Below are 72,089 nucleotides of genomic sequence, written 5' to 3'. Positions count from 1 at the left end.
CTAATTTTTCATATCATACTATACTATGACTCATTTTTACTAATTTTTCATATCATACTATACTATGACTGAATTTTGCTCATTTTTCATATCATACTATACTATGACTCATTTTTACTAATTTTTCATATCATACTATACTATGACTGAATTTTGCTCAAATTCTACATCATACTATACTATGACTCATTTTAACAAATTTTTTATATCATACTATACTATGACTCATTTTTACTAATTTTTCATATCATACTATACCACGACTGAATTTTGCTCAAATTTTACATCATACTATACTGAATTTTTAATCATTTTACACATCATACTATACTATGGCAAGTTTTTGCTCAGATTTTAGATCATACTATATTATCACTGAATTTTTACTAATTTTTCCCATCATACTATACTATGACTCATTTTTACTAATTTTTCATATCATACTATACTATGACTGAATTTTGCTCAAATTTTACATCATACTATACTATGACTCATTTTTACTCATTTTTCATATTATACTATACTATGACTCATTTTAACTACTTTTTCATATCATACTATACAATGACTCATTTTTACTAATTTTTCATATCATACTATACCACGACTGAATTTTTGCTCAAATTTTGCATCATACTATACTATGACTGAATTTTTAATCATTTTACACATCATACTATACTATGGCAAGTTTTTGCTCAAATTTTACATCATACTATATTATCACTGAATTTTTACTAATTTTTCCCATCATACTATACTATGATTCATTTTTACTCATTTTTCATATCATACTATACTATGACTGAATTTTGCTCAAATTCTACATCATACTATACTATGACTCATTTTAACTAATTTTTTATATCATACTATACTATGACTCATTTTTACTAATTCTTCATATACTATACTATCACTGAATTTTGCTCAAATTTTACATCATACTATACTATGACTCATTTTAACTAATTTTTTATATCATACTATACTATGACTCATTTTTACCAATTTTTCATATCATACCATACTATGACTGCATTTTGCTCAAATTTTACATCATACTATACTATGACTCATTTTAACTAATTTTTCATATCATACTATACTATGACTCATTTTAACTAATTTTTTATATCATACTATACTATGACTCATTTTAACTAATTTTTCATATCATACTATACTATGACTCATTTTTACTAATTTTTCATATCATACTATACCACGACTGAATTTTTGCTCAAATTTTGCATCATGCTATACTATGACTGAATTTTTAATCATTTTACACATCATACTATACTATGGCAAGTTTTTGCTCAAATTTTACATCATACTATATTATCACTGAATTTTTACTGATTTTTCCCATCATACTATACTATGACTCATTTTTACTAATTTTTCATATCATACTATACTATGACTCATTTTTACTAATTTTTCATATCATACTATACTATGACTGAATTTTGCTCATTTTTCATATCATACTATACTATGACTCATTTTTACTAATTTTTCATATCATACTATACTATGACTGAATTTTGCTCAAATTCTACATCATACTATACTATGACTCATTTTAACAAATTTTTTATATCATACTATACTATGACTCATTTTTACTAATTTTTCATATCATACTATACCACGACTGAATTTTGCTCAAATTTTACATCATACTATACTGAATTTTTAATCATTTTACACATCATACTATACTATGGCAAGTTTTTGCTCAGATTTTAGATCATACTATATTATCACTGAATTTTTACTAATTTTTCCCATCATACTATACTATGACTCATTTTTACTAATTTTTCATATCATACTATACTATGACTGAATTTTGCTCAAATTTTACATCATACTATACTATGACTCATTTTTACTCATTTTTCATATTATACTATACTATGACTCATTTTAACTACTTTTTCATATCATACTATACAATGACTCATTTTTACTAATTTTTCATATCATACTATACCACGACTGAATTTTTGCTCAAATTTTGCATCATGCTATACTATGACTGAATTTTTAATCATTTTACACATCATACTATACTATGGCAAGTTTTTGCTCAAATTTTACATCATACTATATTATCACTGAATTTTTACTAATTTTTCCCATCATACTATACTATGATTCATTTTTACTCATTTTTCATATCATACTATACTATGACTGAATTTTGCTCAAATTCTACATCATACTATACTATGACTCATTTTAACTAATTTTTTATATCATACTATACTATGACTCATTTTTACTAATTCTTCATATACTATACTATCACTGAATTTTGCTCAAATTTTACATCATACTATACTATGACTCATTTTAACTAATTTTTTATATCATACTATACTATGACTCATTTTTACCAATTTTTCATATCATACCATACTATGACTGCATTTTGCTCAAATTTTACATCATACTATACTATGACTCATTTTAACTAATTTTTCATATCATACTATACTATGACTCATTTTAACTAATTTTTTATATCATACTATACTATGACTCATTTTAACTAATTTTTCATATCATACTATACTATGACTCATTTTTACTAATTTTTCATATCATACTATACCACGACTGAATTTTTGCTCAAATTTTGCATCATACTATACTATGACTGAATTTTTAATCATTTTACACATCATACTATACTATGGCAAGTTTTTTGCTCAAATTTTACATCATACTATATTATCACTGAATTTCTACTAATTTTTCCCATCATACTATACTATGACTCATTTTTACTCATTTTTCATATCATACTATACTATGACTCATTTTTACTAATTTTTCATGTCATACTATACTATGACTCATTTTTACTAATTTTTCATATCATACTATACCATGACTGAATTTTGCTCAAATTTTACATCATACTATACTATGACTCATTTTAACTAATTTTTCATATCATACTATACCACGACTGAATTTTTGCTCAAATTTTGCATCATGCTATACTATGACTGAATTTTTAATCATTTTACACATCATACTATACTATGGCAAGTTTTTGCTCAAATTTTACATCATACTATATTATCACTGAATTTTTACTGATTTTTCCCATCATACTATACTATGACTCATTTTTACTAATTTTTCATATCATACTATACTATGACTCATTTTTACTAATTTTTCATATCATACTATACTATGACTGAATTTTGCTCATTTTTCATATCATACTATACTATGACTCATTTTTACTAATTTTTCATATCATACTATACTATGACTGAATTTTGCTCAAATTCTACATCATACTATACTATGACTCATTTTTACTCATTTTTCATATTATACTATACTATGACTCATTTTAACTACTTTTTCATATCATACTATACAATGACTCATTTTTACTAATTTTTCATATCATACTATACCACGACTGAATTTTTGCTCAAATTTTGCATCATACTATACTATGACTGAATTTTTAATCATTTTACACATCATACTATACTATGGCAAGTTTTTGCTCAAATTTTACATCATACTATATTATCACAGAATTTTTACTAATTTTTCCCATCATACTATACTATGATTCATTTTTACTCATTTTTCATATCATACTATACTATGACTGAATTTTGCTCAAATTCTACATCATACTATACTATGACTCATTTTAACTAATTTTTTATATCATACTATACTATGACTCATTTTTACTAATTCTTCATATACTATACTATCACTGAATTTTGCTCAAATTTTACATCATACTATACTATGACTCATTTTAACTAATTTTTTATATCATACTATACTATGACTCATTTTTACCAATATTTCATATCATACCATACTATGACTGCATTTTGCTCAAATTTTACATCATACTATACTATGACTCATTTTTACTCATTTTTCATATTATACTATACTATGACTCATTTTAACTACTTTTTCATATCATACTATACAATGACTCATTTTTACTAATTTTTCATATCATACTATACCACGACTGAATTTTTGCTCAAATTTTGCATCATACTATACTATGACTGAATTTTTAATCATTTTACACATCATACTATACTATGGCAAGTTTTTGCTCAAATTTTACATCATACTATATTATCACTGAATTTTTACTAATTTTTCCCATCATACTATACTATGATTCATTTTTACTCATTTTTCATATCATACTATACTATGACTGAATTTTGCTCAAATTCTACATCATACTATACTATGACTCATTTTAACTAATTTTTTATATCATACTATACTATGACTCATTTTTACTAATTCTTCATATACTATACTATCACTGAATTTTGCTCAAATTTTACATCATACTATACTATGACTCATTTTAACTAATTTTTTATATCATACTATACTATGACTCATTTTTACCAATTTTTCATATCATACTATACTATGACTGAATTTTCCTCAAATTTTACATCATACTATACTATGACTCATTTTTACTAATTTTTCATATCATACTATACTATGACTCATTTTTAATCATTTTTCACATCATACTATACTATGACTCATTTTTACTCATTTTTCATATCATACTATATTATCACTGAATTTTTACTAATTTTTCCCATCATACTATACTATGACTCATTTTTACTCATTTTTCATAGCATACTATACTATGACTCATTATTACTAATTTTTCATATTATACTATACTGTGACTCATTTTAACTAATTTTTCCCATCATACTATACTATGACTCATTTTTAATAATTTTACACATCATACTATACTATGACTCATTTTTACTCATTTTTCACATCATACTATACTATGACTCATTTTTACTCATTTTTCATAGCATACTATACTATGACTGAATTTTGGTCAAATTTTACATCATACTATACTATGACTCATTTTTGCTCAGATTTTGCATCATACTATACTATGACTCATTTTTACTCATTTTTCACATCATAGTATACTATGACTCATTTTTACTCATTTTTCACATCATACTATACTATGACTCATTTTTACTCATTTTTCATAGCATACTATACTATGACTGAATTTTGGTCAAATTTTACATCATACTGTACTATGACTCATTTTTACTCATATTTCATATCATACTATACTATGACTCATTTTAACTAATTTTTTATATCATACTATACTATGACTCATTTTTACCAATTTTTCATATCATACTATACTATGACTGATTTTTGCTCAGATTTTGCATCATACTATACTATGACTCATTTTTACTCATTTTTCACATCATACTATACTATGACTCATTTTTACTCATTTTTCACATCATACTATACTATGACTCATTTTTACTCATTTTTCATATCATACCATATTATCACTGAATTTTTACTAATTTTTCCCATCATACTATACTATGACTCATTTTTACTCATTTTTCATATCATACTATACTATGACTAATTTTTACTCGTTTTTCATAGCATACTATACTATGACTCATTATTACTAATTTTTCATATTATACTATACTATGACTGAATTTTGCTCATTTTTCATATCATACTATACTATGACTCATTTTTACTAATTTTTCATATCATACTATACTATGACTCATTTTTACTAATTTTTCATATCATACTATACTATGACTGAATTTTGCTCAAATTCTACATCATACTATACTATGACTCATTTTAACTAATTTTTTATATCATACTATACTATGACTCATTTTTACCAATTTTTCATATCATACTATACTATGACTCATTTTAACTCATTTTTCACATCATACTATACTATGACTAATTTTTACTCATTTTTCACATCATACTATACTATGACTCATTTTTACTCATTTTTCATATCATACTATACTATGACTAATTTTTACTCGTTTTTCATAGCATACTATACTATGACTCATTATTACTAATTTGTCATATTATACTATACTATGACTGAATTTTGCTCATTTTTCATATCATACTATACTATGACTCATTTTTACTAATTTTTCATATCATACTATACTATGACTCATTTTTACTAATTTTTCATATCATACTATACTATGACTCATTTTAACTAATTTTTCATATCATACTATACTATGACTCATTTTTACTAATTTTTCATATCATACTATACCACGACTGAATTTTGCTCAATTTTAACATCATACTATACTGAATTTTTAATCACTTTACACATCATACTATACTATGGCAAGTTTTTGCTCAGATTTTAGATCATACTATATTATCACTGAATTTTTACTAATTTTTCCCATCATACTATACTATGATTCATTTTTACTAATTTTTCATATCATACTATACTATGACTCATTTTTACTAATTTTTCATATCATACTATACTATCTCTGAATTTTGATCAAATTTTACATCATACTATACTATGACTCATTTTTACTTATTTTTCATATTATACTATACTATGACTCATTTTAACTACTTTTTCATATCATACTATACTATGACTGAATTTTGCTCAAATTTTACATCATACTATACTATGACTCATTTTTACTCATTTTTCATATCATACTATACTATCTCTGAATTTTGATCAAATTTTACATCATACTATACTATGACTCATTTTAACTACTTTTTCATATCATACTATACAATGACTCATTTTTACTAATTTTTCATATACTATACCACGACTGAATTTTTGCTCAAATTTTGCATCATACTATACTATGACTGAATTTTTAATCATTTTACACATCATACTATACTATGATTCATTTTTACTCATTTTTCATATCATACTATACTATGACTGAATTTTGCTCAAATTCTACATCATACTATACTATGACTCATTTTAACTAATTTTTTATATCATACTATACTATGACTCATTTTTACTAATTCTTCATATACTATACTATCACTGAATTTTGCTCAAATTTTACATCATACTATACTATGACTCATTTTTACTAATTTTTCATATCATACTATACTATGACTCATTTTAACTAATTTTTCATATCATACTATACTATGACTCATTTTTACTAATTTTTCATATCATACTATACTATGACTCATTTTTACCAATTTTTCATATCATACTATACTATCACTGAATTTTGCTCAAATTTTACATCATACTATACTATGACTCATTTTAACTAATTTTTTATATCATACTATACTATGACTCATTTTTACCAATTTTTCATATCATACTATACTATCACTGAATTTTGCTCAAATTTTACATCATACTATACTATGACTCATTTTAAGTAATTTTTTACATCATACTATACTATGACTCATTTTTACCAATTTTTCATATCATACTATACCACGACTGAATTTTTGCTCAGATTTTGCATCATACTATACTATGGCAAATGTTTGCTCAAATTTTACATCATACTATATTATCACTGAATTTTTACTAATTTTTCCCATCATACTATACTATGACTCATTTTTACTCATTTTTCACATCATACTATACTATGACTCATTTTTACTCATTTTTCATATCATACTATATTATCACTGAATTTTTACTAATTTTTCCCATCATACTATACTATGACTCATTTTTACTCATTTTTCATAGCATACTATACTATGACTCATTATTACTAATTTTTCATATTATACTATACTATGACTCATTTTTACTCATTTTTCACATCATACTATACTATGACTCATTTTTACTCATTTTTCATAGCATACTATACTATGACTGAATTTTGGTCAAATTTTACATCATACTATACTATGACTCATTTTTACTCATATTTCATATCATACTATACTATGACTCATTTTAACTAATTTTTTTATATCATACTATACTATGACTCATTTTTACCAATTTTTCATATCATACTATACTATGACTCATTTTAACTAATTTTTTTATATCATACTATACTATGACTCATTTTTACCAATTTTTCACATCATACTATACTATGACTGATTTTTGCTCAGATTTTGCATCATACTATACTATGACTCATTTTTACTCATTTTTCACATCATACTATACTATGACTCATTTTTACTCATTTTTCACATCATCACATCAAAATTATATTTTCTAATATTCTTAGTGTATACACGGTTCAATAAATAATTCTTTATTTGAGATTTGTTTTTTAGGAAAATGCAAAGGCATCATGCCTGGTCTCCTTGGATACTTTGAAGTTGGTTCAGATATTCTAAACAATGTTTATAATATTTCTTAAAAAAAATTTAAAAAGACAGTGCATGCACAATGAGCAGATTAGACTCGGGTTAAACAAAGCAAATACAAAATAGAAAGACACTACAATTTAGATATGAACAGGTGCTAAAATGGAGGTTACCCCTAACCTCAGACATAGCCATTAAAAAAAAAAATCAATGCTTTAATCTAAAAATAACAAAAACCAAGGCTGCTACCCACAGCAAGGCAGGAGGCCACACAGAAGAATAGGAAATTTTTTCTAAATTTAAACAAAAAGCACAAAACTAAGAAACCAAACAAAAAAAAAATTGTTTTTTTGCAGAAAATAAAACAATTTTCTGACGGATCTCCAGCAGCAGATCTTATTTAAATGTTCATGGATAATTTTTTGTTTTTGTTATTAAACATTAATATTCTCAAGTGATTTATTATTTTGTTTCCTTTTTTTTTTTACTTTGTAATTATTTTGTAATAAAACTTGAGTGATTTAAACAATTAAAAAAAAAAACTAATTAATTAATCGGTCCCAAAGTTAAAGTTCATCTCACACCCCCCCTTAGTCCATCCACCCCGAATGGGGATCAATCAGGCTCACCAACAAGGCGAGTATCCGGAGCTTGATTCACGTCTTGGGTAAATGAAAGTCCAATCAAAGAAGGAGCAGAGTCCTTTGTAGGATTCTCCTACCGGCTGGGTAGGAGAAGTAAACAGTCCTTAATCACCAACAGGTGAATTCCTTCCTTGGCTCTAGGCCTGGTCTCATAGCTCACCATCCATCTGGCCTGAACAACAAAACAGGACCACTTCCTCAATATAATTATATTTTCTAATATTCTTAGTGTATACACGGTTCAATAAATAATTCTATCATATTCAATCAATTGCAATAAATCTAAAATTCTATATAAATTACATTCATGAAACATTCAATAAATATACGCCATATTATCAATTAACATGAAATATAAAATACTAATACAAACCAGTGCTCAATAAATACTTCAATTACCCGTTTTGGTTATCAAAAGCAATGTTCAATCAGTTTTTAGTGGCTACACAATAGCAGTGATTACAAGCCAACGCTAAGTCATTCATAACAACACTCACCAGTTCCGCAGTTTTGTGTCATACTACCGGATCTTTTCCATCTCCCTTTCCGGCTCACAATAATGGGCTCCTACAGTTCAGTACATTAAGTGAGCATCGTACATATTTACAGACATTAAATGATACTACGCTTTAACTGACCTGCCAGCTCTGCTCCTTCCGACGCGATCTAACCTTCATGCCTTTCGCTCCAGCTAATATACCGAGCCAATAAACTGCGACGGTACACGTGACCCCAATACTTAGCCACGATTGGCTAAATAATCTCGCGAGAACCACTCCTAAGGTTATTAAAACATCGCGAGATTAAGGCTAAAAGGCAAAAGTAGAAAATCAGAGGACATGAAGGTTTAAAATGACACTTAGGTTACACTATACTATGACTCATTTTTACTCATTTTTCATATCATACCATATTATCACTGAATTTTTACTAATTTTTCCCATCACACTATACTATGACTCATTTTTACTCATTTTTCATATCATACTATACTATGACTAATTTTTACTCGTTTTTCATAGCATACTATACTATGACTCATTATTACTAATTTTTCATATCATACTATACTATGCCTCATTTTTACTAATTTTTCATATCATACTATACTATGACTGAATTTTGCTCAAATTTTGCATCATACTATACTATGACTGAATTTTTAATAATTTTACATCATACTATACTATGACTCATTTTTACTCATTTTTCATAGCATACTATACTATGACTCATTTTAACTAATTTTTTATATCATACTATACTATGACTCATTTTTACCAATTTTTCATATCATACTATACTATGACTGATTTTTGCTCAGATTTTGCATCATACTATACTATGACTCATTTTTACTCATTTTTCACATCATACTATACTATGACTCATTTTTACTCATTTTTCACATCATCACATCAAAATTATATTTTCTAATATTCTTAGTGTATACACGGTTCAATAAATAATTCTTTATTTGAGATTTGTTTTTTAGGAAAATGCAAAGGCATCATGCCTGGTCTCCTTGGATACTTTGAAGTTGGTTCAGATATTCTAAACAATGTTTATAATATTTCTTAAAAAAAATTTAAAAAGACAGTGCATGCACAATGAGCAGATTAGACTCGGGTTAAACAAAGCAAATACAAAATAGAAAGACACTACAATTTAGATATGAACAGGTGCTAAAATGGAGGTTACCCCTAACCTCAGACATAGCCATTAAAAAAAAAAATCAATGCTTTAATCTAAAAATAACAAAAACCAAGGCTGCTACCCACAGCAAGGCAGGAGGCCACACAGAAGAATAGGAAATTTTTTCTAAATTTAAACAAAAAGCACAAAACTAAGAAACCAAACAAAAAAAAATTGTTTTTTTGCAGAAAATAAAACAATTTTCTGACGGATCTCCAGCAGCAGATCTTATTTAAATGTTCATGGATAATTTTTTGTTTTTGTTATTAAACATTAATATTCTCAAGTGATTTATTATTTTGTTTCCTTTTTTTTTTACTTTGTAATTATTTTGTAATAAAACTTGAGTGATTTAAACAATTAAAAAAAAAAACTAATTAATTAATCGGTCCCAAAGTTAAAGTTCATCTCACACCCCCCCTTAGTCCATCCACCCCGAATGGGGATCAATCAGGCTCACCAACAAGGCGAGTATCCGGAGCTTGATTCACGTCTTGGGTAAATGAAAGTCCAATCAAAGAAGGAGCAGAGTCCTTTGTAGGATTCTCCTACCGGCTGGGTAGGAGAAGTAAACAGTCCTTAATCACCAACAGGTGAATTCCTTCCTTGGCTCTAGGCCTGGTCTCATAGCTCACCATCCATCTGGCCTGAACAACAAAACAGGACCACTTCCTCAATATAATTATATTTTCTAATATTCTTAGTGTATACACGGTTCAATAAATAATTCTATCATATTCAATCAATTGCAATAAATCTAAAATTCAATATAAATTACATTCATGAAACATTCAATAAATATACGCCATATTATCAATTAACATGAAATATAAAATACTAATACAAACCAGTGCTCAATAAATACTTCAATTACCCGTTTTGGTTATCAAAAGCAATGTTCAATCAGTTTTTAGTGGCTACACAATAGCAATGATTACAAGCCAACGCTAAGTCATTCATAACAACACTCACCAGTTCCGCAGTTTTGTGTCATACTACCGGATCTTTTCCATCTCCCTTTCCGGCTCACAATAATGGGCTCCTACAGTTCAGTACATTAAGTGAGCATCGTACATATTTACAGACATTAAATGATACTACGCTTTAACTGACCTGCCAGCTCTGCTCCTTCCGACGCGATCTAACCTTCATGCCTTTCGCTCCAGCTAATATACCGAGCCAATAAACTGCGACGGTACACGTGACCCCAATACTTAGCCACGATTGGCTAAATAATCTCGCGAGAATCACTCCTAAGGTTATTAAAACATCGCGAGATTAAGGCTAAAAGGCAAAAGTAGAAAATCAGAGGACATGAAGGTTTAAAATGACACTTAGGTTACACTATACTATGACTCATTTTTACTCATTTTTCATATCATACCATATTATCACTGAATTTTTACTAATTTTTCCCATCACACTATACTATGCCTCATTTTTACTAATTTTTCATATCATACTATACTATGACTGAATTTTGCTCAAATTTTGCATGATACTATACTATGACTGAATTTTTAATAATTTTACATCATACTATACTATGACTCATTTTTACTCATTTTTCATAGCATACTATACTATGACTCATTTTAACTAATTTTTTATATCATACTATACTATGCCTCATTTTTACTAATTTTTCATATCATACTATACTATGACTGAATTTTGCTCAAATTTTGCATCATACTATACTATGACTGAATTTTTAATAATTTTACATCATACTATACTATGACTCATTTTTACTCATTTTTCATAGCATACTATACTATGCCTCATTTTTACTCATTTTTCATATCATACTATACTATGACTGAATTTTGCTCAAATTTTGCATCATACTATACTATGACTGAATTTTTAATAATTTTACATCATACTATACTATGACTCATTTTAACTAATTTTTTATATCATACTATACTATGACTGATTTTTGCTCAGATTTTGCATCATACTATACTATGACTCATTTTTACTCATTTTTCACATCATACTATACTATGACTCATTTTTACTCATTTTTCACATCATCACATCAAAATTATATTTTCTAATATTCTTAGTGTATACACGGTTCAATAAATAATTCTTTATTTGAGATTTGTTTTTTAGGAAAATGCAAAGGCATCATGCCTGGTCTCGTTGGATACTTTGAAGTTGGTTCAGATATTCTAAACAATGTTTATAATATTTCTTAAAAAAAATTTAAAAAGACAGTGCATGCACAATGAGCAGATTAGACTCGGGTTAAACAAAGCAAATACAAAATAGAAAGACACTACAATTTAGATATGAACAGGTGCTAAAATGGAGGTTACCCCTAACCTCAGACATAGCCATTAAAAAAAAAAATCAATGCTTTAATCTAAAAATAACAAAAACCAAGGCTGCTACCCACAGCAAGGCAGGAGGCCACACAGAAGAATAGGAAATTTTTTCTAAATTTAAACAAAAAGCACAAAACTAAGAAACCAAACAAAAAAAAAATTGTTTTTTTGCAGAAAATAAAACAATTTTCTGACGGATCTCCAGCAGCAGATCTTATTTAAATGTTCATGGATAATTTTTTGTTTTTGTTATTAAACATTAATATTCTCAAGTGATTTATTATTTTGTTTCCTTTTTTTTTTTACTTTGTAATTATTTTGTAATAAAACTTGAGTGATTTAAACAATTAAAAAAAAAAACTAATTAATTAATCGGTCCCAAAGTTAAAGTTCATCTCACACCCCCCCTTAGTCCATCCACCCCGAATGGGGATCAATCAGGCTCACCAACAAGGCGAGTATCCGGAGCTTGATTCACGTCTTGGGTAAATGAAAGTCCAATCAAAGAAGGAGCAGAGTCCTTTGTAGGATTCTCCTACCGGCTGGGTAGGAGAAGTAAACAGTCCTTAATCACCAACAGGTGAATTCCTTCCTTGGCTCTAGGCCTGGTCTCATAGCTCACCATCCATCTGGCCTGAACAACAAAACAGGACCACTTCCTCAATATAATTATATTTTCTAATATTCTTAGTGTATACACGGTTCAATAAATAATTCTATCATATTCAATCAATTGCAATAAATCTAAAATTCAATATAAATTACATTCATGAAACATTCAATAAATATACGCCATATTATCAATTAACATGAAATATAAAATACTAATACAAACCAGTGCTCAATAAATACTTCAATTACCCGTTTTGGTTATCAAAAGCAATGTTCAATCAGTTTTTAGTGGCTACACAATAGCAGTGATTACAAGCCAACGCTAAGTCATTCATAACAACACTCACCAGTTCCGCAGTTTTGTGTCATACTACCGGATCTTTTCCATCTCCCTTTCCGGCTCACAATAATGGGCTCCTACAGTTCAGTACATTAAGTGAGCATCGTACATATTTACAGACATTAAATGATACTACGCTTTAACTGACCTGCCAGCTCTGCTCCTTCCGACGCGATCTAACCTTCATGCCTTTCGCTCCAGCTAATATACCGAGCCAATAAACTGCGACGGTACACGTGACCCCAATACTTAGCCACGATTGGCTAAATAATCTCGCGAGAATCACTCCTAAGGTTATTAAAACATCGCGAGATTAAGGCTAAAAGGCAAAAGTAGAAAATCAGAGGACATGAAGGTTTAAAATGACACTTAGGTTACACTATACTATGACTCATTTTTACTCATTTTTCATATCATACCATATTATCACTGAATTTTTACTAATTTTTCCCATCACACTATACTATGACTCATTTTTACTCATTTTTCATATCATACTATACTATGACTAATTTTTACTCGTTTTTCATAGCATACTATACTATGACTGAATTTTTACTAATTTTTCATATCACACTATACTATGACTCATTATTACTAATTTTTCATATTATACTATACTATGACTGAATTTTGCTCATTTTTCATATCATACTATACTATGCCTCATTTTTACTAATTTTTCATATCATACTATACTATGACTGAATTTTGCTCAAATTTTGCATGATACTATACTATGACTGAATTTTTAATAATTTTACATCATACTATACTATGACTCATTTTTACTCATTTTTCATAGCATACTATACTATGACTCATTTTAACTAATTTTTTATATCATACTATACTATGACTCATTTTTACCAATTTTTCATATCATACTATACTATGACTCATTTTTACCAATTTTTCATATCATACTATACTATGACTGATTTTTGCTCAGATTTTGCATCATACTATACTATGACTCATTTTTACTCATTTTTCACATCATACTATACTATGACTCATTTTTACTCATTTTTCACATCATCACATCAAAATTATATTTTCTAATATTCTTAGTGTATACACGGTTCAATAAATAATTCTTTATTTGAGATTTGTTTTTTAGGAAAATGCAAAGGCATCATGCCTGGTCTCCTTGGATACTTTGAAGTTGGTTCAGATATTCTAAACAATGTTTATAATATTTCTTAAAAAAAATTTAAAAAGACAGTGCATGCACAATGAGCAGATTAGACTCGGGTTAAACAAAGCAAATACAAAATAGAAAGACACTACAATTTAGATATGAACAGGTGCTAAAATGGAGGTTACCCCTAACCTCAGACATAGCCATTAAAAAAAAAAATCAATGCTTTAATCTAAAAATAACAAAAACCAAGGCTGCTACCCACAGCAAGGCAGGAGGCCACACAGAAGAATAGGAAATTTTTTCTAAATTTAAACAAAAAGCACAAAACTAAGAAACCAAACAAAAAAAAATTGTTTTTTTGCAGAAAATAAAACAATTTTCTGACGGATCTCCAGCAGCAGATCTTATTTAAATGTTCATGGATAATTTTTTGTTTTTGTTATTAAACATTAATATTCTCAAGTGATTTATTATTGTGTTTCCTTTTTTTTTTTACTTTGTAATTATTTTGTAATAAAACTTGAGTGATTTAAACAATTAAAAAAAAAAACTAATTAATTAATCGGTCCCAAAGTTAAAGTTCATCTCACACCCCCCCTTAGTCCATCCACCCCGAATGGGGATCAATCAGGCTCACCAACAAGGCGAGTATCCGGAGCTTGATTCACGTCTTGGGTAAATGAAAGTCCAATCAAAGAAGGAGCAGAGTCCTTTGTAGGATTCTCCTACCGGCTGGGTAGGAGAAGTAAACAGTCCTTAATCACCAACAGGTGAATTCCTTCCTTGGCTCTAGGCCTGGTCTCATAGCTCACCATCCATCTGGCCTGAACAACAAAACAGGACCACTTCCTCAATATAATTATATTTTCTAATATTCTTAGTGTATACACGGTTCAATAAATAATTCTATCATATTCAATCAATTGCAATAAATCTAAAATTCAATATAAATTACATTCATGAAACATTCAATAAATATACGCCATATTATCAATTAACATGAAATATAAAATACTAATACAAACCAGTGCTCAATAAATACTTCAATTACCCGTTTTGGTTATCAAAAGCAATGTTCAATCAGTTTTTAGTGGCTACACAATAGCAGTGATTACAAGCCAACGCTAAGTCATTCATAACAACACTCACCAGTTCCGCAGTTTTGTGTCATACTACCGGATCTTTTCCATCTCCCTTTCCGGCTCACAATAATGGGCTCCTACAGTTCAGTACATTAAGTGAGCATCGTACATATTTACAGACATTAAATGATACTACGCTTTAACTGACCTGCCAGCTCTGCTCCTTCCGACGCGATCTAACCTTCATGCCTTTCGCTCCAGCTAATATACCGAGCCAATAAACTGCGACGGTACACGTGACCCCAATACTTAGCCACGATTGGCTAAATAATCTCGCGAGAATCACTCCTAAGGTTATTAAAACATCGCGAGATTAAGGCTAAAAGGCAAAAGTAGAAAATCAGAGGACATGAAGGTTTAAAATGACACTTAGGTTACACTATACTATGACTCATTTTTACTCATTTTTCATATCATACTATACTATGACTAATTTTTACTCGTTTTTCATAGCATACTATACTATGACTCATTTTTACTCATTTTTCATATCATACTATACTATGACTGATTTTTGCTCATTTTTCATATCATACTATACTATGCCTCATTTTTACTAATTTTTCATATCATACTATACTATGCCTCATTTTTACTAATTTTTCATATCATACTATACTATGACTGAATTTTGCTCAAATTTTGCATCATACTATACTATGACTGAATTTTTAATAATTTTACATCATACTATACTATGACTCATTTTTACTCATTTTTCATAGCATACTATACTATGACTCATTTTAACTAATTTTTTATATCATACTATACTATGACTCATTTTTACCAATTTTTCATATCATACTATACTATGACTGATTTTTGCTCAGATTTTGCATCATACTATACTATGACTCATTTTTACTCATTTTTCACATCATACTATACTATGACTCATTTTTACTCATTTTTCACATCATCACATCAAAATTATATTTTCTAATATTCTTAGTGTATACACGGTTCAATAAATAATTCTTTATTTGAGATTTGTTTTTTAGGAAAATGCAAAGGCATCATGCCTGGTCTCCTTGGATACTTTGAAGTTGGTTCAGATATTCTAAACAATGTTTATAATATTTCTTAAAAAAAATTTAAAAAGACAGTGCATGCACAATGAGCAGATTAGACTCGGGTTAAACAAAGCAAATACAAAATAGAAAGACACTACAATTTAGATATGAACAGGTGCTAAAATGGAGGTTACCCCTAACCTCAGACATAGCCATTAAAAAAAAAAATCAATGCTTTAATCTAAAAATAACAAAAACCAAGGCTGCTACCCACAGCAAGGCAGGAGGCCACACAGAAGAATAGGAAATTTTTTCTAAATTTAAACAAAAAGCACAAAACTAAGAAACCAAACAAAAAAAAATTGTTTTTTTGCAGAAAATAAAACAATTTTCTGACGGATCTCCAGCAGCAGATCTTATTTAAATGTTCATGGATAATTTTTTGTTTTTGTTATTAAACATTAATATTCTCAAGTGATTTATTATTTTGTTTCCTTTTTTTTTTACTTTGTAATTATTTTGTAATAAAACTTGAGTGATTTAAACAATTAAAAAAAAAAACTAATTAAAGCTGCAAGCAGCCTCGAGCGGCCCTCGCAGCAAGCGCCGCTCCGGCCTATTGGCCACCGTGGGGGTTCCAGCCACCGCAGAAGCTCTCGCACGATTTCCAGAGCCGCAGCCAACTCCCCACCGCAGAAGCTCTGCCGCAGTTTCCAGCACCGCCGCCCGCTAGCCGCCGCAGAAGCTGTCGCGCATTTTCCACGCCCGTCCACCGGGCGACACGCGTGAATGCGTTCGGCGGCGCTCCCCGACGACTGTCAAAAAATCTGGTGCAGATCGGTCGATGCATCGAGGAGATACAGCCGATGTATTAACTTAGGGGGCGCAGTGGAGCCAAATTACATCTCAATCCCGTTGGGCTCTTTAGAGGTGAACAAAGGTCATACATATCCAGTTTGGAGCCAATCGGATGATCCATGCTTGAATTAGAGCCAAACGTATGAATATGGCGAGGGACTGATATTCGCCATTTGGCCACGCCCACACGGTTCAGCCAGCAGCGAGCAATGACAGAGCTCATCATCCGAATCATCTTGATTAGGTCAAGAGAGCCATAAACGGAGCTTTCCAAGGAAAAAAACGGCACTTCCGGTTCCGAGGGGGCGGGGCTTAGATGACGTCATAATGTGATGACGTAGGATCGACGGGCAAGCCTCCAGGATCACTCAGGCCAAGTTTGATGCAGCTCGGTCAAAATATGTGGAACGTAGAGGCAAACGTATACGAACGGCGTTGCCGCCATTGAAAACTCTTGGCACTTTAAAGCAAGCGAGACCAACTTCCTATCTGTCATCCAACACAGAATCACCTTGATTAGGTCAAGAGAGCCATAAACAGAGCTTTCCAAGGAAAAAAACGGCACTTCCGGTTCCGAGGGGGCGGGGCTTAGATTACGTCATAATGTGATGACGTAGGATTGACGGGCAAGCCTCCAGGATCACTCAGGCCAAGTTTGATGCAGCTCGGTCAAAATATGTGGAATGTAGAGGCAAACGTATACGAACGGCGTTGCCGCCATTGAAAACTCTTGGCACTTTAAAGCAAGCGAGACCAACTTCCTATCTGTCATCCAACACAGAATCACCTTGATTAGGTCAAGAGAGCCATAGATGAAAGTTTCCAAGGAAAAAAATAGCACTTCCTGTTCTGAGGGGGCGGGGCTTAGATGACGTCATAATCTGATGACATAGAATTTTCAGGTATCACACCAGCATCACTCAAGCCAAGTTTGGTGCAGCTCGGTCGAAACATGTGGAATCTAGAAGCAAACGTATGGCATCGGCGTTACAGGTCACTTCGCCACGCCGCCACGCCCAGCTGCTATCTCAAAGCCGGTCAGGGTTGGAATCCTCAACACACCAACATGTCTTCTGTGTCTGGACACAGTTTCATGTTGATTAGGTCAAAGGGCTAAGAGAGCGACCGCTCACAGTAAAACATGACACTTCCTGTTCTCAGGGGGCGTGGCTTAAGTGATGTCATCATTTCACCACAGGGTATTTTAGGACATCCGATGCCGATCAATCACTGAAAGTTTGGTCCCTCTATGTGTTTTTTTATAGGAAATATAAGAGTTTCGTGTTTCATGGCGAGTAGGTGAACTTTGACCCCTGCTAACCCCCCTTCAACATACTCCAAAACTCACCAATTTGATAACTTTAAATCAAACATGCCTTATGATCAGACTGACCGAGTTTGAAGTCGATCAATCGAAATCCCTAGGAGGAGTTCGATCAAATACGAAGGCTGTAAACGTCAAAATCGAGGAAAAAAATGGACGTTCAATACAAAATGGCCGACTTCCTGTGATAGTTGGCTAATAACATTAAATGTAAGTTCTGAGTCTTTTGGTGAGCTCTACAAGTGTACCAAATTTCATGTCTCTACGATGAAATACGTTCATAACATTGTGTCAACAGAAAATTGCTAGTTGCCGCCGTTGAGCAATTTTTTTTGCGATTTTTGCGACAACCTTAAAATTCAAAATTTTTAAATTTTCTAGTCGCGACCGCCAAGTTTGGTGAGTTTTTGAATATGATAAAGCCCCCAAAAAGGCGCCTCTTTGGGGGGGCAGAATCGTAATAATAATAATAATTAAAGCTGCGAGCAGCCTCGGGCGGCCCTCGCAGCAAGCGCCGCTCCGGCCTATTGGCCACCGCGGGGGTTCCGGCCACCGCAGAAGCTCTCGCGCGTTTTCCAGAGCCGCAGCCCGCTCCCCACCGCAGAAGCTCTGCCGCAGTTTCCAGCACTGCCGCCCGCTAGCCGCTGCAGAAGCTGTCGCGGATTTTCCCCAAATTACATCTCAAACCCGTTGGGCTCTTTAGAGCAGAACAAAGGTCATACATATCCAGTTTGGCGCCAATCGGATGATCCATGTGTGAATTAGAGCCAAACGTATGTATATGGCGAGGGACTGATATTCGCCATTTGGCCACGCCCACACGGTTCAGCCAGCAGTGAGCATTGACAGAGTTTATCATCCGAATCATCTTGATTAGGTCAAGAGAGTCATAAACAGAGCTTTCCAAGGAAAAAAACGGCACTTCCTGTTCCGAGGGGGCGGGGCTTAGATGACGTCATAATATGATGACGTAGGATCGACGGGCAAGCCTCCAGGATCACTCAGGCCAAGTTTGATGCAGCTCGGTCAAAATATGTGGAATGTAGAGGCAAACGTATACGAACGGCGTTGCCGCCATTGAAAACTCTTGGCACTTTAAAGCAAGCGAGACCAACTTCCTATCTGTCATCCAACACAGAATCACCTTGATTAGGTCAAGAGAGCAATAAACAGAGCTTTCCAAGGAAAAACACGGCACTTCCTGTTCCGAGGGGGCGGGGCTTAGATAACGTCATAATGTGATGACGTAGGATCGACGGGCAAGCCTCCAGGATCACTCAGGCCAAGTTTGATGCAGCTCGGTCAAAATATGTGGAATGTAGAGGCAAACGTATACGAACGGCGTTGCCGCCATTGAAAACTCTTGGCACTTTAAAGCAAGCGAGACCAACTTCCTATCTGTCATCCAACACAGAATCACCTTGATTAGGTCAAGAGAGCCATAAACAGAGCTTTCCAAGGAAAAAAACGGCACTTCCGGTTCCGAGGGGGCGGGGCTTAGATGACGTCATAATGTGATGACGTAGGATTGACGGGCAAGCCTCCAGGATCACTCAGGCCAAGTTTGATGCAGCTCGGTCAAAATATGTGGAATGTAGAGGCAAACGTATACGAACGGCGTTGCCGCCATTGAAAACTCTTGGCACTTTAAAGCAAGCGAGACCAACTTCCTATCTGTCATCCAACACAGAATCACCTTGATTAGGTCAAGAGAGCCATAGATGAAAGTTTCCAAGGAAAAAAATAGCACTTCCTGTTCTGAGGGGGCGGGGCTTAGATGACGTCATAATCTGATGACATAGAATTTTCAGGTATCACACCAGCATCACTCAAGCCAAGTTTGGTGCAGCTCGGTCGAAACATGTGGAATCTAGAAGCAAACGTATGGCATCGGCGTTACAGGTCACTTCGCCACGCCGCCACGCCCAGCTGCTATCTCAAAGCCGGTCAGGGTTGGAAACCTCAACACACCAACATGTCTTCTGTCTCTGGACACAGGTTCGTGTTGATTAGGTCAAAGGGCTAAGATAGCGACCGTTCACAGTAAAACATGACACTTCCTGTTCTCAGGGGGCGTGGCCTAAGCGATGTCATCATTTCACCACAGGGTATTTTAGGACACCTATTGTTGATCAATAACTGAAAATTTGGTGTCTCTGTGAGTTTCTGTGCAGGATATATAAGAGTTTCGTGTTTCATGGCGAGTAGGTGAACTTTGACCCCTGGTAACCCCCCTTCAGCAAGCTCATACAGTCACCAATTTGATAACTTTAAATCAGACATGCCTTATGATCAGACTGACCGAGTTTGAAGCCGATCAATCGAAATCCCTAGGAGGAGTTCGATCAAATACGAATGCTGTAAACGTCAAAATCGAGGTCAAATGAAATTCAATCTAAAATGGCCGACTTCCTGTTGGGTTTAGAGCATAGCTCTAAGAGACTTTTTTGTACGTCCCGACAAAATACACATGTGTACCAAGTTTCGTAATTCTAGGTTTAAGCATGGCTTGGGGCTGTTCATTTAAAATACTCTAGGGGTCGCTATAGAGAAATTAGGCCACGCCCACCAAATTTTGTTATGAATTCCTGTCGGTGAGTGGATAAGGATCCATCCTAGTGAGTTTGGAGCAGCTGGGCCCGAAATTGTGGAATTCAGAGCCAAACGTATGGCAACGGCGTTACAGGTCACTTCGCCACGCCGCCACGCCCACCTGCTATGTCAAAGCCGGTCAGGGTTGGAATCCTAAACACACCAACATGTCTTCTGTCTCTGGACACAGTTTCATATTGATGAGGTCAAAGGGCTAAGATAGCGACCGTTCACAGTAAAACATGACACTTCCTGTTCTCAGGGGGCGTGGCCTAAGTGATGTCATCATTTGATCATAGGGTATTGTAGGGCACCCGATGACGATCAATCACTGAAAGTTTGGTCCCTCTATGTGTTTTTGTATAGGAAATATAAGAGTTTCGTGTTTCATGGCGAGTAGGTGAACTTTGACCCCTGCTAACCCCCCTTCAACATGCTCCAAAACTCACCAATTTGATAACTTTAAATCAAACATGCCTTATGATCAGACTGACCAAGTTTGAAGTCGATCAATCGAAATCCCTAGGAGGAGTTCGATCAAATACGAAGGCTGTAAACGTCAAAATCGAGGTAAAAAATGGACGTTCAATACAAAATGGCCGACTTCCTGTGATAGTTGGCTTATAACATTAAATGTAAGTTCTGAGTCTTTTGGTGAGCTCTACATGTGTACCAAATTTCATGTCTCTACGATGAAGTACGTTCATACCATTGTGTCAACAGAAAATTGCTAGTTGCCGCCGTTCAGCAATTTTTTTTGCGATTTTTGCGACAACCTTAAAATTCAAAATTTTTAAATTTTCTAGTCGCCACCGCCAAGTTTGGTGAGTTTTTGAATATGATAAAGCCCCCAAAAAGGCGCCTCTTTGGGGGGGCAGAATCGTAATAATAATTAAAGCTGCAAGCAGCCTCGGGCGGCCCTCGCAGCAAGCGCCGCTCCGGCCTATTGGCCACCGCGGGGGTTCCGGCCACCGCAGAAGCTCTCGCGCGTTTTCCAGAGCCGCAGCCCGCTCCCCACCGCAGAAGCTCTGCCGCAGTTTCCAGCACTGCCGCCCGCTAGCCGCTGCAGAAGCTGTCGCGCATTTTCCCCAAATTACATCTCAAACCCGTTGGGCTCTTTAGAGCAGAACAAAGGTCATACATATCCAGTTTGGCGCCAATCGGATGATCCATGTGTGAATAAGAGCCAAACGTATGTATATGGCGAGGGACTGATATTCGCCATTTGGCCACGCCCACACGGTTCAGCCAGCAGTGAGCATTGACAGAGTTTATCATCCGAATCATCTTGATTAGGTCAAGAGAGCCATAAACAGAGCTTTCCAAGGAAAAAAACGGCACTTCCGGTTCCGAGGGGGCGGGGCTTAGATGACGTCACAATGTGATGACGTAGGATCGACGGGCAAGCCTCCAGGATCACTCAGGCCAAGTTTGATGCAGCTCGGTCAAAATATGTGGAATGTAGAGGCAAACGTATACGAACGGCGTTGCCGCCATTGAAAACTCTTGGCACTTTAAAGCAAGCGAGACCAACTTCCTATCTGTCATCCAACACAGAATCACCTTGATTAGGTCAAGAGAGCCATAGATGAAAGTTTCCAAGGAAAAAAATAGCATTTCCTGTTCTGAGGGGGCGGGGCTTAGATGACGTCATAATCTGATGACATAGAATTTTCAGGTATCACACCAGCACCACTCAAGCCAAGTTTGGTGCAGCTCGGTCGAAACATGTGGAATCTAGAAGCAAACGTATGGCATCGGCGTTACAGGTCACTTCGCCACGCCGCCGCACCCAGCTGCTTCATCGCAGCCGGTCAGGGCTTGAATCCACAACACACCAACATGTCTTCTGTCTCTGGACACAGTTTCATGTTGATGAGGTCAAAGGGCTAAGATAGCGACCGTTCACAGTAAAACATGACATTTCCTGTTCTCAGGGGGCGTGGCCTAAGTGATGTCATCATTTCACCACAGGGTATTTTAGGACACCTATTGATGATCAATAACTGAAAGTTTGGTGTCTCTGTGAGTTTCTGTGCAGGATATATAAGAGTTTCGTGTTTCATGGCGAGTAGGTGAACTTTGACCCCTGGTAACCCCCCTTCAGCAATCTCAGACAGTCACCAATTTGATAACTTTAAATCAGACATGCCTTATGATCAGACTGACCGAGTTTGAAGCCGATCAATCGAAATCCCTAGGAGGAGTTCGATCAAATGCAAAGGCTGTAAACGTCAAAGTCGAGGTCCAAAATGGACCTTCAATACAAAATGGCCGACTTCCTGTTGGGTTTCGACCATGGCTCTAAGAGACTTTTTTGTACGTCCTGACAAGATACACATGTGTACCAAGTTTCGTAATTCTAGGATAAAGCATGGCATGGGGCTGTTCATTTAAAATACTCTAGGGGTCGCTATAGAGAAATTAGGCCACGCCCACCAAATTTTGTTATGAATTCCTGTCGGTGGGTGGATAAGGATCCATCCTAGTGAGTTAGGAGGAGCTGGGCCCGAAATTGTGGAATTCAGAGCCAAACGAATTTCGACGGCGTTCGCAACGCCGCCACGCCCACCTGCTTCATCGCAGCCGGTCGGGGTTGGATTACTCAACACACCAACATGTCTTCTGTCTCTGGACACAGTTTCATGTTGATGAGGTCAAAGGGCTAAGATAGCGACCGTTCACAGTAAAACATGACACTTCCTGTTCTCAGGGGGCGTGGCCTAAGTGATGTCATCATTTGACCATAGGGTATTGTAGGGCACCCGATGACGATCAATCACTGAAAGTTTGGTCCCTCTATGTGTTTTTATATAGGAAATATAAGAGTTTCGTGTTTCATGGCGAGTAGGTGAACTTTGACCCCTGCTAACCCCCCTTCAACATGCTCCAAAACTCACCAATTTGATAACTTTAAATCAAACATGCCTTATGATCAGACTGACCGAGTTTGAAGTCGATCAATCGAAATCCCTAGGAGGAGTTCGATCAAATACGAAGGCTGTAAACGTCAAAATCGAGGAAAAAAATGGACGTTCAAGACAAAATGGCTGACTTCCTGTGATAGTTGGCTAATAACATTAAATGTAAGTTCTGAGTCTTTTGGTGAGCTCTACAAGTGTGCCAAATTTCATGTCTCTACGATGAAGTACGTTCATACCATTGTGTTAACAGAAAATTGCTAGTTGCCGCCGTTGAGCAATTTTTTTTGCGATTTTTGCGACAACCTTAAAATTCAAAATTTTTAATTTTTCTAGTTGCGACCGCCAAGTTTGGTGAGTTTTTGAATATGATAAAGCCCCCAAAAAGGCACACGAAGAGGTGGGAAGAATAATAATAATAATTAAAGCTGCGAGCAGCCTCGGGCGGCCCTCGCAGCAAGCGCCGCTCCGGCATATTGGCCACCGCGGGGGTTCCAGCCACCGCAGAAGCTCTCGCACGATTTCTAGAGCCGCAGCCAACTCCCCACCACAGAAGCTCTGCCGCAGTTTCCAGCACCGCCGCCCGCTAGCCACCGCAGAGGCTGTCGCGCATTTTCCACGCCCGTCCACCAGGCGACACGCGTGAATGCGTTCGGCAGCGCTCCCCGACCACTGTCAAAAAATCTGGTGCAGATCGGTCGATGCCTCGAGGAGACACAGCCGATGTATTAACTTAGGGGGCGCAGTGGAGCCAAATTACATCTCAAACTCGTTGGGCTCTTTAGAGGTGAACAAAGATCATACATATCCAGTTTGGCGTCAATCGGATGATCCGTGTGTGATTTAGAGCCAAACGTATGCATATGGCGAGGGACTGATGTTCGCCATTTGGCCACGCCCACACGGTTCAGCCAGCAGCGAGCATTGACAGAGTTTATCATCCGAATCATCTTGATTAGGTCAAGAGAGCCATAAACGGAGCTTTCCAAGGAAAAAAACGGCACTTCCGGTTCCGAGGGGGCGGGGCTTAGATGACGTCATAATGTGATGACGTAGGATCGACGGGCAAGCCTCCAGGATCACTCAGGCCAAGTTTGATGCAGCTCGGTCAAAATATGTGGAATGTAGAGGCAAACGTATACGAACGGCGTTGCCGCCATTGAAAACTCTTGGCACTTTAAAGCAAGCGAGACCAACTTCCTATCTGTCATCCAACACAGAATCACCTTGATTAGGTCAAGAGAGCCATAGATGAAAGTTTCCAAGGAAAAAAATAGCACTTCCTGTTCTGAGGGGGCGGGGCTTTGATGACGTCATAATCTGATGACATAGAATTTTCAGGTATCACACCAGCATCACTCAAGCCAAGTTTGGTGCAGCTCGGTCGAAACATGTGGAATCTAGAAGCAAACGTATGGCATCGGCGTTACAGGTCACTTCGCCACGCCGCCACGCCCAGCTGCTATCTCAAAGCCGGTCAGGGTTGGAATCCTCAACACACCAACATGTCTTCTGTGTCTGGACACAGTTTCATGTTGATTAGGTCAAAGGGCTAAGAGAGCGACCGCTCACAGTAAAACATGACACTTCCTGTTCTCAGGGGGCGTGGCTTAAGTGATGTCATCATTTCACCACAGGGTATTTTAGGACATCCGATGCCGATCAATCACTGAAAGTTTGGTCCCTCTATGTGTTTTTTTATAGGAAATATAAGAGTTTCGTGTTTCATGGCGAGTAGGTGAACTTTGACCCCTGCTAACCCCCCTTCAACATACTCCAAAACTCACCAATTTGATAACTTTAAATCAAACATGCCTTATGATCAGACTGACCGAGTTTGAAGTCGATCAATCGAAATCCCTAGGAGGAGTTCGATCAAATACGAACGCTGTAAACGTCAAAATCGAGGAAAAAAATGGACGTTCAATACAAAATGGCCGACTTCCTGTGATAGTTGGCTTATAACATTAAATGTAAGTTCTGAGTCTTTTGGTGAGCTCTACATGTGTACCAAATTTCATGTCTCTACGATGAAGTACGTTCATACCATTGTGTCAACAGAAAATTGCTAGTTGCCGCCGTTCAGCAATTTTTTTTGCGATTTTTGCGACAACCTTAAAATTCAAAATTTTGAAATTTTCTAGTCGCCACCGCCAAGTTTGGTGAGTTTTTGAATATGATAAAGCCCCCAAAAAGGCGCCTCTTTGGGGGGGCAGAATCGTAATAATAATAATAAGAAACAGTACAGATACAATAGGCCTTCGCAGCGCTTTGCTGCTCGGGCCTAATAAACAGTACAGATACAATAGGCCTTCGCAGCGCTTTGCTGCTCGGGCCTAATTAAAGCTGCAAGCAGCCTCGGGCGGCCCTCGCAGCAAGCGCCGCTCCGGCCTATTGGCCACCGCGGGGGTTCCGGCCACCGCAGAAGCTCTCGCGCGTTTTCCAGAGCCGCAGCCCGCTCCCCACCGCAGAAGCTCTGCCGCAGTTTCCAGCACTGCCGCCCGCTAGCCGCTGCAGAAGCTGTCGCGCATTTTCCCCAAATTACATCTCAAACCCGTTGGGCTCTTTAGAGCAGAACAAAGGTCATACATATCCAGTTTGGCGCCAATCGGATGATCTATGCGTGAATAAGAGCCAAACGTATGCATATGGCGAGGGACTGATGTTCGCCGTTTGGCCACGCCCACACGGTTCAGCCAGAAGCGAGCATTGACAGAGCTCATCATCCGAATTACCTTGATTAGGTCAAAAGAGCCATAAACAGAGCTTTCCAAGGAAAAAAATAGCACTTCCGGTTCCGAGGGGGCGGGGCTTAGATGACGTCACAATGTGATGACGTAGGATCGACGGGCAAGCCTCCAGGATCACTCAGGCCAAGTTTGATGCAGCTCGGTCAAAATATGTGGAATGTAGAGGCAAACGTATACGAACGGCGTTGCCGCCATTGAAAACTCTTGGCACTTTAAAGCAAGCGAGACCAACTTCCTATCTGTCATCCAACACAGAATCACCTTGATTAGGTCAAGAGAGCCATAGATGAAAGTTTCCAAGGAAAAAAATAGCACTTCCTGTTCTGAGGGGGCGGGGCTTTGATGACGTCATAATCTGATGACATAGAATTTTCAGGTATCACACCAGCATCACTCAAGCCAAGTTTGGTGCAGCTCGGTCGAAACATGTGGAATCTAGAAGCAAACGTATGGCATCGGCGTTACAGGTCACTTCGCCACGCCGCCGCGCCCAGCTGCTATCTCAAAGCCGGTCAGGGTTGGAATCCTCAACACACCAACATGTCTTCTGTGTCTGGACACAGTTTCATGTTGATTAGGTCAAAGGGCTAAGAGAGCGACCGCTCACAGTAAAACATGACACTTCCTGTTCTCAGGGGGCGTGGCTTAAGTGATGTCATCATTTCACCACAGGGTATTTTAGGACATCCGATGCCGATCAATCACTGAAAGTTTGGTCCCTCTATGTGTTTTTTTATAGGAAATATAAGAGTTTCGTGTTTCATGGCGAGTAGGTGAACTTTGACCCCTGCTAACCCCCCTTCAACATACTCCAAAACTCACCAATTTGATAACTTTAAATCAAACATGCCTTATGATCAGACTGACCGAGTTTGAAGTCGATCAATCGAAATCCCTAGGAGGAGTTCGATCAAATACGAAGGCTGTAAACGTCAAAATCGAGGAAAAAAATGGACGTTCAATACAAAATGGCCGACTTCCTGTGATAGTTGGCTTATAACATTAAATGTAAGTTCTGAGTCTTTTGGTGAGCTCTACAAGTGTACCAAATTTCATGTCTCTACGATGAAGTACGTTCATACCATTGTGTCAACAGAAAATTGCTAGTTGCCGCCGTTCAGCAATTTTTGTTGCGATTTTTGCGACAACCTTAAAATTCAAAATTTTTAAATTTTCTAGTCGCCACCGCCAAGTTTGGTGAGTTTTTGAATATGATAAAGCCCCCAAAAAGGCGCCTCTTTGGGGGGGCAGAATCGTAATAATAATAATTAAAGCTGCAAGCAGCCTCGGGCGGCCCTCGCAGCAAGCGCCGCTCCGGCCTATTGGCCACCGCGGGGGTTCCGGCCACCGCAGAAGCTCTCGCGCGTTTTCCAGAGCCGCAGCCCGCTCGCCAGCACGGAAGCTCCGGCGCAGTCTCCAGCACCGCCGCCCGCCAGCCGCCGCAGAAGCTGTCTCGCATTTTCCCCGCCCGACCACCGGGCGACACGCGTGAATGCGTTCGGCGGCGATCCCCGACGACTGTCAAAAAATCTGGTGCAGATCGGTCGATGCGTCGAGGAGATACGGCCGATGTATTAACTTAGGGGGCGCAGTGGAGCCAAATTACATCTCAATCCCGTTGGGCTCTTTAGAGGTGAACAAAGGTCATACATATCCAGTTTGGAGCCAATCGGATGACCCATGTGTGAATTAGAGCCAAACGTATGAATATGGCGAGGGACTGATATTCGCCATTTGGCCACGCCCACACGGTTCAGCCAGAAGCGAGCAATGACAGAGCTCATCATCCGAATCATCTTGATTAGGTCAAGAGAGCCATAAACGGAGCTTTCCAAGGAAAAAAACGGCACTTCCTGTTCCGAGGGGGCGGGGCTTAGATGACGTCATAATATGATGACGTAGGATCGACGGGCATCCCACCAGAATCACTCAGGCCAAGTTTGATGCGGCTCGGTCAAAATATGTGGAATGTAGAGGCAAACGTATACGAACGGCGTTGCCGCCATTGAAAACTCTTGGCACTTTAAAGCAAGCGAGACCAACTTCCTATCTGTCATCCAACACAGAATCACCTTGATTAGGTCAAGAGAGCCATAGATGAAAGTTTCCAAGGAAAAAAATAGCACTTCCTGTTCTGAGGGGGCGGGGCTTAGATGACGTCATAATCTGATGACATAGAATTTTCAGGCATCACACCAGCACCACTCAAGCCAAGTTTGGTGCAGCTCGGTCGAAACTTGTGGAATCTAGAAGCAAACGTATGGCATCGGCGTTACAGGTCACTTCGCCACGCCGCCGCACCCAGCTGCTTCATCGCAGCTGGTCAGGGCTTGGATCCACAACACACCAACATGTCTTCTGTCTCTGGACACAGTTTAATATTGATTAGGTCAAAGGGCTAAGATAGCGACCGTTCACAGTAAAACATGACACTTCCTGTTCTCAGGGGGCGTGGCCTACGTGATGTCATCATTTGACCATATGGTATTGTAGGCCACCTGATGACGATCAATCACTGAAAGTTTGGAGTCTCTGTGAGTTTTTGTGTTAGAAATACCAATTTTTCATTTTTTCCTGTGTATTACAAAATCGAAGAATTTCATCTGCAGGGCAATGCTGCCCTCTGGTGTCGAATTACTGAAATAATGAAACTATTTCAGTGGCCAGCAGAGGGCAGCATTGCCCTACAAACGACGAACATGTACTGTTTATTATGTAATTACACAGAAGATCTCTCTAATTCATTCTGAGGGGGCGGGGCTTGGATGACGTCATAATATGATGACATAGCATTGTCAGGCATCACAACAGCATCACTGAGGCCAAGTTTGGTGCAGCTTGGTCGAAACATGTGGAATCTAGAAGCAAACGTATGGCATCGGCGTTACAGGTCACTTCGCCACGCCGCCACACCCAGCTGCTTCATCGCAGCCGGTCAGGGCTTGAATCCACAACACACCAACATGTCTTCTGTCTCTGGACACAGTTTCATGTTGATTAGGTCAAAGGATCACTCAGGCCAAGTTTGATGCAGCTCGGTCAAAATATGTGGAATGTAGAGCCAAACGTATACGAACGGCGTTGCCGCCATTGAAAACTCTTGGCACTTTAAAACAAGCGAGATCAACTTCCTATCTGTCATCCAACACAGAATCAACTTGATTAGGTCAAGAGAGCCATAAACAGAGCTTTCCAAGGAAAAAAATGGCACTTCCTGTTGTGAGGGGGCGGGGCTTAGATGACGTCATAATATGATGACATAGCATTGTCAGGCATCAGACCAGGATGTGTCAGGCCAAGTTTGGTGCAGCTCGGTCGAAACATGTGGAATCTAGAAGCAAACGTATGGCATCGGCGTTACAGGTCACTTCGCCACGCCGCCACACCCAGCTGCTTCATCGCAGCCGGTCAGGGCTTGAATCCACAACACACCAACATGTCTTCTGTCTCTGGACACAGTTTCATGTTGATTAGGTCAAAGGGCTAAGATAGCGACCGTTCACAGTAAAACATGACACTTCCTGTTCTCAGGGGGCGTGGCCTAAGTGATGTCATCATTTGACCATAGGGTATTGTAGGCCACCCGATGACGATCAATCACTGAAAGTTTGATCCCTCTATGTGTTTTTGTATAGGAAATATAAGAGTTTCGTGTTTCATGGCGAGTAGGTGAACTTTGACCCCTGGTAGCCCCCCGTCAGCAAGCTCATACAGTCACCAATTTGATAACTTTAAATCAGACATGCCTTATGATCAGACTGACCGAGTTTGAAGCCGATCAATCGAAATCCCTAGGAGGAGTTCGATCAAATGCAAAGGCTGTAAACGTCAAACTCGAGGTCCAAAATGGACCTTCAATACAAAATGGCCGACTTCCTGTTGGGTTTCGACCATGGCTCTAATAGACTTTTTTGTACGTCCTGACAAGATACACATATGTACCAAGTTTCGTAATTCTAGGATAAAGCATGGCTTGGGGCTGTTCATTTAAAATACTCTAGGGGTCGCTATAGAGAAATTAGGCCACGCCCACCAAATTTTTTTATGAATTCCTGTCGGTGGGTGGATAAGGATCCATCCTAGTGAGTTTGGAGCAGCTGGGCCCGAAATTGTGGAATTCAGAGCCAAACGAAATTCGACGGCGTTCGCAACGCCGCCACGCCCACCTGCTTCATCGCAGCCGGTCGGGGTTGGAATACTCAACACACCAACATGTCTTCTGTCTCTGGACACAGTTTCATGTTGATGAGGTCAAAGGGCTAAGATAGCGACCGTTCACAGTAAAACATGACACTTCCTGTTCTCAGGGGGCGTGGCCTAAGTGATGTCATCATTTGACCATAGGGTATTGTAGGCCACCCGATGACGATCAATCACTGAAAGTTTGGTCCCTCTATGTGTTTTTGTATAGGAAATATAAGAGTTTCGTGTTTCATGGCGAGTAGGTGAACTTTGACCCCTGCTAACCCCCCTTCAACATGCTCCAAAACTCACCAATTTGATAACTTTAAATCAAACATGCCTTATGATCAGACTGACCGAGTTTGAAGTCGATCAATCGAAATCCCTAGGAGGAGTTCGATCAAATACGAAGGCTGTAAACGTCAAAATCGAGGTAAAAAATGGACGTTCAATACAAAATGGCCGACTTCCTGTGATAGTTGGCTTATAACATTAAATGTAAGTTCTGAGTCTTTTGGTGAGCTCTACAAGTGTACCAAATTTCATGTCTCTACGATGAAGTACGTTCATACCATTGTGTCAACAGAAAATTGCTAGTTGCTGCCGTTGAGCAATTTTTTTTGCGATTTTTGCGCCAACCTTAAAATTCAAAATTTTTAATTTTTCTAGTTGCGACCGCCAAGTTTGGTGAGTTTTTGAATATGATAAAGCCCCCAAAAAGGCACACGAAGAGGTGGGAAGAATAATAATAATAAGAAACAGTACAGATACAATAGGCCTTCGCAGCGCTTTGCTGCTCGGGCCTAATAAGAAACAGTACAGAAACAATAGGCCTTCGCAGCGCTTTGCTGCTCGGGCCTAATAAGAAACAGTACAGAAACAATAGGCCTTCGCAGCGCTTTGCTGCTCGGGCCTAATTAATTAATCGGTCCCAAAGTTAAAGTTCATCTCACACCCCCCCTTAGTCCATCCACCCCGAATGGGGATCAATCAGGCTCACCAACAAGGCGAGTATCCGGAGCTTGATTCACGTCTTGGGTAAATGAAAGTCCAATCAAAGAAGGAGCAGAGTCCTTTGTAGGATTCTCCTACCGGCTGGGTAGGAGAAGTAAACAGTCCTTAATCACCAACAGGTGAATTCCTTCCTTGGCTCTAGGCCTGGTCTCATAGCTCACCATCCATCTGGCCTGAACAACAAAACAGGACCACTTCCTCAATATAATTATATTTTCTAATATTCTTAGTGTATACACGGTTCAATAAATAATTCTATCATATTCAATCAATTGCAATAAATCTAAAATTCAATATAAATTACATTCATGAAACATTCAATAAATATACGCCATATTATCAATTAACATGAAATATAAAATACTAATACAAACCAGTGCTCAATAAATACTTCAATTACCCGTTTTGGTTATCAAAAGCAATGTTCAATCAGTTTTTAGTGGCTACACAATAGCAATGATTACAAGCCAACGCTAAGTCATTCATAACAACACTCACCAGTTCCGCAGTTTTGTGTCATACTACCGGATCTTTTCCATCTCCCTTTCCGGCTCACAATAATGGGCTCCTACAGTTCAGTACATTAAGTGAGCATCGTACATATTTACAGACATTAAATGATACTACGCTTTAACTGACCTGCCAGCTCTGCTCCTTCCGACGCGATCTAACCTTCATGCCTTTCGCTCCAGCTAATATACCGAGCCAATAAACTGCGACGGTACACGTGACCCCAATACTTAGCCACGATTGGCTAAATAATCTCGCGAGAATCACTCCTAAGGTTATTAAAACATCGCGAGATTAAGGCTAAAAGGCAAAAGTAGAAAATCAGAGGACATGAAGGTTTAAAATGACACTTAGGTTACACTATACTATGACTCATTTTTACTCATTTTTCATATCATACCATATTATCACTGAATTTTTACTAATTTTTCCCATCACACTATACTATGCCTCATTTTTACTAATTTTTCATATCATACTATACTATGACTGAATTTTGCTCAAATTTTGCATGATACTATACTATGACTGAATTTTTAATAATTTTACATCATACTATACTATGACTCATTTTAACTAATTTTTTATATCATACTATACTATGCCTCATTTTTACTAATTTTTCATATCATACTATACTATGACTGAATTTTGCTCAAATTTTGCATCATACTATACTATGACTGAATTTTTAATAATTTTACATCATACTATACTATGACTCATTTTTACTCATTTTTCATAGCATACTATACTATGCCTCATTTTTACTCATTTTTCATATCATACTATACTATGACTGAATTTTGCTCAAATTTTGCATCATACTATACTATGACTGAATTTTTAATAATTTTACATCATACTATACTATGACTCATTTTAACTAATTTTTTATATCATACTATACTATGACTCATTATTACTAATTTTTCATATTATACTATACTGTGACTCATTTTAACTAATTTTTCCCATCATACTATACTATGACTCATTTTTAATAATTTTACACATCATACTATACTATGACTCATTTTTACTTATTTTTCACATCATAGTATACTATGACTCATTTTTACTCATTTTTCACATCATACTATACTATGACTCATTTTTACTCATTTTTCATAGCATACTATACTATGACTGAATTTTGGTCAAATTTTACATCATACTGTACTATGACTCATTTTTACTCATATTTCATATCATACTATACTATGACTCATTTTAACTAATTTTTTATATCATACTATACTATGACTCATTTTTACCAATTTTTCATATCATACTATACTATGACTGATTTTTGCTCAGATTTTGCATCATACTATACTATGACTCATTTTTACTCATTTTTCACATCATACTATACTATGACTCATTTTTACTCATTTTTCACATCATACTATACTATGACTCATTTTTACTCATTTTTCATATCATACCATATTATCACTGAATTTTTACTAATTTTTCCCATCATACTATACTATGACTCATTTTTACTCATTTTTCATATCATACTATACTATGACTAATTTTTACTCGTTTTTCATAGCATACTATACTATGACTCATTATTACTAATTTTTCATATTATACTATACTATGACTGAATTTTGCTCATTTTTCATATCATACTATACTATGACTCATTTTTACTAATTTTTCATATACTATACTATGACTCATTTTTACTAATTTTTCATATCATACTATACTATGACTGAATTTTGCTCAAATTCTACATCATACTATACTATGACTCATTTTAACTAATTTTTTATATCATACTATACTATGACTCATTTTTACCAATTTTTCATATCATACTATACTATGACTCATTTTAACTCATTTTTCACATCATACTATACTATGACTAATTTTTACTCATTTTTCACATCATACTATACTATGACTCATTTTTACTCATTTTTCATATCATACTATACTATGACTAATTTTTACTCGTTTTTCATAGCATACTATACTATGACTCATTATTACTAATTTGTCATATTATACTATACTATGACTGAATTTTGCTCATTTTTCATATCATACTATACTATGACTCATTTTTACTAATTTTTCATATCATACTATACTATGACTCATTTTTACTAATTTTTCATATCATACTATACTATGACTCATTTTAACTAATTTTTCATATCATACTATACTATGACTCATTTTTACTAATTTTTCATATCATACTATACCACGACTGAATTTTGCTCAATTTTAACATCATACTATACTGAATTTTTAATCACTTTACACATCATACTATACTATGGCAAGTTTTTGCTCAGATTTTAGATCATACTATATTATCACTGAATTTTTACTAATTTTTCCCATCATACTATACTATGATTCATTTTTACTAATTTTTCATATCATACTATACTATGACTCATTTTTACTAATTTTTCATATCATACTATACTATCTCTGAATTTTGATCAAATTTTACATCATACTATACTATGACTCATTTTTACTTATTTTTCATATTATACTATACTATGACTCATTTTAACTACTTTTTCATATCATACTATACTATGACTGAATTTTGCTCAAATTTTACATCATACTATACTATGACTCATTTTTACTCATTTTTCATATCATACTATACTATCTCTGAATTTTGATCAAATTTTACATCATACTATACTATGACTCATTTTAACTACTTTTTCATATCATACTATACAATGACTCATTTTTACTAATTTTTCATATACTATACCACGACTGAATTTTTGCTCAAATTTTGCATCATACTATACTATGACTGAATTTTTAATCATTTTACACATCATACTATACTATGATTCATTTTTACTCATTTTTCATATCATACTATACTATGACTGAATTTTGCTCAAATTCTACATCATACTATACTATGACTCATTTTAACTAATTTTTTATATCATACTATACTATGACTCATTTTTACTAATTCTTCATATACTATACTATCACTGAATTTTGCTCAAATTTTACATCATACTATACTATGACTCATTTTTACTAATTTTTCATATCATACTATACTATGACTCATTTTAACTAATTTTTCATATCATACTATACTATGACTCATTTTTACTAATTTTTCATATCATACTATACTATGACTCATTTTTACCAATTTTTCATATCATACTATACTATCACTGAATTTTGCTCAAATTTTACATCATACTATACTATGACTCATTTTAACTAATTTTTTATATCATACTATACTATGACTCATTTTTACCAATTTTTCATATCATACTATACTATCACTGAATTTTGCTCAAATTTTACATCATACTATACTATGACTCATTTTAAGTAATTTTTTACATCATACTATACTATGACTCATTTTTACCAATTTTTCATATCATACTATACCACGACTGAATTTTTGCTCAGATTTTGCATCATACTATACTATGACTGAATTTTTAATCATTTTACACATCATACTATACTATGGCAAATGTTTGCTCAAATTTTACATCATACTATATTATCACTGAATTTTTACTAATTTTTCCCATCATACTATACTATGACTCATTTTTACTCATTTTTCACATCATACTATACTATGACTCATTTTTACTCATTTTTCATATCATACTATATTATCACTGAATTTTTACTAATTTTTCCCATCATACTATACTATGACTCATTTTTACTCATTTTTCATAGCATACTATACTATGACTCATTATTACTAATTTTTCATATTATACTATACTATGACTCATTTTTACTCATTTTTCACATCATACTATACTATGACTCATTTTTACTCATTTTTCATAGCATACTATACTATGACTGAATTTTGGTCAAATTTTACATCATACTATACTATGACTCATTTTTACTCATATTTCATATCATACTATACTATGACTCATTTTAACTAATTTTTTTATATCATACTATACTATGACTCATTTTTACCAATTTTTCATATCATACTATACTATGACTCATTTTAACTAATTTTTTTATATCATACTATACTATGACTCATTTTTACCAATTTTTCACATCATACTATACTATGACTGATTTTTGCTCAGATTTTGCATCATACTATACTATGACTCATTTTTACTCATTTTTCACATCATACTATACTATGACTCATTTTTACTCATTTTTCACATCATCACATCAAAATTATATTTTCTAATATTCTTAGTGTATACACGGTTCAATAAATAATTCTTTATTTGAGATTTGTTTTTTAGGAAAATGCAAAGGCATCATGCCTGGTCTCCTTGGATACTTTGAAGTTGGTTCAGATATTCTAAACAATGTTTATAATATTTCTTAAAAAAAATTTAAAAAGACAGTGCATGCACAATGAGCAGATTAGACTCGGGTTAAACAAAGCAAATACAAAATAGAAAGACACTACAATTTAGATATGAACAGGTGCTAAAATGGAGGTTACCCCTAACCTCAGACATAGCCATTAAAAAAAAAAATCAATGCTTTAATCTAAAAATAACAAAAACCAAGGCTGCTACCCACAGCAAGGCAGGAGGCCACACAGAAGAATAGGAAATTTTTTCTAAATTTAAACAAAAAGCACAAAACTAAGAAACCAAACAAAAAAAAAATTGTTTTTTTGCAGAAAATAAAACAATTTTCTGACGGATCTCCAGCAGCAGATCTTATTTAAATGTTCATGGATAATTTTTTTGTTTTTGTTATTAAACATTAATATTCTCAAGTGATTTATTATTTTGTTTCCTTTTTTTTTTTACTTTGTAATTATTTTGTAATAAAACTTGAGTGATTTAAACAATTAAAAAAAAAAACTAATTAATTAATCGGTCCCAAAGTTAAAGTTCATCTCACACCCCCCCTTAGTCCATCCACCCCGAATGGGGATCAATCAGGCTCACCAACAAGGCGAGTATCCGGAGCTTGATTCACGTCTTGGGTAAATGAAAGTCCAATCAAAGAAGGAGCAGAGTCCTTTGTAGGATTCTCCTACCGGCTGGGTAGGAGAAGTAAACAGTCCTTAATCACCAACAGGTGAATTCCTTCCTTGGCTCTAGGCCTGGTCTCATAGCTCACCATCCATCTGGCCTGAACAACAAAACAGGACCACTTCCTCAATATAATTATATTTTCTAATATTCTTAGTGTATACACGGTTCAATAAATAATTCTATCATATTCAATCAATTGCAATAAATCTAAAATTCAATATAAATTACATTCATGAAACATTCAATAAATATACGCCATATTATCAATTAACATGAAATATAAAATACTAATACAAACCAGTGCTCAATAAATACTTCAATTACCCGTTTTGGTTATCAAAAGCAATGTTCAATCAGTTTTTAGTGGCTACACAATAGCAGTGATTACAAGCCAACGCTAAGTCATTCATAACAACACTCACCAGTTCCGCAGTTTTGTGTCATACTACCGGATCTTTTCCATCTCCCTTTCCGGCTCACAATAATGGGCTCCTACAGTTCAGTACATTAAGTGAGCATCGTACATATTTACAGACATTAAATGATACTACGCTTTAACTGACCTGCCAGCTCTGCTCCTTCCGACGCGATCTAACCTTCATGCCTTTCGCTCCAGCTAATATACCGAGCCAATAAACTGCGACGGTACACGTGACCCCAATACTTAGCCACGATTGGCTAAATAATCTCGCGAGAATCACTCCTAAGGTTATTAAAACATCGCGAGATTAAGGCTAAAAGGCAAAAGTAGAAAATCAGAGGACATGAAGGTTTAAAATGACACTTAGGTTACACTATACTATGACTCATTTTTACTCATTTTTCATATCATACTATACTATGACTAATTTTTACTCGTTTTTCATAGCATACTATACTATGACTCATTTTTACTCATTTTTCATATCATACTATACTATGACTAATTATTACTAATTTTTCATATTATACTATACTATGACTGAATTTTGCTCATTTTTCATATCATACTATACTATGCCTCATTTTTACTAATTTTTCATATCATACTATACTATGCCTCATTTTTACTAATTTTTCATATCATACTATACTATGACTGAATTTTGCTCAAATTTTGCATCATACTATACTATGACTGAATTTTTAATAATTTTACATCATACTATACTATGACTCATTTTTACTCATTTTTCATAGCATACTATACTATGACTCATTTTAACTAATTTTTTATATCATACTATACTATGACTCATTTTTACCAATTTTTCATATCATACTATACTATGACTGATTTTTGCTCAGATTTTGCATCATACTATACTATGACTCATTTTTACTCATTTTTCACATCATACTATACTATGACTCATTTTTACTCATTTTTCACATCATCACATCAAAATTATATTTTCTAATATTCTTAGTGTATACACGGTTCAATAAATAATTCTTTATTTGAGATTTGTTTTTTAGGAAAATGCAAAGGCATCATGCCTGGTCTCCTTGGATACTTTGAAGTTGGTTCAGATATTCTAAACAATGTTTATAATATTTCTTAAAAAAAATTTAAAAAGACAGTGCATGCACAATGAGCAGATTAGACTCGGGTTAAACAAAGCAAATACAAAATAGAAAGACACTACAATTTAGATATGAACAGGTGCTAAAATGGAGGTTACCCCTAACCTCAGACATAGCCATTAAAAAAAAAAATCAATGCTTTAATCTAAAAATAACAAAAACCAAGGCTGCTACCCACAGCAAGGCAGGAGGCCACACAGAAGAATAGGAAATTTTTTCTAAATTTAAACAAAAAGCACAAAACTAAGAAACCAAACAAAAAAAAATTGTTTTTTTGCAGAAAATAAAACAATTTTCTGACGGATCTCCAGCAGCAGATCTTATTTAAATGTTCATGGATAATTTTTTGTTTTTGTTATTAAACATTAATATTCTCAAGTGATTTATTATTTTGTTTCCTTTTTTTTTTACTTTGTAATTATTTTGTAATAAAACTTGAGTGATTTAAACAATTAAAAAAAAAAACTAATTAATTAATCGGTCCCAAAGTTAAAGTTCATCTCACACCCCCCCTTAGTCCATCCACCCCGAATGGGGATCAATCAGGCTCACCAACAAGGCGAGTATCCGGAGCTTGATTCACGTCTTGGGTAAATGAAAGTCCAATCAAAGAAGGAGCAGAGTCCTTTGTAGGATTCTCCTACCGGCTGGGTAGGAGAAGTAAACAGTCCTTAATCACCAACAGGTGAATTCCTTCCTTGGCTCTAGGCCTGGTCTCATAGCTCACCATCCATCTGGCCTGAACAACAAAACAGGACCACTTCCTCAATATAATTATATTTTCTAATATTCTTAGTGTATACACGGTTCAATAAATAATTCTATCATATTCAATCAATTGCAATAAATCTAAAATTCAATATAAATTACATTCATGAAACATTCAATAAATATACGCCATATTATCAATTAACATGAAATATAAAATACTAATACAAACCAGTGCTCAATAAATACTTCAATTACCCGTTTTGGTTATCAAAAGCAATGTTCAATCAGTTTTTAGTGGCTACACAATAGCAGTGATTACAAGCCAACGCTAAGTCATTCATAACAACACTCACCAGTTCCGCAGTTTTTGTGTCATACTACCGGATCTTTTCCATCTCCCTTTCCGGCTCACAATAATGGGCTCCTACAGTTCAGTACATTAAGTGAGCATCGTACATATTTACAGACATTAAATGATACTACGCTTTAACTGACCTGCCAGCTCTGCTCCTTCCGACGCGATCTAACCTTCATGCCTTTCGCTCCAGCTAATATACCGAGCCAATAAACTGCGACGGTACACGTGACCCCAATACTTAGCCACGATTGGCTAAATAATCTCGCGAGAATCACTCCTAAGGTTATTAAAACATCGCGAGATTAAGGCTAAAAGGCAAAAGTAGAAAATCAGAGGACATGAAGGTTTAAAATGACACTTAGGTTACACTATACTATGACTCATTTTTACTCATTTTTCATATCATACCATATTATCACTGAATTTTTACTAATTTTTCCCATCACACTATACTATGACTCATTTTTACTCATTTTTCATATCATACTATACTATGACTGAATTTTGCTCATTTTTCATATCATACTATACTATGACTCATTTTTACTCATTTTTCATAGCATACTATACTATGACTCATTTTAACTAATTTTTTATATCATACTATACTATGCCTCATTTTTACTAATTTTTCATATCATACTATACTATGACTGAATTTTGCTCAAATTTTGCATCATACTATACTATGACTGAATTTTTAATAATTTTACATCATACTATACTATGACTCATTTTTACTCATTTTCATAGCATACTATACTATGACTCATTTTTACTCATTTTTCATATCATACTATACTATGCCTCATTTTTACTAATTTTTCATATCATACTATACTATGACTGAATTTTGCTCAAATTTTGCATCATACTATACTATGACTGAATTTTTAATAATTTTACATCATACTATACTATGACTCATTTTTACTCATTTTTCATAGCATACTATACTATGCCTCATTTTTACTAATTTTTCATATCATACTATACTATGACTGAATTTTGCTCAAATTTTGCATCATACTATACTATGACTGAATTTTTAATAATTTTACATCATACTATACTATGACTCATTTTTACTCATTTTTCATAGCATACTATACTATGACTCATTTTAACTAATTTTTTATATCATACTATACTATGACTCATTTTTACCAATTTTTCATATCATACTATACTATGACTCATTTTTACTCATTTTTCATAGCATACTATACTATGACTCATTTTAACTAATTTTTCATATCATACTATACTATGACTGATTTTTGCTCAGATTTTGCATCATACTATACTATGACTCATTTTTACTCATTTTTCACATCATACTATACTATGACTCATTTTTACTCATTTTTCACATCATCACATCAAAATTATATTTTCTAATATTCTTAGTGTATACACGGTTCAATAAATAATTCTTTATTTGAGATTTGTTTTTTAGGAAAATGCAAAGGCATCATGCCTGGTCTCCTTGGATACTTTGAAGTTGGTTCAGATATTCTAAACAATGTTTATAATATTTCTTAAAAAAAATTTAAAAAGACAGTGCATGCACAATGAGCAGATTAGACTCGGGTTAAACAAAGCAAATACAAAATAGAAAGACACTACAATTTAGATATGAACAGGTGCTAAAATGGAGGTTACCCCTAACCTCAGACATAGCCATTAAAAAAAAAAATCAATGCTTTAATCTAAAAATAACAAAAACCAAGGCTGCTACCCACAGCAAGGCAGGAGGCCACACAGAAGAATAGGAAATTTTTTCTAAATTTAAACAAAAAGCACAAAACTAAGAAACCAAACAAAAAAAAATTGTTTTTTTTGCAGAAAATAAAACAATTTTCTGACGGATCTCCAGCAGCAGATCTTATTTAAATGTTCATGGATAATTTTTTGTTTTTGTTATTAAACATTAATATTCTCAAGTGATTTATTATTTTGTTTCCTTTTTTTTTTTACTTTGTAATTATTTTGTAATAAAACTTGAGTGATTTAAACAATTAAAAAAAAAAACTAATTAATTAATCGGTCCCAAAGTTAAAGTTCATCTCACACCCCCCCTTAGTCCATCCACCCCGAATGGGGATCAATCAGGCTCACCAACAAGGCGAGTATCCGGAGCTTGATTCACGTCTTGGGTAAATGAAAGTCCAATCAAAGAAGGAGCAGAGTCCTTTGTAGGATTCTCCTACCGGCTGGGTAGGAGAAGTAAACAGTCCTTAATCACCAACAGGTGAATTCCTTCCTTGGCTCTAGGCCTGGTCTCATAGCTCACCATCCATCTGGCCTGAACAACAAAACAGGACCACTTCCTCAATATAATTATATTTTCTAATATTCTTAGTGTATACACGGTTCAATAAATAATTCTATCATATTCAATCAATTGCAATAAATCTAAAATTCAATATAAATTACATTCATGAAACATTCAATAAATATACGCCATATTATCAATTAACATGAAATATAAAATACTAATACAAACCAGTGCTCAATAAATACTTCAATTACCCGTTTTGGTTATCAAAAGCAATGTTCAATCAGTTTTTAGTGGCTACACAATAGCAGTGATTACAAGCCAACGCTAAGTCATTCATAACAACACTCACCAGTTCCGCAGTTTTGTGTCATACTACCGGATCTTTTCCATCTCCCTTTCCGGCTCACAATAATGGGCTCCTACAGTTCAGTACATTAAGTGAGCATCGTACATATTTACAGACATTAAATGATACTACGCTTTAACTGACCTGCCAGCTCTGCTCCTTCCGACGCGATCTAACCTTCATGCCTTTCGCTCCAGCTAATATACCGAGCCAATAAACTGCGACGGTACACGTGACCCCCAATACTTAGCCACGATTGGCTAAATAATCTCGCGAGAACCACTCCTAAGGTTATTAAAACATCGCGAGATTAAGGCTAAAAGGCAAAAGTAGAAAATCAGAGGACATGAAGGTTTAAAATGACACTTAGGTTACACTATACTATGACTCATTTTTACTCATTTTCATATCATACCATATTATCACTGAATTTTTACTAATTTTTCCCATCACACTATACTATGACTCATTTTTACTCATTTTTCATATCATACTATACTATGACTAATTTTTACTCGTTTTTCATAGCATACTATACTATGACTCATTATTACTAATTTTTCATATTATACTATACTATGACTGAATTTTGCTCATTTTTCATATCATACTATACTATGCCTCATTTTTACTAATTTTTCATATTATACTATACTTTGACTCATTTTTACCAATTTTTCATATCATACTATACTATGACTGAATTTTGCTCAAATTTTGCATCATACTATACTATGACTGAATTTTTAATAATTTTACATCATACTATACTATGACTCATTTTTACTCATTTTTCATAGCATACTATACTATGACTCATTTTTACTCATTTTTCATAGCATACTATACTATGACTCATTTTAACTAATTTTTTATATCATACTATACTATGACTCATTTTTTACCAATTTTCATATCATACTATACTATGACTCATTTTTTACTCATTTTTCACATCATACTATACTATGACTCATTTTTACCAATTTTTCATATCATACTATACTATGACTCATTTTTACTCATTTTTCACATCATCACATCAAAATTATATTTTCTAATATTCTTAGTGTATACACGGTTCAATAAATAATTCTTTATTTGAGATTTGTTTTTTAGGAAAATGCAAAGGCATCATGCCTGGTCTCCTTGGATACTTTGAAGTTGGTTCAGATATTCTAAACAATGTTTATAATATTTCTTAAAAACATTTAAAAAGACAGTGCATGCACAATGAGCAGATTAGACTCGGGTTAAACAAAGCAAATACAAAATAGAAAGACACTACAATTTAGATATGAACAGGTGCTAAAATGGAGGTTACCCCTAACCTCAGACATAGCCATTAAAAAAAAAAATCAATGCTTTAATCTAAAAATAACAAAAACCAAGGCTGCTACCCACAGCAAGGCAGGAGGCCACACAGAAGAATAGGAAATTTTTTCTAAATTTAAACAAAAAGCACAAAACTAAGAAACCAAACAAAAAAAAATTGTTTTTTTTGCAGAAAATAAAACAATTTTCTGACGGATCTCCAGCAGCAGATCTTATTTAAATGTTCATGGATAATTTTTTGTTTTTGTTATTAAACATTAATATTCTCAAGTGATTTATTATTTTGTTTCCTTTTTTTTTTTACTTTGTAATTATTTTGTAATAAAACTTGAGTGATTTAAACAATTAAAAAAAAAACTAATTAATTAATCGGTCCCAAAGTTAAAGTTCATCTCACACCCCCCCTTAGTCCATCCACCCCGAATGGGGATCAATCAGGCTCACCAACAAGGCGAGTATCCGGAGCTTGATTCACGTCTTGGGTAAATGAAAGTCCAATCAAAGAAGGAGCAGAGTCCTTTGTAGGATTCTCCTACCGGCTGGGTAGGAGAAGTAAACAGTCCTTAATCACCAACAGGTGAATTCCTTCCTTGGCTCTAGGCCTGGTCTCATAGCTCACCATCCATCTGGCCTGAACAACAAAACAGGACCACTTCCTCAATATAATTATATTTTCTAATATTCTTAGTGTATACACGGTTCAATAAATAATTCTATCATATTCAATCAATTGCAATAAATCTAAAATTCAATATAAATTACATTCATGAAACATTCAATAAATATACGCCATATTATCAATTAACATGAAATATAAAATACTAATACAAACCAGTGCTCAATAAATACTTCAATTACCCGTTTTGGTTATCAAAAGCAATGTTCAATCAGTTTTTAGTGGCTACACAATAGCAGTGATTACAAGCCAACGCTAAGTCATTCATAACAACACTCACCAGTTCCGCAGTTTTGTGTCATACTACCGGATCTTTTCCATCTCCCTTTCCGGCTCACAATAATGGGCTCCTACAGTTCAGTACATTAAGTGAGCATCGTACATATTTACAGACATTAAATGATACTACGCTTTAACTGACCTGCCAGCTCTGCTCCTTCCGACGCGATCTAACCTTCATGCCTTTCGCTCCAGCTAATATACCGAGCCAATAAACTGCGACGGTACACGTGACCCCAATACTTAGCCACGATTGGCTAAATAATCTCGCGAGAACCACTCCTAAGGTTATTAAAACATCGCGAGATTAAGGCTAAAAGGCAAAAGTAGAAAATCAGAGGACATGAAGGTTTAAAATGACACTTAGGTTACACTATACTATGACTCATTTTTACTCATTTTTCATATCATACCATATTATCACTGAATTTTGCTCATTTTTCATATCATACTATACTATGACTAATTTTTACTCGTTTTTCATAGCATACTATACTATGACTCATTATTACTAATTTTTCATATTATACTATACTATGACTGAATTTTGCTCATTTTTCATATCATACTATACTATGCCTCATTTTTACTAATTTTTCATATCATACTATACTATGACTGAATTTTTAATAATTTTACATCATGCTATACTATGACTCATTTTTACTCATTTTTCATAGCATACTATACTATGACTCATTTTTACTCATTTTTCATAGCATACTATACTATGACTCATTTTAACTAATTTTTTATATCATACTATACTATGACTCATTTTACCAATTTTCATATCATACTATACTATGACTGATTTTGCTCAGAATTTTGCATCATACTATACTATGACTCATTTTTACTCATTTTTCACATCATCACATCAAAATTATATTTTCTAATATTCTTAGTGTATACACGGTTCAATAAATAATTCTTTATTTGAGATTTGTTTTTTAGGAAAATGCAAAGGCATCATGCCTGGTCTCCTTGGATACTTTGAAGTTGGTTCAGATATTCTAAACAATGTTTATAATATTTCTTAAAAAAAATTTAAAAAGACAGTGCATGCACAATGAGCAGAGTAGACTCGGGTTAAACAAGCAAATACAAAATAGAAAGACACTACAATTTAGATATGAACAGGTGCTAAATGGAGGTTACCCCTAACCTCAGACATAGCCATTAAAAAAAAAAATCAATGCTTTAATCTAAAAATAACAAAACCAAGGCTGCTACCCACAGCAAGGCAGGAGGCCACACAGAAGAATAGGAAATTTTTTCTAAATTTAAACAAAAAGCACAAAACTAAGAAACCAAACAAAAAAAAATTGTTTTTTTGCAGAAAATAAAAACAATTTTCTGACGGATCTCCAGCAGCAGATCTTATTTAAATGTTCATGGATAATTTTTGTTTTTGTTATTAAACATTAATATTCTCAAGTGATTTATTATTTTGTTTCCTTTTTTTTTTTACTTTGTAATTATTTTGTAATAAAACTTGAGTGATTTAAACAATTAAAAAAAAAAACTAATTAATTAATCGGTCCCAAAGTTAAAGTTCATCTCACACCCCCCCTTAGTCCATCCACCCCGAATGGGGATCAATCAGGCTCACCAACAAGGCGAGTATCCGGAGCTTGATTCACGTCTTGGGTAAATGAAAGTCCAATCAAAGAAGGAGCAGAGTCCTTTGTAGGATTCTCCTACCGGCTGGGTAGGAGAAGTAAACAGTCCTTAATCACCAACAGGTGAATTCCTTCCTTGGCTCTAGGCCTGGTCTCATAGCTCACCATCCATCTGGCCTGAACAACAAAACAGGACCACTTCCTCAATATAATTATATTTTCTAATATTCTTAGTGTATACACGGTTCAATAAATAATTCTATCATATTCAATCAATTGCAATAAATCTAAAATTCAATATAAATTACATTCATGAAACATTCAATAAATATACGCCATATTATCAATTAACATGAAATATAAAATACTAATACAAAACCAGTTGCTCAATAAATACTTCAATTACCCGTTTTGGTTATCAAAAGCAATGTTCAATCAGTTTTTAGTGGCTACACAATAGCAGTGATTACAAGCCAACGCTAAGTCATTCATAACAACACTCACCAGTTCCGCAGTTTTGTGTCATACTACCGGATCTTTTCCATCTCCCTTTCCGGCTCACAATAATGGCTCCTACAGTTCAGTACATTAAGTGAGCATCGTACATATTTACAGACATTAAATGATACTACGCTTTAACTGACCTGCCAGCTCTGCTCCTTCCGACGCGATCTAACCTTCATGCCTTTCGCTCCAGCTAATATACCGAGCCAATAAACTGCGACGGTACACGTGACCCCAATACTTAGCCACGATTGGCTAATAATCTCGCGAGAATCACTCCTAAGGTTATTAAAACATCGCGAGAGTTAAGGCTAAAAGGCAAAAGTAGAAAATCAGAGGACATGAAGGTTTAAAATGACACTTAGGTTACACTATACTATGACTCATTTTTACTCATTTTTCATAGCATAACTATACTATGACTGAATTTTGGTCAAATTTTACATCATACTATACTATGACTCATTTTTACTCATTTTTTATATCATACTATACTATGACTCATTTTAAACTAATTTTTCATATCATACTATACTATGACTCATTTTTACTCATTTTTCACATCATCACATCAAAATTATATTTCTAATATTCTTAGTGTATACACGGTTCAATAAATAATTCGTTATTTGAGATTTGTTTTTTAGGAAAATGCAAAGGCATCATGCCTGGTCTCCTTGGATACTTTGAAGTTGGTTCAGATATTCTAAACAATGTTTATAATATTTCTTAAAAAACAGTTAAAAAGACAGTGCATGCACAATGAGCAGATTTAGACTCGGGTTAAACAAAGCAAATACAAAATAGAAAGACACTACAATTTAGATATGAACAGGTGCTAAAATGGAGGTTACCCCTAACCTCAGACATAGCCATTAAAAAAAAAAAATCAATGCTTTAATCTAAAAATAACAAAAACCAGGCTGCTACCCACAGCAAGGCAGGAGGCCACACAGAAGAATAGGAAATTTTTTCTAAATTTAAACAAAAAGCACAAAACTAAGAAACCAAACAAAAAAAAAATTGTTTTTTTGCAGAAAATAAAACAATTTTCTGACGGATCTCCAGCAGCAGATCTTATTTAAATGTTCATGGATAATTTTTTGTTTTTGTTATTAAACATTAATATTCTCAAGTGATTTATTATTTTGTTTCCTTTTTTTTTTTACTTTGTAATTATTTGTAATAAAACTTGAGTGATTTAAACAATTAAAAAAAAAAACTAATTAATTAATCGGTCCCAAGTTAAAGTTCATCTCACACCCCCCCTTAGTCCATCCCCCCGAATGGGGATCAATCAGGCTCACCAACAAGGCGAGTATCCGGAGCTTGATTCACGTCTTGGGTAAATGAAAGTCCAATCAAAGAAGGAGCAGAGTCCTTTGTAGGATTCTCCTACCGGCTGGGTAGGAGAAGTAAACAGTCCTTAATCACCAACAGGTGAATTCCTTCCTTGGCTCTAGGCCTGGTCTCATAGCTCACCATCCATCTGGCCTGAACAACAAAACAGGACCACTTCCTCAATATAATTATATTTTCTAATATTCTTAGTGTATACACGGTTCAATAAATAATTCTATCATATTCAATCAATTGCAATAAATCTAAAATTCAATATAAATTACATTCATGAAACATTCAATAAATATACGCCATATTATCAATTAACATGAAATATAAAATACTAATACAAACCAGTGCTCAATAAATACTTCAATTACCCGTTTTGGTTATCAAAAGCAATGTTCAATCAGTTTTTAGTGGCTACACAATAGCAGTGATTACAAGCCAACGCTAAGTCATTCATAACAACACTCACCAGTTCCGCAGTTTTGTGTCATACTACCGGATCTTTTCCATCTCCCTTTCCGGCTCACAATAATGGGCTCCTACAGTTCAGTACATTAAGTGAGCATCGTACATATTTACAGACATTAAATGATACTACGCTTTAACTGACCTGCCAGCTCTGCTCCTTCCGACGCGATCTAACCTTCATGCCTTTCGCTCCAGCTAATATACCGAGCAATAAACTGCGACGGTACACGTGACCCCAATACTTAGCCACGATTGGCTAAATAATCTCGCGAGAATCACTCCTAAGGTTATTAAAACATCGCGAGATTAAGGCTAAAAGGCAAAGTAGAAAATCAGAGGACATGAAGGTTTAAAATGACACTTAGGTTACACTATACTATGACTCATTTTACTCATTTTTCATATCATACCATATTATCACTGAATTTTTACTAATTTTTCCCATCACACTATACTATGACTCATTTTACTCATTTTTCATATCATACTATACTATGACTGAATTTTGCTCATTTTTCATATCATACTATACTATGACTCATTTTACTCATTTTTCATAGCATACTATACTATGACTCATTTTAACTAATTTTTTATATCATACTATACTATGCCTCATTTTTACTAATTTTTCATATCATACTATACTATGACTGAATTTTGCTCAAATTTTGCATCATACTATACTATGACTGAATTTTAATAATTTTACATCATACTATACTATGACTCATTTTTACTCATTTTTCATAGCATACTATACTATGACTCATTTTTACTCATTTTTCATATCATACTATACTATGCCTCATTTTTACTAATTTTTCATATCATACTATACTATGACTGAATTTTGCTCAAATTTTGCATCATACTATACTATGACTGAATTTTTAATAATTTTACATCATACTATACTATGACTCATTTTTACTAATTTTTCATAGCATACTATACTATGCCTCATTTTTACTAATTTTTCATATCATACTATACTATGACTGAATTTTGCTCAAATTTGCATCATACTATACTATGACTGAATTTTTAATAATTTTACATCATACTATACTATGACTCATTTTTACTCATTTTTCATAGCATACTATACTATGACTCATTTTAACTAATTTTTTATATCATACTATACTATGACTCATTTTTACCAATTTTTCATATCATACTATACTATGACTCATTTTTACTCATTTTTCATAGCATACTATACTATGACTCATTTTAACTAATTTTTCATATCATACTATACTATGACTGATTTTGCTCAGATTTTGCATCATACTATACTATGACTCATTTTTACTCATTTTTCACATCATACTATACTATGACTCATTTTTACTCATTTTTCACATCATCACATCAAAATTATATTTTCTAATATTCTTAGTGTATACACGGTTCAATAAATAATTCTTTATTTGAGATTTGTTTTTTAGGAAAATGCAAAGGCATCATGCCTGGTCTCCTTGGATACTTTGAAGTTGGTTCAGATATTCTAAACAATGTTTATAATATTTCTTAAAAAAATTTAAAAAGACAGTGCATGCACAATGAGCAGATTAGACTCGGGTTAAACAAAGCAAATACAAAATAGAAAAGACACTACAATTTAGATATGAACAGGTGCTAAAATGGGAGGTTACCCCTAACCTCAGACATAGCCATTAAAAAAAAAAATCAATGCTTTAATCTAAAAATAACAAAAACCAAGGCTGCTACCCACAGCAAGGCAGGAGGCCACACAGAAGAATAGGAAATTTTTTTCTAAATTTAAACAAAAAGCACAAAACTAAGAAACCAAACAAAAAAAAAATTGTTTTTTTGCAGAAAATAAAACAATTTCTGACGGATCTCCAGCAGCAGATCTTATTTAAATGTTCATGGATAATTTTTTGTTTTTGTTATTAAACATTAATATTCTCAAGTGATTTATTATTTTGTTTCCTTTTTTTTTTTACTTTGTAATTATTTTGTAATAAAACTTGAGTGATTTAAACAATTAAAAAAAAAAACTAATTAATTAATCGGTCCCAAAGTTAAAGTTCATCTCACACCCCCCCTTAGTCCATCCACCCCGAATGGGGATCAATCAGGCTCACCAACAAGGCGAGTATCCGGAGCTTGATTCACGTCTTGGGTAAATGAAAGTCCAATCAAAGAAGGAGCAGAGTCCTTTGTAGGATTCTCCTACCGGCTGGGTAGGAGAAGTAAACAGTCCTTAATCACCAACAGGTGAATTCCTTCCTTGGCTCTAGGCCTGGTCTCATAGCTCACCATCCATCTGGCCTGAACAACAAAACAGGACCACTTCCTCAATATAATTATATTTTCTAATATTCTTAGTGTATACACGGTTCAATAAATAATTCTATCATATTCAATCAATTGCAATAAATCTAAAATTCAATATAAATTACATTCATGAAACATTCAATAAATATACGCCATATTATCAATTAACATGAAATATAAAATACTAATACAAACCAGTGCTCAATAAATACTTCAATTACCCGTTTGGTTATCAAAAGCAATGTTCAATCAGTTTTTAGTGGCTACACAATAGCAGTGATTACAAGCCAACGCTAAGTCATTCATAACAACACTCACCAGTTCCGCAGTTTTGTGTCATACTACCGGATCTTTTCCATCTCCCTTTCCGGCTCACAATAATGGGCTCCTACAGTTCAGTACATTAAGTGAGCATCGTACATATTTACAGACATTAAATGATACTACGCTTTAACTGACCTGCCAGCTCTGCTCCTTCCGACGCGATCTAACCTTCATGCCTTTCGCTCCAGCTAATATACCGAGCCAATAAACTGCGACGGTACACGTGACCCCAATACTTAGCCACGATTGGCTAAATAATCTCGCGAGAAACCACTCCTAAGGTTATTAAAACATCGCGAGATTAAGGCTAAAAGGCAAAAGTAGAAAATCAGAGGACATGAAGGTTTAAAATGACACTTAGGTTACACTATACTATGACTCATTTTACTCATTTTTCATATCATACCATATTATCACTGAATTTTTACTAATTTTTCCCATCACACTATACTATGACTCATTTTTACTCATTTTTCATATCATACTATACTATGACTAATTTTTACTCGTTTTTCATAGCATACTATACTATGACTCATTATTACTAATTTTTCATATTATACTATACTATGACTGAATTTTGCTCATTTTTCATATCATACTATACTATGCCTCATTTTTACTAATTTTTCATATTATACTATACTTTGACTCATTTTTACCAATTTTTCATATCATACTATACTATGACTGAATTTTGCTCAAATTTTGCATCATACTATACTATGACTGAATTTTTAATAATTTTACATCATACTATACTATGACTCATTTTTACTCATTTTTCATAGCATACTATACTATGACTCATTTTTACTCATTTTTCATAGCATACTATACTATGACTCATTTTAACTAATTTTTTATATCATACTATACTATGACTCATTTTTACCAATTTTTCATATCATACTATACTATGACTCATTTTTACTCATTTTTCACATCATACTATACTATGACTCATTTTTACCAATTTTTCATATCATACTATTACTATGACTCATTTTTACTCATTTTTCACATCATCACATCAAAATTATATTTTCTAATATTCTTAGTGTATACACGGTTCAATAAATAATTCTTTATTTGAGATTTGTTTTTAGGAAAATGCAAAGGCATCATGCCTGGTCTCCTTGGATACTTTGAAGTTGGTTCAGATATTCTAAACAATGTTTATAATATTTCTTAAAAAACATTTAAAAAGACCAGTGCATGCACAATGAGCAGATTAGACTCGGGTTAAACAAAGCAAATACAAAATAGAAAGACACTACAATTTAGATATGAACAGGTGCTAAAATGGAGGTTACCCCTAACCTCAGACATAGCCATTAAAAAAAAAAATCAATGCTTTAATCTAAAAATAACAAAAACCAAGGCTGCTACCCACAGCAAGGCAGGAGGCCACACAGAAGAATAGGAAATTTTTTCTAAATTTAAACAAAAAGCACAAAACTAAGAAACCAAACAAAAAAAAATTGTTTTTTTGCAGAAATAAAACAATTTTCTGACGGATCTCCAGCAGCAGATCTTATTTAAATGTTCATGGATAATTTTTTGTTTTTGTTATTAAACATTAATATTCTCAAGTGATTTATTATTTTGTTTCCTTTTTTTTTTTACTTTGTAATTATTTTGTAATAAAACTTGAGTGATTTAAACAATTAAAAAAAAAAACTAATTAATTAATCGGTCCCAAAGTTAAAGTTCATCTCACACCCCCCCTTAGTCCATCCACCCCGAATGGGGATCAATCAGGCTCACCAACAAGGCGAGTATCCGGAGCTTGATTCACGTCTTGGGTAAATGAAAGTCCAATCAAAGAAGGAGCAGAGTCCTTTGTAGGATTCTCCTACCGGCTGGGTAGGAGAAGTAAACAGTCCTTAATCACCAACAGGTGAATTCCTTCCTTGGCTCTAGGCCTGGTCTCATAGCTCACCATCCATCTGGCCTGAACAACAAAACAGGACCACTTCCTCAATATAATTATATTTTCTAATATTCTTAGTGTATACACGGTTCAATAAATAATTCTATCATATTCAATCAATTGCAATAAATCTAAAATTCAATATAAATTACATTCATGAAACATTCAATAAATATACGCCATATTATCAATTAACATGAAATATAAAATACTAATACAAACCAGTGCTCAATAAATACTTCAATTACCCGTTTTGGTTATCAAAAGCAATGTTCAATCAGTTTTTAGTGGCTACACAATAGCAGTGATTACAAGCCAACGCTAAGTCATTCATAACAACACTCACCAGTTCCGCAGTTTTGTGTCATACTACCGGATCTTTTCCATCTCCCTTTCCGGCTCACAATAATGGGCTCCTACAGTTCAGTACATTAAGTGAGCATCGTACATATTTACAGACATTAAATGATACTACGCTTTAACTGACCTGCCAGCTCTGCTCCTTCCGACGCGATCTAACCTTCATGCCTTTCGCTCCAGCTAATATACCGAGCCAATAAACTGCGACGGTACACGTGACCCCAATACTTAGCCACGATTGGCTAAATAATCTCGCGAGAAACCACTCCTAAGGTTATTAAAACATCGCGAGATTAAGGCTAAAAGGCAAAAGTAGAAAATCAGAGGACATGAAGGTTTAAAATGACACTTAGGTTACACTATACTATGACTCATTTTTACTCATTTTTCATATCATACCATATTATCACTGAATTTTGCTCATTTTTCATATCATACTATACTATGACTAATTTTTACTCGTTTTTCATAGCATACTATACTATGACTCATTATTACTAATTTTTCATATTATACTATACTATGACTGAATTTTGCTCATTTTTCATATCATACTATACTATGCCTCATTTTACTAATTTTTCATATCATACTATACTATGACTGAATTTTTAATAATTTTACATCATGCTATACTATGACTCATTTTTACTCATTTTTCATAGCATACTATACTATGACTCATTTTTACTCATTTTTTCATAGCATACTATACTATGACTCATTTTAACTAATTTTTTATATCATACTATACTATGACTCATTTTTAACCAATTTTTTCATTCATACTATACTATGACTGATTTTTGCTCAGATTTTGCATCATACTATACTATGACTCATTTTTACTCATTTTTCACATCATCACATCAAAATTATATTTTCTAATATTCTTAGTGTATACACGGTTCAATAAATAATTCTTTATTTGAGATTTGTTTTTTAGGAAAAATGCAAAGGCATCATGCCTGGTCTCCTTGGATACTTTGAAGTTGGTTCAGATATTCTAAACAATGTTTATAATATTTCTTAAAAAAAATTTAAAAAGACAGTGCATGCACAATGAGCAGATTAGACTCGGGTTAAACAAAGCAAATACAAAATAGAAAGACACTACAATTTAGATATGAACAGGTGCTAAAATGGAGGTTACCCCCTAACCTCAGACATAGCCATTAAAAAAAAAAATGCTTTAATCTAAAAATAACAAAAACCAAGGCTGCTACCCACAGCAAGGCAGGAGGCCACACAGAAGAATAGGAAATTTTTTCTAAATTTAAACAAAAAGCACAAAACTAAGAAACCAACAAAAAAAAAATTGTTTTTTTGCAGAAAATAAAACAATTTTCTGACGGATCTCCAGCAGCAGATCTTATTTAAATGTTCATGGATAATTTTTTGTTTTTGTTATTAAACATTAATATTCTCAAGTGATTTATTATTTTGTTTCCTTTTTTTTTACTTTGTAATTATTTTGTAATAAAACTTGAGTGATTTAAACAATTAAAAAAAAAAACTAATTAATTAATCGGTCCCAAAGTTAAAGTTCATCTCACACCCCCCTTAGTCCATCCACCCCGAATGGGGATCAATCAGGCTCACCAACAAGGCGAGTATCCGGAGCTTGATTCACGTCTTGGGTAAATGAAAGTCCAATCAAAGAAGGAGCAGAGTCCTTTGTAGGATTCTCCTACCGGCTGTGGTAGGAGAAGTAAACAGTCCTTAATCACCAACAGGTGAATTCCTTCCTTGGCTCTAGGCCTGGTCTCATAGCTCACCATCCATCTGGCCTGAACAACAAACAGGACCACTTCCTCAATATAATATATTTTCTAATATTCTTAGTGTATACACGGTTCAATAAATAATTCTATCATATTCAATCAATTGCAATAAATCTAAAATTCAATATAAATTACATTCATGAAACATTCAATAAATATACGCCATATTATCAATTTAACATGAAATATAAAATACTAATACAAACCAGTGCTCAATAAATACTTCAATTACCCGTTTTGGTTATCAAAAGCAATGTTCAATCAGTTTTTAGTGGCTACACAATAGCAGTGATTACAAGCCAACGCTAAGTCATTCAAACAACACTCACCAGTTCCGCAGTTTTGTGTCATACTACCGGATCTTTTCCATCTCCTTTCCGGCTCACAATAATGGGCTCCTACAGTTCAGTACATTAAGTGAGCATCGTACATATTTACAGACATTAAATGATACTACGCTTTAACTGACCTGCCAGCTCTGCTCCTTCCGACGCGATCTAACCTTCATGCCTTTCGCTCCAGCTAATATACCGAGCCAATAAACTGCGACGGTACACGTGACCCCAATACTTAGCCACGATTGGCTAAATAATCTCGCGAGAATCACTCCTAAGGTTATTAAAACATCGCGAGATTAGGCTAAAAGGCAAAAGTAGAAAATCAGAGGACATGAAGGTTTAAAATGACACTTAGGTTACACTATACTATGACTCATTTTTACTCATTTTTCATAGCATACTATACTATGACTCATTTTAACTAATTTTTTATATCATACTATACTATGACTCATTTTAACTAATTTTTCATATCATACTATACTATGACTCATTTTTACTCATTTTCACATCATACTATACTATGACTCATTTTTACTCATTTTTCATAGCATACTATACTATGACTGAATTTTGGTCAAATTTTACATCAACTATACTATGACTCATTTTTACTCATTTTTTATATCATACTATACTATGACTCATTTTAACTAATTTTCATATCATACTACTATGACTCATTTTTACTCATTTTTCACATCATCACATCAAAATTATATTTTCTAATATTCTTAGTGTATACACGGTTCAATAAATAATTCTTTATTTGAGATTTGTTTTTTAGGAAATGCAAAGGCATCATGCCTGGTCTCCTTGGATACTTTGAAGTTGGTTCAGATATTCTAAACAATGTTTATAATATTTCTTAAAAAACATTTAAAAAGACAGTGCATGCACAATGAGCAGATTAGACTCGGGTTAAACAAAGCAAATACAAAATAGAAAGACACTACAATTTAGATATGAACAGGTGCTAAAATGGAGGTACCCCTAACCTCAGACATAGCCATTAAAAAAAAAAATCAATGCTTTAATCTAAAAATAACAAAAACCAAGGCTGCTACCCACAGCAAGGCAGGAGGCCACACACAGAGAATAGGAAATTTTTTCTAAATTTAAACAAAAAGCACAAAACTAAGAAACCAAACAAAAAAAAAATTGTTTTTTTGCAGAAAATAAAACAATTTTCTGACGGATCTCCAGCAGCAGATCTTATTTAAATGTTCATGGATAATTTTTTGTTTTTGTTATTAAAATTAATATTCTCAAGTGGATTTATTTTGTTCCTTTTTTTTTTTCTCTTTAAAAACCTGGAGTTATGATAAGATTAAGTGAAAAAGTTTATATTTACTAAAATAGGCGACTTCTGAAGGTAACTGGTCATAATTGAAAGTGTGAGTGAACAGAGCAGACTAAAAAAAACTTTAGGTGTCAAAACTAGACATACACTGCTTTCTCAAAATCTCAAAACCAAATGACGTTTGTGGTTGCAAAATGTTTAAAAGTTGAAGGTGTAGTACTACTATTCCAAGGTATGAAAAAAATCCTAAATGTTTCTTAAATACATTAAAAACTGAAGCAGTTTTCAGTTAAACTGTAACAACAGATCCAGAAGACGAAGGCGACCGGATCTTCTCCTGCTTTATCTTTTCCTTTGTGGTTTACTCTGCGACTAAAAACCAAAACTTTTCAGGATTCTGCAAGGCTTAGCATTAACGACGTTACAAATTTAGACAGAAAATGGTTAGGAATACGCTTCATTACGTCGTGTGAGAAAATGGGACGCAGATACAGAGAGCTAATGAAGAAACAGTACATTAGTTTCAACTTTCCTGGGGAAAACGTTACATTTCGATCACAAACTAAAAACATTGTGGAAGCACATTTACGACTTCATCTTGCAGCACTAACGTAGTCAGGTTACAGACTGGTTATTCTTCCAGGATTTATACATAAAGTTCTCCTTTCTCCCTCTCTTGCTGCTCTATAATTGGTTGTTATAAATAAAAGCTGACACCGATGCAACCTGCCTCTGTATGACTGACATGGATGTCAACTTTTAAAGCCATTATCCAGACGGTAAGAAGACCGCAGGCTCTCCCCGAAGGCAGCAGCAGCTTCTGCTCTCAGATGGGAAATTAACCAGATGAATGATTTTACACTTTCAGCAAAAGGCAGCCAGCGCAAGGCTTTTAATGACCTGAATAAACTCTGTAATCGCCTTTTTAAGTATTGCAAAGCACTAAGTGGTAAACATACAGACTGTGGCGTTTATTTGGACTGAAATCGGAAATCAGACGGGAAAAAAATCTAAATAACTCCAAACACAGCTGGACGGCAAACAGCTGCTCAACATTTTAATCGTGAGATTTATCCAAGTTTGACATGAATTAACATCTGCAACCCGACTTTTCATTCAATCCTGTTGTTACCTTATCGAAAAAGCTGTTACTGACTAAATTAACTGTTGCATTTACATGAAAATAGTACGGAAGAATATAAGGGCCAAAATAAAGACTTCTGTCAATTTATGTCAAAATCCAAATAAATAACCAAACATTTGTAGGTGTTTATCAATTATGTTGTAACATAAATAATCACTTCACATGCACTTTATACATTTTGTCCAAATTTACTTGGTAGATTTGAGTTTGAAAATTAAATTTGTTTAAATTATTCTGATTCTGAGAAAAAAGAAAAGAGGTTAAAGTCAGAATTTTGAGAAAAAAGTCAGAATTCTGACATTAAAGTAAGAATTTAATATTTGTTGAACAGTGACGTGCAGTGAGCTAACGGCACTGGCTGCCATTCGATGAGAGCATGCTCCTCCTGTCTGAATGTCGCCAATAAAATGGCTAAAAACATTGAATGTATAAACTGATTTTTCATAATTTAGCTTATGTATATAAGGTACAGTGTTTGTTTTTTTGTCACTAACTGTTTGGGTAACATGTTTCGTGTGCTAGTAGCGATCAGAACGGCAGAGAACAGACTGGAGGTGAGGCAGCAGTTCTCTTGCCTCATGGCAGGGGGCGCTCATGGATCCCAGACGTTGTGACTCCACAACTGCAGATAAGAGACAGTAACAGCGAGCTAGCCATGGAGCTAGCCATGGAGCTAGCCATGGAGCTAGCCATGGAGCTAGCCATACAGTCAAGTGCAGCGATATATTTATAGTTTTCTCCTCTTACATCAATCACTTATTAATAATCGCAAAATAAACTTTAAGCCTAAAACCATACTACTGCAACAGACTGAATGTTCTGCTCTTTGTGTGGGAAATATTTGAGTGTTTTTTTAGGGGCATTGTTGTCAGTTGCTATGGCAACGAGTCTGCGCGTAGCTGCGTTGATACGGAGAGCGAGAAAAACGTGGTTTTGAGTTGTACTTTAACGGTTTTCCACTTTGCTGTGGAGCCCAGCAGAAATTAATATCTAATGTCCAAGTTTGAGTTAACAGAATTATTCTACGGCAGCAGCGCGGCTATGGATGGTAAGTAAAGGTTTAGACTTTTTGACCTCCAGCTTTGTCGGCATGCGCGAAGTTTCCTTATGTAAACAATAACATGCAGGGTTTCTATATTTGTAAATATGATTATGATTAAGTCAATGCCTCACCAGCTATGAACCTCACCACACGTCACTGATGTTGACTTAAAAAAACAATTAAAAAAAAGTCAACATATATACAGTGTAGTAGCTGTAAAAATAATTATGTGTTATGCTTATATTTTGCTTTTTCTAATATTTTAGCACTTTAGATGTACTGTAAAAAAAAAAAAAACGTTATAATTTATAGTGAAATATTGCCAGCTGTGGTTGCCAGAATTTTACCGTATAAATATTGGACTAATATGGTAAAATTCAGATGCCGGTATTTTACCGTAAATTAGTGACCTTTTATTTCTTTTTTAGTGTCATCAAATGAATCATTTCCCCTTGCAGAATAACGAAGCCTTTCTGATTCTGATTTAAACAGCCATTTCTGATGTTGTAAAATGGTAAACTTTGAGTTTACTTTTGAGTGGTAACTTCAATTTCCTGAGGGAGTCTTCCCAAAGGATCAATAAAGTACAAGTCTAAGTCTAAGTTTAAAGCTGGCGCTTCAGCAAAAATGTAGAAATTATAAGTTTCCCAATTAAACTTTAGTAAATGGTTAGTTTGAAGAACATTTCTTTTTTTTTAGGTTGTAGAGAGGAACCCGCCTCTCAGTCTTTTGGTTAACATGTTTGTTCTTCTCGTCTCTGGTATCAGTATGTATTTATACTGCAGGGACTTTTCTAAAGCAGTTTGGACGTCTGGGTGGATCATTATTCAGCTTTTTGACATTCCAACTTGGTGGGAGTGTGTAAGATGAGTCACATGTTTCATCTGCTCCACCTGCCTCTGACTGTCAGACATCTTTTCAAATCCCCAACTTCTACTTTTTTTCATCTTTCTGGCTTTGAAGCCTGGATTTTATCTTCCTGCTGCCCATTCAACATTTCGGTTCAGGTGAGACGCAGCGCAGCATCTGCGTTTCCATTTTTCATGTCAACAAACTTGTTTACATGTGATTTTAATTATTTTTCTTATTTAATGGGAACAGCCCAACCGTGAAATTATGTATTTTCAGAGTTTTGCACACTTTTGTGATGGAAACTCAAGAATGCAGCAAGTGGTTTCTGGATGGTAATTCAAAAACAACAATAGCCATTGTACAGTGCATATAGCGGTAAAACCAGCTGACCAAATGTTCTGGAGCTCAGCTTGGGTTGCTAGGTAACGGCGCAGTGCCTGAAGTTACATTCCAGAAGTTTTTGAAACTACTAATTTTCCAGACACCAAAAAACATGAACTTACTGCCAAAAAAAAACAAAAACACTGCTGGATAAAAATACTGCAATATGGCAAGTTAACAAACTTCTTCCATCAAAAAATAAATAAATAAAAGCCTTTTTAATCTAAAAGGATAGGTTACATATAAAAAAACACACTAAATAATATTAAATAATTAGAATTAAATAATAGTATATTAAATAATATTTAAAGAATTAAAAGACACACAACAGTTCACCGTGGTACATATAAGAAAATGGGTCTATGGGTTAGAATTATTAAACATGTTAAAAATTGTACTTGTCATTCAAGAAATAATATTATTCTGCTCATTTTAAGGAATTATCATAATTACAAAATGAGTCAATAAGTTGTTTTTATAACTAATTATGAACTAAATCAGTTGCAGAGCAGTTTATGGAGAGGAAGCAACGGCTTTAAAATTACAAAATTAGCAGATATCTAAAAAAACAAATCTGCAGATACGATGTCTGAATTTGTTTTAGATGGATCTAGCTTATTCTCATAGAACGAATTATCAGGATTAATCAGTCTGACATACGTTGGACGACAGTTGAAATGCTGATATCTGCGACTTGAATTAAATCATTTTTGTTTTACAGGAACTTTGGGAGGAATGTTTTCAGTTCCTGTCAACATGCACACAGTGGAACCAGTCAGGTAATAAAACCCAGCAGTGTCCAGCAAACCGGAAGTGCCTGTGAGAGAGTCCCTTCGCTGCACTTCGTGTTGGATGGACGCTGGAAATCATCTGAGTTTACAGCAAACGTGTTGATGGGCCCCTGGCCTCACCGTCACCGGCATCCAGTTTTGGTCCTGGAGTTTCTGCCTCAGGAAACTCGCAGTTGTTTGACGGTCACCTCGTGTATTCGGTTCATTTTTTGTCATGTTGGAAAAGATTTTTATTCTGTTTTCTTCAGCTTGTCTCACAGACTTTAAAACGTTTCAAACCAGTGGAGGAGAATGGGTTTTATTTTAACAATACTATAGATGTGAAGTTTGTCGAAATGTGTTTATTTATTCTTTGAATTTATTTTGTTTAGTCAAGTTGTTTCTCCAGACATTTCTTGGTGTTTTGGCGGTTGGTGGTTACCATAGCAACCAGTAACCGGCAGCTCCACCCCCTTTTTGCTGTTGCTGTTCTGTAACTGTGGGATGGACCTTACCAGAGAGGCCGCTTTTCATTGGCTGATGCCCATTCTACGTGGTCACGTGCGTGGCCGTCTCACAAACACACTTAGCTTCCCGTTAGCTAAGTGCAGCATAATGGCAGAACTGATACAACTTCTACACCTTGAAGCCTGTCTGCTACACAGTCTTACGTTAGCTAAACAGATCAATATGCAACGTGTCTGTATCTGACATACACTAAAGGTTTTATTTTAGCAGAAAAGGCTTTGGACTAAACTGTTACTCTGTTAGCCACGTTAGCACCAAGTACAGCTAGTCAAATCAACCATCGCTGTGTTCAGGGAAGCGCTGATTAATAATCGAGAAATAAATATCAAGCCTGGAAACTTGATATCGTAACGGACTGAATGTTATGTTTTTAACTAATCTTTGCTCGTCTTGCGGGGCGCAGGCGGTTGCCACGGTAACAGGTGTGCTTAAACTACAGAGAGAGAGAGAGAGTAAAAAGGTAGGAGTGGTTTTGAGTTGATCACCTGTTCAGGTTATTTTACCTTTGTTTACCTTTGCTGTGGCTCATTACAGCCGCTGTAGTTTCTAAATGTTGGACTAATTACCTCGTTCGTTTGTGAGTTTACGTCATTCACAACAAACATCAAATAGAACAAATATATTTCATAAAATTTTAACAAACAAATGGCTTCTACCGCGGTAATTATGTGAAATTAAATTAATTATATCCCAACTTCAGAAGATTTGCCTTTACCTTTACAGAGCTCTTTGGTTCCTCCTATCAGTCTGTAGCTTCTCATATTGAGGTCAAAGTTCAGATCTACCATAACTGACTGACACCTGCTGGCCTCAGGTTTGCAACCAGCTTGTGACTGAGAAACCAGTAACCTCCTCCCAGATGATGACATGAACTTGTTAGTTCCTCTGTCCATTTAGTAGCTGATATATTGTGAAAATCCAGTAGAAATGATGCACTAATCAGTCATGTTTACATAGAAACAACGAGGCTTTGTTTGTGAGACTTGCGGTCACGTGGGTCGGTTGTGGACGGAGCTTGGTAAGGTCCATTAGGATGAGCTGTGGGTGTTTTTTTGACACGCCATATATATAACATATATTTTGGACAAATTTAATCATATACAGCGTTTCATGAGTAAATTTGCTGTGTTCTGTGTATGTTTTTAACTGTTAATGTTAAAATTTCATAAGTTTTTTATTGAAAGAAACTGGTTTGAAAAAATTTTCTTTTGCCTGATTTTGTTGTTTTTTGATAGTTATTTCAATCTGGAGAGACTCAGACGGAGAAAAGACAATTAGAAGAGTTTATTGACATACAGGATTTAAAGTCTTTGGCGCTCGGACCCGGCTGGGGATAACGGTTATCGCAGCATTAGCGATAGGCTTCAGATGAGCATTCCCGATGCCGATAGGAACGTCATCCCCCCGGGCCCGGCACTGGTGGTGGAGGTTGAAGAAGGGAGCGGGCCTAAGGACCGGCCGAATGGAGGAGGAGAGGTGGTGGTGGGTTGAGCTCGGCTGGAGAGCGAAGGACACCATGAATGAAGGTCCTTATCAGCTGGGACTTGGACTTGGTCCAGCGTTGATAGGCCGATGTCTGTAGGCGGGTCGCTTCAATTAGCAGGTCCCGGTGGGGATAAAAGAGTCTTCCAGTTTGAATTTGCGCCTAGGCTTCATATGAATTATTGTCATTTTGATCCTTAAAATACCAAAATTTCCACTTAACTTTATGGTCCGTTTGATGATGTAAATTTTTTACATTAAATGATTGATAACTTGATCAGTTACTCAGAACTTGAGTAGACTTTTTATCAAATACTTTTTAAATCTTACTTGAATGCAACTTTTGGAGACCCTCCCCAAAATTAAATCTATTTAAAAGCAAAGTACAGATACATGAAAAACATACTTAAGTACAGAAACAAAGTACTGCTGGGCGCTTCATGCATAAACAAACAGAACACATCTGTTAACTTTGGTCCTTTCCATTATATTAGAAAGAAGTTGATTAATTGTTTGAGGCACTAAAGACTCTGTTCCCCTTTCAGCCGCTTGCAAAAACAAACTAATAACCTCTCAGCTCCAGGTGTTTCGTGATGCCATCAATCCAGCATGGCGCGCACGGTAAATCCTTTTACAGTAATTATTCTGTTGACAGGCAGCAGTTAGCCAGTCGGAGTGTTTTCAAATGGAACCCGTATGAATCGTCTTCGCTCCCGACAATTTCCTACCTGCCAAACAACATAGGCCCGTTGAAACTAGGAGTGAGGAATTCATACTTCGCAGGTTCCTTCATGCATATTAAAGCTCGACCCTGACAGAGTACCTGGCCATTACCGCGCGCCGCGCTGCCAATTTTCCAGGCGGCAGCAGCTTAATGCCGCATCAGTGGATTAATATTTTTGGAACGAGGGAGGAAGTCTAGTTTGCCTGTGAGGCTGCCGCTGCTGACTCCAGCAGACTGTTATTGATCAGGTAGATGCTGTACAGAGCCGGGTGATTACTCTCAGACAGGCTAGAAAACAAAAGGTTCATAAAGAGCAAGAGGAGTCACAGCAGAAATTATACTGGAAGACAGATTGTTCTGTGAGAGTTAAAAACAGACCAGGATGAGTTTATGCTGCACCATTTTAAAGCTTAAAACAAACCAAAGTTTTATTTTCCTGTTTTTGACCTTTAAAAAACAGAATCTGGGTCGGTAGCAACTTTTCTGCTTTTTACACTCACTGCAAAACGCAAAATCTTACCAATTACTTTTGATCTAGTTTCTACTGCAAATATCTTTGTTTACTTGAAATAACAACTTTCAGCTTCTGAGCAACAGAAATCTGGAATAAACTTCCAGAAAACTCTAAAACAGCCGAAACACAGAGTTCCTTTAACTCAAAGTTAAAACCCACCAGTTTAGAGTTGTTTTGATTAATAGTTACTGGAACACTGATCAACATATTTGACCAATACATTTGAGGTGTATTGATTATTTTTGATGACGACATTCATCAAAACGCAATGCTTGGTTTCTAAATTGTTGACTTTATGTTGTTTTTATGACTTTTTATTTTTGTTTGGTTAAGATGTAAAGCACTTTCAGATGCTTTGTTGCTGTTATACAAATAAATTTGGACTAAAATGACTAAAAATGACCAAAAAGAAATAAAATTTTAAAGTGAACACTGGAAAAACACAAAATATTACCAATTATTTTGATCTAGCTTCTAGTGCAAATATCTTTGTTTACTTGAAATAAGACAAAACTAAATTACAAGTAATTTTTCAGCAAGATATCTGAGCTTGTTTTCAGTCAATAATTCCTTCATATTGACATAAAAGTATTAGATCCTTTGGGAAAGTATTTATCTTGTATTAAGACATTTTAAATTTAAAAAAGCTGCTATATCTTGCTCAAAAGTTACTTGTAAGATAGATTTGTCTTATTTCAAGAACATGAAGATATTTGCACTGGAAACTAGACAAAAATACTTTTGTGTGTTTGCAGTGCTGCAGGTTTAGTACTTTGAAAAACAAAAAGTTTCTTTAACAGCAGTAACTTGTATGCACTGGGGCTTACATCTTCTTGCTAAATAAGTTTGCCCATGTTTATTTCCAAAGGGTTTTCCATTTTTACTCAACATTTCTGCTTCTTTTCCATTTCAGGCAGCGGTTTGCTGTGGTTCTGACCGTAAGCTGGCATGAAGTGTAACAAAGAACAGAGCAAAGGTTTGTTTGCTGTGATTAGTATGCAGCAGTGTGTTTCAGGTCCAGCCATTTTCCTCAAAGTGTTTTTTGTTTTTCACAGAAAGGACGTGCTTGAGTTACCTTGTCACAATAAATTGGTTTCAAATTGGTAAAACAGTGACTAAAGCTCGCGTCGTCAGCTTCTGAGAGCAAAACCAGATCGTCTTATTCCTCCCCACAAAAATACAAATATTCACACAGTAAATGCAAAGGCACCAAACACATGTGATCCTCTTGAGGTGAAGTGTTAAAAGCTGAGGCAGATGTGTGAAAAGCCTTACCGTCGAGCTCCTCCTCAGAGATGCTGGCCAGAACGTCGCTGTCGCTGTCGGACAGCGAGCGGCTCAAGTAGTTCCCCTTGTAGAGCAGACCTGCCGTCACATGGTGGAACGGCATCTTCTCTCTGACAGGCGACACAAACACGCATTAAGACCGCTGCAGACACCAACACACTGCACATCCAGTTAATCTGTTAATCACTTACACAACATTCATGTTTTCAGGTTTCATAGCTACTCAGAAATCTTAAAAATGCGACCTTCAACTGGTTTTCTTCCAGAGTTGGTTTTTATTCAGTTTATTCTGCATTTAGGTCAGAAGGTTTCGTGGAAGAGCAACTTCTTCCTTCTGGTTTGTTGTTTCTCTAACAGGCTAATTTCTATTGGCTTTCTTCTTTCCACTGATCCATAAAAGGTTAGCTCTAGTTTGTGATGTCACCGGGTGAGTCTGAACACAAACGAGAACAGATAACTGTACTGAAGAACGAGTAGCGCTACTTCAACATACTTTTACTCAAGTAAAAGTAAAAAGAGGCTATCCAAGAAATTACTCAAGTAAGAGTAAAAAAGTATTTGGTAGAAAGTCGACTCAAGAACTGAGTAACTGATCAAAATATCAATCATTTAACATTTAAAAATTACATCATCAGACGTACCAAAATATGGTACGCCAAAAGTGGAAATGTTTTGGGGGGTTTGTAAGGACAAAATGACAATAATTCAAACAAAAAACAGTTTCTTGCATAATTGTCAAAACTGTCACACTGTCAGTAAGTTATGGGACAGATAATCTGCAAAAAAACCCCAAAAAACTTCTTGTGGTCTTACATCCATCTGCAGAAATACGCCACTCCAGGTCAGAAACAACCAAACACAAGCCAGAAGGAGGGTTTTAGCGCTGTCAATCATGCTCGAGTACCCGCTGTTCACACCCTTTCTCTTTGCTGCTTTGAGCTGTGTTCGCACCGGAAGCGTTTCACGCCTCAAAAACACGGCCGACGCTACCAGTTGGACACGTTTGAACTGTGAAGTCAGACGCTTGACATTCTGCTTTATACGCATCAAACTCGCTCTGGATGCGTTGCCGGTATCTTTCTACAATGGCAGATGAAATTGAGAGAGCGGCACCAAAATAGTATGAACTGAAAGCTTCTGCAGTCATAACAGAAGCTCAGATGTCTTTGCTGAATATTTTTCGTTCTGATAACGGCACGACGCGTTGGAACCTCCTGCCTTTTTTCCTCTCCCGGTTACTTTGAACAATGTTGGATGAAATCTTGAGAGTGTCTTATTTTTATTTACTGAAAGCAAGCGAATGTCTCCGTAGGACGTGTGTTTGAATTCAACAGATAATTCAGAGATGTTGCGAGTTTCACAAGCTACGTCGCTATCAGCGCTGTTTTCGTCTGACCCGAGTCCAGACTGACGACCCGCTAACCCTGCCTGCATCTCCTGGCTGGTGTGGAGAATTTATCCTTCTCCATGCTGAGTTCTTGATGTATGAGGTTGAAGAAGAGTCGGTGAGTTGAATTCATGAATTCCATTTATTAATACCAAAATGCAGCTGGTCCAATTCTCATGCTACCTTCAGGAGCTAGCAGGACAAAATGGCAGCAAGCAACACTTGGTAACTGCCTTTGTCAGCCTCTGTCTAAGCTCCGCCCTAAAGAAGGCGTTACCTAGTGTGTCATATCCTTTAATCCTAGCGTTCATTTGCATTTCCTAACATGTCATTTCCTTTAGCTTTAGCTTAGCAGCCAGCTTTTTTTAATTCTCAACACAGGACACCAACTGCCGGTCACTGTGTCACATAGTAGAGTCTCTCTGATTGGCTGGCGCTGCGCTTCCAGTGGCAAAAGTTTAAATTTTCCAACTCCAGTGTTTGACGCTTGACGTGAGTCGAACACTGGAAATGCTTCCATCGCACAGCCATGACGCCCCTCAACATGCGACCACAGAGACTTTGAATGTAAACCAGATGCTCCTGATGCTCTAAATGCACCAAAAGTTGTTTATGTGCTTTTAGTACATTTAGCAGTAACTTTAACGGTTGTTGGACTTGGATACCACTACCGTACCCTCATCTGAAACTACAGTTTAATCACTGGCATGCTGCCTTGTGTACAAAATTATTTTTCAAGCAAAGTTGCACATATTACCCCACAGTAAGGACAAAGGTGAAGCTAAAGTAAATTAGCATCTAAAGGGCGCTAGGAGAGCCACAAATGAAGCAGAACCTTTTCACTAAACGAGAAGCCTCCGGTGAGGGAGACTCAGGCAAAAGCTTAGTGTGTGAGCGCCAGCGTGCATGCATGCACTGTATGTGCAAATGAGTCTGAACTGGCAATTAATTATTCAATAATTTGAAGCTGAAGGACACAGAGGGGAAAAGTAAGAGCAAGGAGGGCAGAGAGATTGGAAAGATTCTGTTTTTCTTCTGGCTGAATTCAGGAGACAAACGATCAAATTCTGCTGAACATCTTTCTGTGAGCATCTAAAGATCAAATGGAGATTTTTAAAGGTGCAGTATTATGTAAAACTGCCTCTTTTTTAGATGTATATCATGTTGTAATCAAAAACACACCTCTCAAACATGCCTAAGAAAATCTACATGGCAACCATTCAGCTGTGCAAAACGCCTGGGTGGACATAGCTCCGCCTTCAAGATGCAGCTCCTCCTCAGTTTCCAAGCTTCTGTCTCCTTCAGACTAGCCAGCAGCAATTAGCAAACATCTGGCAGCTCATTAAAGGAGCTGCTTCTCAGTTTAACACTGGCAAAAACATTGTTAAAGGGTTAATAGAGGAGCCATGTTGTGATGACTTTCTGAAGGCGGAGATTCAGAAGAGCAGGAGCTTCTTAAAGTGACAGATGCCCAATTTGAAGGTGTTAAATTACAAAGTAAAATTTATTTGACATATACAGCATAGTTCCTTGATTTTGCTATAAAATGATCGCACATGCCATGAAAATACACGATACTGCTCCTTTAGGACTTCCCTATAAGGAGATTTAACAATTGCATTCTTGCTAGCTTAGCTACCCATCACAAACAGTGTGTGTGCATGAGTGTGTGTGTTGGAAGGTTGTACCCCCCTCTCGCTTTGTGACAGCAGCAGATTAGCGGCAGCCCTGCATGACCCTGAACAGCATTAAAGAGGACAGAAAACGGAAAACTTCAGCGTTTAAAAAGCCTTGAGCTGTTTATCAGCGACGGATCCCTCCGGCCTGCTTAGAAACGCTGCTTCTCATTTGCATTAAGCGGGAGGGAAATAAAAAAAGTTTGCTGGTAAACTGTAATAAAAGATTAAACCAACAAGGCTGGATGCAAATCCGTCAGCAGAACGGCCATTTAAATAATAAATGAAGAGTTGCTTCTGAAGGCTCTTCCAACACGTTTGGCAGCAGCAGTTTCTGCTGTGGGTATTATGACTTTCTGCCCAGGGCGGCAAAGCCAGGGGATTACCACAAGGCAGGACAGAAAACATTCAGTCTAATCAGGTTTTCTGGGAAGTCCAGTCTGTCTGTGGCTTTCTCAGCATATTCACTGATATTCACATATTCATATTCCAGCAGGAGTTGCTGAAGTTGAAGTTTATGACATTTTTAAAATTAATTATTAAATATTAAATGCCTCGGCACCAAATTAGACATGAAAAGCACAAAGTTTTTGTTTCTTGCTGGATAAAAATACTCAACTTAGTGGTTTGATTTCTGTAATTTCTTTAACTCCGATACAGCTGTAAATTATTTTATTTTAAATGTAAATTATTGATGTGTTCAAACTGAAGCAAACACACATTCATGGTTATCAGGGAAAAAGGACATTTTGTTTTAATATTAGTCCAACAATTGTGTTTGTGTCACTTTAGAGGGTTTTTCCCCGTCTCCCTTCTTTTTCATTTTTCCAACTTGTCAGTTTAATAATCTAATCCAGATGTCTGCACCTCCACCTATTTCATGCAGATTTATTTTGTGCATAATGTGAAGCTTTTTCATTTCCTAATTCATCAATAATTCGCTCGTGTCCCAGCTCACGTCGTTCTGCTTTATAGCAAAGCAATCCATCGCGTTTTATATTCAACCCTGGTTCTGTGCAGCTTGCAGACGAATTGCTCTTAAAGTTCACCAAACTGAGCACAGAGCCGATAAGGAAGACATTTATAAAAATCAGAAGCAGTGATGTTGTATGATGGTAACTGTTGGCTTCTTCCCAAAATATTCGTAAGTTTTTAGCAATCGGTATATTGGTTTGAATTTTCCACATCATGTCAATAACAAGCACCAGCAACTTCTGGTTAATTATTCCTTCAAAATGCCATGTTTTAAGCACTACTTGGAGTTTTGAGAAGGTAATTTATATTTATGTACTTGCATTTATTAGAAAGTCTCACAAATCAAAATAAATAAAGAGAAATGGAGAAATTATACACAAGCAGCAGTTAGTTTAAATGTTTGGCTAAAACTAACATTTACTGGAGTAACATTTTTGTAAAAATGTATTTTATTTTTACTGTTACTTTTACTTGAGTCATTTTATTATGAAGTATTTCTACTCTTACTTGAGTAAAATTTCTGGATTTTCTACCCACTGAATGAAATACAAACATGTTTCAACCGGAAATTCACCAGACACAGACTCACACCTGCAGTTTTTGTTAAAGTTTCATCAGTTTTTCATTGAAAGAAACTGATTTGGAAACATTTTCTTTAGTTACTTACATGAATTATTGTCATTTTGATCCTTAAAATACCAAAATTTCCACTTAACTTTATATTTTGGTCCATTTAATGATGTCATTTTTAAATAAATGACTGATAATTTGATCAGTTATACTTGAGTAGACAAATACTTTTTACTTTTACTCGAGTAAAAATAATATGTTGTAGTAGTGATACTTTTACCTGAGTACAGTTTTTGAGTACTCTGTCCACCTCTGGAAATGTTTCAAATGGATGACCAGTTCCATATGTCTGAAAATTACAGTGAATTCTTTCACTTTTTAATTTCAAAACTTATCTTTTTCCCATGTTTGGATTGAATTATGGGGAAGATTCTTCATAGTTAGTCCAATTTGTAAGCGAAACACTTGACATTCTTCCAGTCAAGCTTTGGTTTACCTTCCTAGCAGCAGAGGCGCCAA

At 34.9% G+C, this 72,089-nt stretch overlaps 9 long non-coding RNA genes across 9 annotated transcripts; all 9 read right to left on the bottom strand.

Annotated features, from left to right (window-relative positions):
- Positions 1 to 8,719: 8,719 nt before the first annotated feature.
- On the bottom strand, positions 8,720 to 9,804 carry LOC116736510 (uncharacterized). The gene is made up of 2 exons (XR_004342591.1): positions 9,386 to 9,804; positions 8,720 to 9,060 (listed from the first exon to the last, which is right to left on the bottom strand). It is a non-coding gene; the product is annotated as an uncharacterized LOC116736510 (long non-coding RNA).
- A 1,076-nt stretch (positions 9,805 to 10,880) lies between these two features.
- On the bottom strand, positions 10,881 to 11,974 carry LOC116736513 (uncharacterized). The gene is made up of 2 exons (XR_004342594.1): positions 11,556 to 11,974; positions 10,881 to 11,230 (listed from the first exon to the last, which is right to left on the bottom strand). It is a non-coding gene; the product is annotated as an uncharacterized LOC116736513 (long non-coding RNA).
- A 1,241-nt stretch (positions 11,975 to 13,215) lies between these two features.
- LOC116736495 (uncharacterized) lies at positions 13,216 to 14,300 on the bottom strand. The gene is made up of 2 exons (XR_004342577.1): positions 13,882 to 14,300; positions 13,216 to 13,556 (listed from the first exon to the last, which is right to left on the bottom strand). It is a non-coding gene; the product is annotated as an uncharacterized LOC116736495 (long non-coding RNA).
- Positions 14,301 to 15,499: 1,199 nt separating this feature from the next.
- Positions 15,500 to 16,574, bottom strand: LOC116736496 (uncharacterized). The gene is made up of 2 exons (XR_004342578.1): positions 16,171 to 16,574; positions 15,500 to 15,845 (listed from the first exon to the last, which is right to left on the bottom strand). It is a non-coding gene; the product is annotated as an uncharacterized LOC116736496 (long non-coding RNA).
- Positions 16,575 to 38,134: 21,560 nt separating this feature from the next.
- LOC116736500 (uncharacterized) lies at positions 38,135 to 39,204 on the bottom strand. The gene is made up of 2 exons (XR_004342583.1): positions 38,801 to 39,204; positions 38,135 to 38,475 (listed from the first exon to the last, which is right to left on the bottom strand). It is a non-coding gene; the product is annotated as an uncharacterized LOC116736500 (long non-coding RNA).
- A 3,776-nt stretch (positions 39,205 to 42,980) lies between these two features.
- On the bottom strand, positions 42,981 to 43,878 carry LOC116736515 (uncharacterized). The gene is made up of 2 exons (XR_004342596.1): positions 43,647 to 43,878; positions 42,981 to 43,321 (listed from the first exon to the last, which is right to left on the bottom strand). It is a non-coding gene; the product is annotated as an uncharacterized LOC116736515 (long non-coding RNA).
- Positions 43,879 to 47,394: 3,516 nt separating this feature from the next.
- LOC116736522 (uncharacterized) lies at positions 47,395 to 48,127 on the bottom strand. Its single transcript, XR_004342599.1, has 2 exons — positions 48,063 to 48,127; positions 47,395 to 47,735 (listed from the first exon to the last, which is right to left on the bottom strand). It is a non-coding gene; the product is annotated as an uncharacterized LOC116736522 (long non-coding RNA).
- Positions 48,128 to 51,846: 3,719 nt separating this feature from the next.
- LOC116736519 (uncharacterized) lies at positions 51,847 to 52,779 on the bottom strand. The gene is made up of 2 exons (XR_004342597.1): positions 52,512 to 52,779; positions 51,847 to 52,187 (listed from the first exon to the last, which is right to left on the bottom strand). It is a non-coding gene; the product is annotated as an uncharacterized LOC116736519 (long non-coding RNA).
- A 1,354-nt stretch (positions 52,780 to 54,133) lies between these two features.
- On the bottom strand, positions 54,134 to 55,067 carry LOC116736512 (uncharacterized). The gene is made up of 2 exons (XR_004342593.1): positions 54,800 to 55,067; positions 54,134 to 54,474 (listed from the first exon to the last, which is right to left on the bottom strand). It is a non-coding gene; the product is annotated as an uncharacterized LOC116736512 (long non-coding RNA).
- Positions 55,068 to 72,089: the final 17,022 nt, after the last annotated feature.

The sequence above is a fragment of the Xiphophorus hellerii genome, chromosome 17 (assembly GCF_003331165.1).
Source record: "Xiphophorus hellerii strain 12219 chromosome 17, Xiphophorus_hellerii-4.1, whole genome shotgun sequence".
Classification (NCBI taxonomy): Eukaryota; Metazoa; Chordata; class Actinopteri; order Cyprinodontiformes; family Poeciliidae; genus Xiphophorus; species Xiphophorus hellerii.
This window is presented reverse-complemented; position numbering and strand designations above follow the sequence as displayed.